This window comes from Leptodactylus fuscus, chromosome 1 (genome assembly GCF_031893055.1).
Source record: "Leptodactylus fuscus isolate aLepFus1 chromosome 1, aLepFus1.hap2, whole genome shotgun sequence".
NCBI classification, from domain to species: domain Eukaryota; kingdom Metazoa; phylum Chordata; class Amphibia; order Anura; family Leptodactylidae; genus Leptodactylus; species Leptodactylus fuscus.
The window spans coordinates 156,776,700-156,848,788 of record NC_134265.1 but is presented as its reverse complement, the minus strand read 5'-3'; the positions used below and the strand labels follow the sequence as shown (position 1 = coordinate 156,848,788).

At 41.9% G+C, this 72,089-nt stretch overlaps 1 protein-coding gene across 1 annotated transcript; it reads left to right on the top strand.

Moving 5' to 3' along the window:
* Positions 1-15,396: 15,396 nt before the first annotated feature.
* PUM3 (pumilio RNA binding family member 3) lies at positions 15,397-65,134 on the top strand. Its single transcript, XM_075279017.1, has 18 exons — positions 15,397-15,495; positions 17,975-18,055; positions 21,807-22,001; positions 22,857-22,992; positions 23,673-23,748; positions 26,744-26,837; positions 27,856-27,922; positions 29,867-30,041; positions 30,863-30,966; positions 37,275-37,353; positions 38,057-38,155; positions 42,860-42,913; positions 48,176-48,256; positions 55,984-56,126; positions 59,547-59,769; positions 60,809-60,896; positions 61,395-61,485; positions 64,988-65,134. Exons 2-18 carry the CDS (start codon positions 17,983-17,985, stop codon positions 65,115-65,117), a joined length of 1,908 nt encoding a protein of 635 aa, XP_075135118.1. The 5' UTR covers positions 15,397-15,495; positions 17,975-17,982; the 3' UTR covers positions 65,118-65,134.
* Positions 65,135-72,089: the final 6,955 nt, after the last annotated feature.

Genomic DNA, 72,089 nt, shown 5'->3' with positions numbered 1-72,089 from the left:
CACAGGTTAGATGGGTAGATAAGTATCCAGGGTTGGCCTAAGGTTGGATGGAATTCTGTTTGGTGCACCCCATCCAGGTTATATATAGCTTTAAGTTCTGGTCTTTTTTGGGTCATAAAGTTTAAGCAATTTCTTTTCATCATTGAATTCTAAAAGTCATAACTTTTTTTATTTTTCCATTGACATAGCTATATGTGGGCTTGTTTGTGTAAAATGAGTTCTAGTTTTTACCGTTTTGGGTTACACATAATTTATTGATAATTTGTATCTATTTTTTAAATACAGTGGGGCAAAAAAGTATTTAGTCAGTCACCAATAGTGCAAGTTCCACCACTTAAAAAGATGAGAGGCGTCTGTAATTTACATCATAGGTAGACCTCAACTATGAGAGACAAAATGAGAAAACAAATCCAGAAAATCACATTGTCTGATTTTGTAAGAATTTATTTGCAAATTATGATGGATAATAAGTATTTGGTCAGTAACAAAATTTCATCTCAATACTTTGTTATATATCCTTTGTTGGCAATGACAGAGGTCAAACGTTTTCTGTAAGTCTTCACAAGGTTGGCACACACTGTTGTTGGTATGTTGGCCCATTCCTCCATGCAGATCTCCTCTAGAGCAGTGATGTTTTGGGGCTGTCGCTTGGCAACACGGACTTTCAACTCCCTCCAAAGGTTTTCTATAGGGTTGAGAGCTGGAGACTGGCTAGGCCACTCCAGGACCTTGAAATGCTTCTTACAAAGCCACTCCTTCGTTGCCCTGGCGGTGTGCTTTGGATCATTGTCATGTTGAAAGACCCAGCCACGTTTCATCTTCAATGCCCTTGCTGATGGAAGGAGGTTTGCACTCAAAATCTCACGATACATGGCTCCATTCATTCTTTCATGTACCCGGATCAGTCGTCCTGGCCCCTTTGCAGAGAAACAGCCCCAAAGCATGATGTTTCCACCCCCATGCTTTACAGTAGGTATGGTGTTTGATGGATGCAACTCAGTATTCTTTTTCCTCCAAACACGAAAAGTTGTGTTTCTACCAAACAGTTCCAGTTTGGTTTCATCAGACCATAGGACATTCTCCCAATACTCTTCTGGATCATCCAAATGCTCTCTAGCAAACTTCAGACGGGCCCGGACATGTACTGGCTTAAGCAGTGGGACACGTCTGGCACTGCAGGATCTGAGTCCCTGGTGGTGTAGTGTGTTACTGATGGTAGGCTTTGTTACATTGGTCCCAGCTCTCTGCAGTTCATTCACTAGGTCCCCCCGCGTGGTTCTGGGATTTTTGCTCACCGTTCTTGTGATCATTTTGACCCCACGGGGTGAGATTTTGCGTGGAGCCCCAGATCAAGGGAGATTATCAGTGGTCTTGTATGTCTTCCATTTTCGAATTATTGCTCCCACAGTTGATTTCTTCAATCCAAGCTGGTTGCCTATTGCAGATTCAGTCTTCCCAGCCTGGTGCAGGGCTACAATTTTGTTTCTGGTGTCCTTTGACAGCTCTTTGGTCTTCACCATAGTGGAGTTTGGAGTCTGACTGTTTGAGGGTGTGCACAGGTGTCTTTGTATACTGATAACAAGTGCCATTACTACAGGTAATGAGTGGAGGAAAGAGGAGACTCTTAAAGAAGAAGTTACAGGTCTGTGAGAGCCAGAAATCTTGATTGTTTGTAGGTGACCAAATACTTATTTTCCACCATAATTTGCAAATAAATTCTTACAAAATCAGACAATGTGATTTTCTGGATTTGTTTTCTCATTTTGTCTCTCATAGTTGAGGTCTACCTATGATGTAAATTACAGACGCCTCTCATCTTTTTAAGTGGTGGAACTTGCACTATTCGTGACTGACTAAATACTTTTTTGCCCCACTGTACATACTGTGCTATACAAATTATAAGTTAAAGGGGAAGTTTAGTATTAATAAACATGGATGTTTTTATATTCTCAAGAAGTGACCTCATATGCAGGCACGGATTGGCAATGTATGTTACCTGGGTTGACCAATAAGATAGTGAAGAAGGGCCACTGGGCTAGGAAACTATCTATTCTAAGACTCCTTACCTTGAGTTATTACTCTGCTGCACCTTTCCAGTCTACACCTTTAAGAACAACAATGTCGGGCAGGCCTCAGGTCAACGTTGTCGATCCTGTTTCTGGAAGGCAAATGTCCGGACTCAGTGTGCTTATGGGCGTCTGGACATTTTCAGCAGATCTAACAAGTCTATATCTCCTTGCTGCCAGTTCCACTGCTTGTAGTCGAAGGTAGAAGAAGTTCCTAAAGGAAACATTAAGGGGATAGGCCAATTTGTGTTTAATATAGATCTAATATGGATGTACAGAGCTAAAGGCGCACTGAAAAGCATTGCTTTTTGTCTTAAGGCTAGGTGTAATACAATCTTGTTGTGATAAGGACTTGGCTTGTAGGTGTGCTGATTGTATTTATGCCTTTTATTGTAAAACAAAACAGAAACAATATAAGGGGAAATAACTGCAGTGATAGTGGCCGAACAGCTATTAGGAGGGGGGGATGGGGTACACGACACAGGGAGAGGTGCAAAGCAGATAGCCACATGTCTGGTGAAAAGGAGGTGCCAAATTCCCTTTCATGGCCTGTAGTGAAAGGGAAATGTTTATGTTGAAATAATCTCTATTAATAGTATATAGGAATATAGTGGTAATTGATTTACTATGTAAAGTGGAAGCAGCAAAGCTATACATATATTATGTTTAAAAAATAAAATTACCATGCAGAAATGTCAAACATATTTTTTACAATTAGATAAAAAGGCTGATATTTTTTAGATGACTGCGGAATAAACACCTGCTAGAATGGACCATGAAGGTCGCCTATGCCGTCAAGGACAATATTCAGGCTATTTGCTATTGCATAGTAATATATGATACAAAGAGGACAAGTTGTCAAGAGTAATTTTAGCACTCACAGAGGCGTTTTCATTGTTTTGAACGTAGCACACAATCTCATGGATGCCACACTTCAGTTTCAGAGTACAGTACATTGCATAATGCTTTCAAGAGCTGGAGGAATTGCGTAACAGAGTACAATACCTTTGTACATGCATGCAACACCATAAACTCAAAAAGGTTTGATGCATCTCCTAAAACATAAGATGGGAGATTGTGAGAGAGCAGCAGAAATGCTAAAATTTGCTCTTGAAGTTTTCTCTACTCCTAAAGTACCAAGACAGCCAAAGCAAACTGATCCATAACAAGTCAACACGACATTTATGTGCAGTTAAAATACTGAGGGTACCGAGAAGAAGGATCACATGTGCTCTATGATGCTGGCTTCTGGCATCACCTTACAGAGTCTCAGCTAAGAATGAGTAGTAGGTGGACAACTTACTGTGCTGATGTCACAAACACAATATAAGATTGTGTGACTATTGGAAACAGATACAGCCTGCACTTGAAAATAACATTAGAAACAAACTTCTTAGAAACAGACTTATTTTGCAGGCAATGCTCCACAGGACGAAGTATGCAAATGAGCTCATACCAGCTGTCACGGGATGGTTAGAGTCTGGCAATAGGCAATGTGTAATATATATTTCATGTGGAATGTATTCTCTAACCTGTTATATACATCAATGTGTAGTTGGCTGATAAGGGTCTAGTGTGTTAGCACATTGTATGCAAATACCTCTAACTAGTGAGGACCAGTGAGGACAATGGGTGGAGATAATCTGATCAGTGTCTCCAAGAAGATGTTGGACGGTGCATTGTCCATAGTAGACAGGGAGTCTGCTCTCCTTGGTATAGGTGAGGGGGGAAGGATCTGTGACTCAGCCCTTCCCACCCACAGATATAGGTGTAACAGTTTTAGTATATAGTTGTAGCTGGAGTTAGTATGTGTTAGCCGGCCTGTGCACAGCTCTGCAGAGAGCCAGGATATAGTTACAGGACCAAGGAACCAAAGTTATCATTGGATTGTGACTTCTGTGGACTTATTGTTATTACGGTTGATGTGACCGCTGCCGGCTACTAACTTTGTGGATTACAATAAATTGCTGTTGTCTCCCGACCTCTTGCGTCCGTGTTGATTCAAAAGACCATCCGGAGGAAGACGTATACCTTTGCTCCGTGACAACTGGTTGGCAGCAGTGGGATCAACAGCGGACAGCGAGATGGACTACAGCAGCTCAGCGATTAATGGAGCCACAACCTCAGAATACAGGAACTGGACTATGGCAAGTCTACAAGTAAGGGCCCGGGAACTAAACCTGAGTTACCAGGGAAGAACGAAAGATCAACTGATCGAGGCACTGGAGGAGATGACCCTGCAAAGCGACCATGAGGAGGGCTGCCCCCAGGAGACTGGAGAGATACGGGAGTGGCAGGTACAGACCCAAAAGAGCAGATGGGTTGTTTTGTATGAGGAGGAATTGGCAGTGCTGGGGCTAGGAGCAACTGCAGAGCAAAGGAGTAGAGCATTACAGAGGGCTCAGGAAACGGAGAAGGAGGAACAGAGAATGGCGCATGAAAAGGAAAGAATGGCGCATGAAAGGCGAATGGCTGAGATAACTACGCGGAATTATAATCAAACGTCGACCCCCAGCCCAACAGTGAGAGAACCACCATATGTCTCCCATAAACACTTCAAGACCTTTGATGAAGCGGCTGGGGATGTTGATGGATATTTTCAGGACTTCGAACACCAGTGCCACCTGATGGAAGTCCCAGAGAAGGATTGGGTCCGGTATCTGGTGGGGCACCTACGAGATGGGGCTGCGGAAGCTCTCAGAGCCATGGACCCTAGTGATCAGCGGGACTATGAGGCCATTAAAAGAGCGGTGCAGAAGTATTATGCAGTCACTCCAGAGACCTACCGAGTTCAGTTCCGCTCTTTGTCTTACAATGGGGGAAGCTCCTTCCACATGTTCGCCCACAAGTTGAAGCAAGCATGCAAGCGCTGGCTAGAAGGAGAGGAGGCTGTCACAGTCGATAAGATCCTCCAAGTCATACTTAAGGAACAGTTCTTTTCCCAGTGCCCCGCTGAGATCCGTGAGTGGGTGCTGGAACGGAACCCAGCCACAGTTGAGCAAGCTGCTTCCCTTGCAGATGAGGGCCTGACCATCAAGCCGCAGTGGAAGAGGTTGTTTGCAGAGGAGCGGAAAACTACCACAGTCCGCCAGACACCCTTCATCCAGCCACCCACCTTTCGTGTCCGGCCTCAGGATTACAATTCCCCCTCTACCCCTGCCCCAGCCCATCGGCCTCCAGCTATGAACAACCCTGTCCCTAGACAACGACCCACTGGAAGAATGCTAGAGCGCAGATGTTTTGGGTGCGGGCGGCCTGGACATTTGCAAGCTAGTTGCCCTGCTAACATGGGGGCACGGGCCACCGTGGCATCCCGGCCTATTCACTACCTGGGAACCACCCCTAGGACAGAAAGTTTGGCCCCATTTCCAGATGACTCCATGAATGACCCATCTGTTCCACCTCCAGGGGTCTATGGGATTCAGCCTTCCGCCACACATCCCGCAAACCTTCAGAGGAAGCACTTGCAGGAGGTCCTACTGGATGGCCGAACAGTTGTTGGATTCCGGGACTCGGAAGCTTTCCTAACGGTAGCGGACCCCCGAGTTGTGCGACCCGAGGCCCTAGAGGAGGGCCCTGGCATTTCTATCAAGTTGGCAGGGGGTACTTAAAGACGTATTCCTAAAGCTACCGTGGAACTCGACTATGGGTATGGACCAAAACGATGCACAATTGGTGTGATGAGCGGGCTGCCGGCCGATGTTCTGTTAGGCAACGATGTTGGAAATCTACAGTGCCACTTTGTGGGAGCAGTGACCCGAAGCCAAGCTCAGAGAGACGCCAACATGGATCCACCGGATTTTCTGCCAGATGCCAGCCCTTCAAACCTACAACTTTACCATTCAGTACCGCCGAGGGAACCAACACCAGAACGCAGATGGGTTATCCCGGCAGGAGGACATATGAGCTATAGAGACTGATGTGCATTCCCCAATTTACCTGTGTAGGCCAATTGTGTCATGCACATGTTTTGAGAGGGGGAGGGGTTGTCACGGGATAGTTAGAGTCTGGCAATAGGCAATGTGTAATATATATTTCATGTGGAATGTATTCTCTAACCTGTTATATACATCAATGTGTAGTTGGCTGATAAGGGTCTAGTGTGTTAGCACATTGTATGCAAATACCTCTAACTAGTGAGGACCAGTGAGGACAATGGGTGGAGATAATCTGATCAGTGTCTCCAAGAAGATGTTGGACGGTGCATTGTCCATAGTAGACAGGGAGTCTGCTCTCCTTGGTATAGGTGAGGGGGGAAGGATCTGTGACTCAGCCCTTCCCACCCACAGATATAGGTGTAACAGTTTTAGTATATAGTTGTAGCTGGAGTTAGTATGTGTTAGCCGGCCTGTGCACAGCTCTGCAGAGAGCCAGGATATAGTTACAGGACCAAGGAACCAAAGTTATCATTGGATTGTGACTTCTGTGGACTTATTGTTATTACGGTTGATGTGACCGCTGCCGGCTACTAACTTTGTGGATTACAATAAATTGCTGTTGTCTCCCGACCTCTTGCGTCCGTGTTGATTCAAAAGACCATCCGGAGGAAGACGTATACCTTTGCTCCGTGACACCAGCCAAACCTGAAACACCATATATACAGTATATAGACAGCACCATTTTGCGGTGTTTGCTTCTTAGGCCAGGTTCACATCTGCGTTCGGTATTCCGTTCAGGGACTCCGCTTAGGGAATCGCCCGAGCGGAATACCGAACGCATTGACTAGTGAGCAATGAAAGCACACGGACCCCCATAGACTATAATGGGGTCCGTGTGTTTTCTGCACGGTGTCTGCATGAGTCATGTGGAGAAGAAAGTAGATCATGAAGTATTTTTCTCTCCGCATGTTCCATGTGGACACCACACGGAAAAACACACGGACCCCATTATAATCTATGGGGTCCATGTGCTTTCATTGCTTACTGCTTTTTAATGTGTTTGGTATTTTGTAAACTTTTTATTATTATTATTATTGTTATTTATTTTATTTTTTATAGCTTCAAAAGAGGGCTATTTGAGACACTAAATCCCCCAATTCATCACTACAGCCTGTAATGATATGCAAGTGAAATTCATCAGTGTTTTACTTGCATACAAATTAAACACCAGCAGCCAGGTCACATCATGTTTCACCACACTAATAGTGGTGTCAATGAGCTGAATAATAAGTGAATGCTTGTTGGTAAACTGATTTTATATTTTATTCTAGAAAAAGTTGGAGATTATTGGCAGCACATCATCTGTGTAAGGCCTTGTTCACATCTGCATTGGTATTCCGTCCAAGAGAGTCTGCATGAGGACCCCCCGAATGGTATACCAAACACAACTGCAAACAGTGTGCCAGCGAAAGCACACGGACCCCATAGACTATAATGGGGTCCGTGTGCTTGCCGCCAGATTTCCGCAGGGATCATGTGGACAGGAAAGTAGTTCCCAATCTACTTTCCTGCCCACATGATTCGTGCAGGCAGCGCGCGGCCAGCACACGGACCCCTTTATAGTTTATGGGGTCCGTATGCTTTCACTGGGGGTCCGTATGCTTTCACTGGGGGTCCGTATGCTTTCAATGGCACACCGCTTGCAGTTGCGTTCAGTATTCCGTTTGGGGGGTTCCCATGCAGACTCCCCAAACGGAATACCAATGCAGATGTGAACGAAGGGTAAAAGGGACAGTGTTGCTCATAATCCATGAAGTCGAATGGAGAAGAAATGGTTGCATCAGAGATTATTCCTCCCTTATTCAGCTTGCATTGCCGGTTTAATAAGGCTGATGCATACGAGTGCCTATCAATGTATTTCGTGTTGATCAGTACTGCTGGGGACTGACATCTGGCTTTCTAATACAGCCTTAAAACAAACCTGTCAGAGTGATCTGGGACACTAAACCCTTATGGACTGGAGGTTTAGTGTCCCAAAAACCTGTTGTAAAGCTGCCTGATCCTGTATTGCAAATAAAAAAAACCTTTTACAATTACCCAGTGTCTTTATTTCAGGCAACTCTGTATCCGCTAACAATCTGTGAATGGGAACACACCAACTACACAAGTATGGAGGCGTTCACACTACCGTTGGTAACCTTCAGTAATGTCCATTACAACATTTTAACAATGGACACTATCAGAATCTGTAAAAAAATTTTTTATCTGTTGTCCGTTAGTGACCTTTAGTGTCCGTTTACACCAAATTCATCACATGCCCGTTATTTTTCAGTGACACAAAAATCTGGGGTGCAGGATTTTTGTGTCCATGAAAAATATTGGTTTTATGATTGATATCAAGTGTCCCTTATTTTTTAACATTAATATCTATAGCTAACTGTGTCCATGCTGTCCATTTTTTTCTGTGCATTCTCAGAAAACACTAACTGATGCTATTGGATTTAATAGATCAGTTAAAAAACGGACACAGTCAGTGTTCATTAATGTCTGTTATGGTAGGTGTCCGTTTTTGATTTTTTTTTTTTTTAGGTGGCGTTCACACTGCCGTTGGTGACCATCAGTAGTGTCCACTACAAGAATTTAGCAATGGACACTAGCTGAACCATCAGAATTCCTTTGAAATTTCCATTCATTTTTTATCTTGTGTTCGTTAGAATCCGCTATTGTCCATTTACACCCAATCTGGCACAAGTCCATTTTTTTTGCGGTCAAAAAAGTCCTACATGCAGGACTGTTGTGTCAGTTAAAAACCAAAACGGTTTCTTGCATGCAGGACTTTATCTTCCATTACAAAAGTAAACTAACGTAATGGAAGTGTTGTTTACATTACCGTCAATGGGAACGGACAGCTAAAGTCTGTTGTTGTCATCCTATGACGGAAGACAGCGACGGACTTTAGTAAGGGTAGTGTGAACTCCTAAGAAATCTACAATTCTTTGTACGTTAGGCTAAGGCCCCATGGGACATCTCACCTAATTCTTGATGGAAAAAGGTGGACAGATTAAAAATTGAGGCACTCCCAATGGTGGTGAGGTGACACTCATGGTCCAGACAGTGTGACATAAGTGATGGCAAAGAACTTTTTGTCACCAGTTACAAATTCAGTGGAATAGAGGTTTATGTCCTTTAGACTAAGGCCCCATGTGACACCCCGCAGCAATAAAGCGCAGCAGGAAAAACCGTGGCAGCAACACATTGCAGCATCCCAGAGCGAGCTGCTATATGTTTTATGTTTGTCATTTGTATCCGGTGTCTTGTTTGTTCTATCTTCTTTGTTTAATGTCAAATGTATAAGAAAAAATGTCTTTGTACCGTGTTAGCCAGTAGATATGAAATGAAAGAAATTTTTTGAGAGAAGTCCTCAGTAGTTGATACCGTTTTAATGGCTAACTTAAAAAATTTTTTGCTGACATATCGAGCTTTCGAGACTCTATAGAGGTCTCTTCATCAGGTTGGTATAACACAATTTCTGAAGATATATATATATATATATATATATATATATATATATATATATATACAGAGAGATGGAGTGTTAGATGCAAAATAGATCGAAAACAGAACATGTAAATAAACAGTTTAAAAAACATATATATCAGTTCACAGGAAAGTTCTCTGGGTTTGTAGCTTCTTTTGATCAGTGACGTGGTGTCTAGTGGTTATAAAAGGTCATAAAACCCTGTGCCTGATTTAACCCCTTTTGGAGAGTGTTGAAGGTCATCATGAGTTTAATCTCCCATATGCGGCGATCTTTTTTGTTCCTAAAATTCCCTCTTAGTACCAGGATCTTCATATCCTGGGTCATATTATGATTTTCATTGCAGAAGTGTTTTGGCACCGGGAAGTCCATTCTTTGCTCTCTAATCGTATGTCTGTGTGAGTTCATCCTCATCCTAAGTGACTGTCCTGTCTCACCTACATACAGGCCCCCAGGACACTTAGTACACAATATCAAATACACTACATTAGGTGTGCTGCAGGTGAAGTTACCTGGGATCTTGTAGTGTCGATCAGAGTTCGAGATCTTTATTTTATCCATGGTCAGTATGTGAGGGCAGGTTTTACACCTCTTCTGTCCACATGGAAATGTTCCTTTGTTAGTTGGAGGTGACAGTGAGCTGCTAATAATCATATTCCAGAGGGTTGGTGGCTGTCTGTAGCATAGGAGAGGGGGGTCTGGAAATATGGATTTTAGATGGTTGTCTTTTTGCAGTAGTGGATGTAATTTGCGTGTGATTCCTCTCAGCGTCTCCAGGTGGGGGTTATATGTGACAAGCAGGGGCACCCGATTGTTTTCCTGTTTGGTATTGTATTTTAATAACCCCGATCTAGGTATTCTCATGGCCCTGGTGATTTGGTTTTCAACTGTTCTTGGATGGTAACCCTGCCTCAAGAATGTGTTTTTGAGGCTCCCAATGTGCTTGTCTCTGTCCACCGGGTCTGAACATATGCGATGAAATCTGATGGCCTGGCTGTAGACAATGGAATTCTCTATGGGAGATGATGACCTTCAACACTCTCCAAAAGGGGTTAAATCAGGCACAGGGTTTTATGACCTTTTATAACCACTAGACACCAAGTCACTGATCAAAGAAGCCATAAACCCAGAGAACTATCCTGTGAACTGATATACATGTTTTTTAAACTGTTTATTTACATGTTGTTTTCCATCTATTTTGCATCTAACACTCCATCTCTCTGTGTATATATTTGCCTAACTCCAGAAATTGTGTTATACCATCCTGATGAAGAGACCTCTATAGAGTCTCGAAAGCTCAATATGTCATCAAAATTTTTTTTAAGTTAGCCATTAAAAGAGGTATCAACTACTGAGGACTTCCCTCAAAAAATTTCTTTAATGTCAAATGCTAAAACATGTGCCATTTCTTGTATATTTGCACTTTTTTGCAGTTTGAATATTGCATCTCTACCTCTTGACCAATCACAGGCCACTGGGTGGGGTTTGGAGAGAGGGTTTATAGTTCTCTGCTGAAAGTCACAGATTAGTCCAATCCAGTCCAGGCCCAGTCTAGACCAAGTTCAAGGTAAGAGTACCTGTTGCAGTATTGTCATCCAAAATGCCCTGCCATGCGGAGCAGAGGGAGAACTCACTTAGGAATTCAGCAGACACCAGTCAAGCATCTAGTAGGGAGTCTACTTGTTCCAGGTTCGTTCTAGAGGCAGCCCCTGAGATAGGGAGAAATTTGGTGCGCTTCGAGAGCCATCTGCTTCTGTGCCAGTAGGAGCAACAGAGGTACCTGACAGAAGTACTTCAGCCGAGCGCCTAAATTCAAGTATTCAGGCCTCTATCAGGACCCTTTGCCCCATCCTTCCCCTAACTGCTGATATAGAGAGTAGTACGAGTGGAGGAGTAGGTGAAGAGTATTTACTGCAGAGTCTGTGTCATACCCTGTCAAAACCTCCTAAGTTCAACGCTTTGGGTAGTGAAAACTGTATCTGTACCCATCTGCAAGCTGCTGGTGAATCTGTTAAGCTGTTTAATAAGAGTTCTTTGTTTACCTGCAACACTGGACTCCTGAGTCGTGCCTGCATTAACACCAAGGGCCCTTCTGAACACCATCTTAACTGCTCAGCTAGGAGAAGTTGCCTCTCCCAACTAGAAAACAAGACACTATCTATACCATCCGGTAGGGCTGCAGGACCCCCCTTGGCTGTGTGCAGCCCTGGCGAGGGATTGTAGTGAGAGTGGAGCGTGCCAGGTCTAGCAGGTGGAAAAGCCAGTGTCACCTTACTCTTACTTCCCAGTCTTCTCTACTGGGTTGTACGCTGCAAAATCACGGTTCTTCCCACAGCGCTTTTGATAGGGACATATGGATCCCTCCGTATGTTGTAGAGGTCCTAATTAGATAATTAATTAACAGGCCTAGATGGACTGCAGCCATCTTTCTTTTAGGCCTGGAGAACTGATTAAAGACACAAGATGGTAGTGTATCAAAAGAGTTCTGATTTTTATTGTAAGAAAAGGTAGCTTAAATACATTACAGACAAAGAGCTGGCTTGGCTATTCTAATCAATACAACATGATTTGTTATAGAGATATAAGACAAGCCTGGCACATGGCTATTGGCTGAGGCTCATTATAATCTGCATCTCATTATAGCTTTCCACACTGGGATGGACTTTCCCATGAAACAAAGAAGGATTCAAAATACTTATGTGTGAGCTAACATCCCAGACTATGTCTATATGTATATATCATGGCAAAAGAGATAAGATGACACGTTCCATAGACTATGTGTCTATACACACTCTAAGTGACCTTCATATACCATAAAATATGACAGAGTGCCCAGATACCATAAGATTAATACTTTTGTTGGTTATGTGTCCATACATCATGTAAAGGAGGTAAGAGATATACAAAGTCAGCTGCATCTTCTCAAAATGAGGCCCTTGAGAGATAAGGATTAGCAACCTATGCATTAACGTTCATTATCACATTCCTTAAAGTCTAACAAGGGGCCTCCTTGACTTAAGCAGAAAAATACATACTTATACAGTTTATATGTGAAAGAGTACAAGATGGCTGCCAAAATACAAAGATGGAGGACTTACAGTCCTATGAAAAAGTTTGGGCACCCCTATTAATCTTAATCATTTTTAGTTCTAAAAATTTTGGTGTTTGCAACAGCCATTTCAGTTTGATATATCTAATAACTGATGGACACAGTAATATTTCAGGATTGAAATGAGGTTTATTGTACTAACAGAAAATGTGCAATATGCATCAAACCAAAATTTGACTGGTGCAAAAGTATGGGCACCTCAACAGAAAAGTGACATTAATATTTAGTAGATCCTCCTTTTGCAAAGATAACAGCCTCTAGTCGCTACCTGTAGCTCTTAATCAGTTCCTGGATCCTGGATGAAGGGATTTTGGACCATTCCTCTTTACAAAACAACTCAAGTTCAGTTAAGTTCGATGTTCGCCGAGCATGGACAGCCCGCTCTCAAATCATCCCACAGATGTTCAATGATATTCAGGTCTGGGGACTGGGATGGCCATTCCAGAACATTGTAATTGTTCCTCTGCATGAATGCCTGAGTTGATTTGGAGCAGTGTTTTGGATCATTGTCTTGCTGAAATATCCATCCCCGGCGTAACTTCAACTTCGTCACTGATTCTTGAACATTATTCTCAAGAATCTGCTGATACTGAGTGGAATCCATGCAACCCTCAACTTTAACAAGATTCCTGGTGCCGGCATTGGCCACACAGCCCCAAAGCATGATGGAACCCCCACCAAATTTTACAGTGGGTAGCAAGTGTTTTTCGTGTAATGCTGTTTTTTTTTGGATGCCATGCATAACGCCTTTTTGTATGACCAAAAAACTCAATCCTTGTTTCATCAGTCCACAGGACCTTCTTCCAAAATGAAGCTGGCTTGTCAAAATGTGCATTTGCATACCTCAGGTGACTCTGTTTGTGGCGTGCTTGCAGAAACGGCTTCTTTCTCATCACTCTCCCATACAGCTTCTGATTGTGCAAAGTGCGCTCTATTGTTGACTGATGCACAGTGACACCATCTGCAGCAAGATGATGCTGCACCTCTTTGGAGGTGGTCTGTGGATTGTCCTTGACTGTTCTCACCATTCTTCTTCTCTGCCTTTCTGATATTTTCTTGGCCTGCCACTTCTGGGCTTAACAAGAACTGTCCCTGAGGTCTTCCATTTCCTTACTATGTTCCTCACAGTGGAAACTGACAGGATAAATCTCTGAGACAACTTTTTGTATCCTTCCCCTGAACAACTATGTTGAACAATCTTTGTTTTCAGATCATTTGAGAGTTGTTTTGAGTAGCCCATGATGCCACTCTTCAGAGGAGATTCAAATAGGAGAACAACTTTCAATTGGCCACCTTAAATACCTTTTCTTATGATTGGATACATCTGGCTATGAAGTTCAAAGCTCACTGAGGTTACAAAACCAATTTTGTGCTTCAGTAAGTCAGTAAAAAGTAGTTAGGAGTATTCAAATCAATAAAATGATAAGGGTGCCCATACTTTTGCACTGGTCAAATTTTGGTTTAATGCATATTGCACATTTTCTGTTAGTACAATAAACCTCATTTCAATCCTGAAATATTACTGTGTCCATCAGTTATTAGATATATCAAACTGAAATGGCTGTTGCAAACACAAAAATTTTTAGAACTAAAAATGATTAAGATTAATAAGGGTGCCCAAACTTTTTCATAGGACTGTAACTCTAACACTTTAAACAGAAAGTTTGTGGCATTTTCTTCCGTGGACTTTCTGTTACAATTATATCTGTGGGGAAATTGCCAGTGTTTCCGTAGATATAACTGACAGGCCGGGGCCCCATGGGTCAGAAATGCTGCGATTTGAGTTTTACAGTAACTGCAAAGTGGATGGGATTCTTGCCAATTCCATGCCCACTTTGCGGTAAAAACCATGGTGCGTACACGCCACAAACGGCACGGTTTTGGAAATCACAGCATGTCAATTATATCTACGGAAATGCTAGCGGTTTCCCCATAGATATAATTGTACAGAAAGTCCGTAGAGGAAACCTCTGCTTACTTTCTGTTTAAAGCGCTGCGGGAAGAACCACGATGCGTTGCCGCCGCAGTTTTTCCTGCAGCGGTTTATTGCTGCTGGACGTTCCATGGGGCCTTAGCCTAAAGGACATAAACCTCTATTCCACTGTATTTGTACACTGGTGACAAATAGTTCTTTGCCATCACTTATGTCACACTGTCTGAACCATAAGTGTCACCTCACCACCACCATTGCGAGTGCCTCAATTTTTAATCTGTCCACCTTTTCCTTCAAGATACTAGGTGGGGTTTACTGCATGTGATCCACACAATATAAGAATCCTATAAAATACTGTATCAAAGTGACATATAGTGTTCTAGGAATCCAGCTATAACTGCAACAAGAGCTGCAAGCAAAGCTTCCCAAAGGAAGGAAACATTGCCATCTGCTGGCTGGCCTGGTTAATGCAGATCCACAAATAATAGCACATCACGTGACCCAGCTGTACCGTGTATATTACATACATCTAGATATTTTATAAAAGATTATTTATATGTACTATATATGAACAGATACATCCTGTTGCATATGTTGGTTTTTCTGGATCAGCATTTAGAAAATGTTATTTTCTTTACAGTAATTTAACCGAAGTTCCGTAAACTACTATCATAAAACTAGAGAAAATTCAAGTCACGCCTCATCTCCTGTACATGAATTCATTCATACGTGCTGAGGGCCTGCCAAATACACCACATCCAATATGGCCGTGCGACGCTCTTTTTTTTCTCTCAACAAGCTTTATTTCTACCGAAGTACAGTTTGTGGTCTTTCTTCACGACTTTTTACGCAGACGTAAGTGGAGGGCGTGACGCATGCGCTGTAAGAGTTTCCCTGGTCCTGGCCACACGTGTGTAAAGGTTGGTACGGAAAGCGTCGATATTAGACCGGAGCCACGTCTATAATACATGGTAACTAAAATGTTGTTTCTCTGTATATAGCAGTGTGTCTGGGTGATAATCAAACGTCTGATCTGTGTGCATTGCCTCTGCCCTGCTGTGCAGGTTGCACGCTTGGAGCTGTAATATCTGTACGCTGCAAGTCCTTCGAAAGCATGACTTCTGAATACATGGCATATATATTGATATTGGTGTATGTGTATAAATATATATATATATATATATATATATATATATATATATATATATTCACATCACTAATACTGTAATATACAATGGAAGATCTCTGTGTTGAGTCTGCATGTCCACCCTCTGGATTATTACAGTACATTCACGCTATTCATTATATTTTCTGTATAGACACTTCTATAATAAATCCTCATCCCTGCTATTGATGTCCAATGTGATCTGTTAAGTTTGCACCTCAGTCCTCATATTGCTGATGGCAGGAATAGTGCTGCAGACTGTACCGTAAACTGAAAATGTATGAAGCCCAACCCCTTTTGTATTACAGGAGGTCTGGCTCCTTAGTCAAACAGTACACTTCCCAAGGGAATGTTCACTAGGCAGCAGTGATTGCATGGGAAATGTAGTCTGTCATGGTGCCTATTCTGATGTGATACACCCCTGTATGTGCTATCCTTTTGTACTATTAAGCATAATATAAGGCATTTGGACAAAGAATGTTTGTATGAGATTGGTGGAGGTCTAACACCCAGCACCCATACTGACTGCGCTCTGCAGCCTGTTCACTGAATGTCCAGTGCTGTACTCTACATTTCTTCTGTGCTTGATAATGCACCTCAGCTCCCTTCACTTAAATGGGACTGAACTGCAAACAAGCTATGTGACTAAAAAAACAACGTCATTGCCTTGTGAAGCGGCACTAACATATGCAGCAGATCTGTACATGTCTCACTTATTGGACCACAGTGATCAGATATTGATCCTAAGGATTGGTCATCAGCATTGAGTACCCAGAAAACTCTTTTAAGTTCTGCATTGCATGCCCATTGGCGCTCCTGGCCACAAAGCTATGCAGGAAACTGCAACACTGACTTATCCATTAGAACGGGCTGCACCTCCCTGTGCAATGTAAGTATTGCTGTGTAGGGAGAAACTGTTAAGAAGACTCTGTGCTATTATAGCTCTGCAGTCTCTTCATTCTCTGGATTGGTGGGGGTCCCAGAGGTTGATCCCCTCTGATCATAAAATGATGATGTATCTATCCATATGCCTTTACTTTATGACGTAGCAAAACACCTTTAGGGTTTTTTCATGGCAGTTTTAATGCAGTCTTTTGTGTCAAAGAAACAAGGTGAAATATCGTTTATTTATGCGTTTGTGATTTTTGTGGATCCACATCTGGTTTTTGTTTTGATTCCAGGCTGAAAGGAAATCTCTAGCTTGTAAGGTGTTGTCTCATGTTGATAATTCTCTTCTTAAAAAAGCATTACAATAAAAATAAAGAATGGCACCTCAAATTTGAAAATGAGCCTGTGATGCTATATTGTAGCCAAATAAGTTACTGACAGCTTTGTTGTAAAGTGTTATGCCTCTCTGATGCACACAGTGTTTCCTATGTGGACAGGAGATTAATCTCACAATGCAAGTCTAAGGCCTGGTTCACATCGGTGTTTGGTGGAGTCCGCTTGGGGACCCCCCGAACTGAAACCTATATGCATTAGAAAGCGGTTAGCAGAGAATCCACACAAACCCCTTAGGCTATAATTGGGTCTGGGGATTTTCTGTGCACTGTCCGCACGAATCATACAGAGAAAAGTATTTCAAGCACCACTTTTCTCTCTGCATGATTCCTGCGGAAAAACATGGACCACATTATATTCTATGGAGTCTGTGTGGTTTCTCTCCTAACCGCTTTTTAATGCCTTCGGTATTCTGTTTGGTGGGTCCCCAAGTGAATTCCCCGAACACAGATGTGAACCAGGCCTAAGGCTTCAGGTAGTGAGCTGCAGCCAAAATGCTTTTTTTTTTTTCTTGCATCGCTTTTCATAGAAAGTCCGTAGAGTTTTCCTCTGCATACTTCCTGCTTCCATTATACCTATACGGAAACGCCAGCGTTTCCATAAGTATATTTGGCATGCAATTGACAAACTGATTTTTTCAAATCGCATCGTTTCCATTGCAAGTTATTGTGTGGATGATATTAGCCAGAATCCCATTCACTTTGCAGTTAATGTAAAACGCCTTTTTTTTTTGCCACGGTGTTTCTGCTACGCGGGGCCCCAGTTTTAGTGAGTCTCTAGTAGAATAGAGGGGAGCCCATAACTTTACTATAAAGGTGTCATGACCCCTGGGGCAGAATTGTAGTATTGCATAGCGACTTCTATGTATGAATGAGTGAGCATCCTAATGTTATTTCATCTATTATTAGGACCGAAGCCCTGTAATTAATTGGAGATTGGAAATTATTGAATCTTCTACTATTTATTCATGTTCTAAATGTCTTTTTTTTTTTTTGTTTATAAAGCTCTCATTATGGAAGCAAGAGGGAAAAAACAAATGAAGATGAAACAGAAGCCACCCAAGAGTGGCACATTTAAGAAAAAAGGTAAGAAGATACATGTTCAAGTCTGAGTGAGCAGTACTTAGAAATGTTCATCAGAACTCGTCCGGCTGCTATTGGACCTACTACTGGATTCTGGCTAAATAACTCTTGATGCTTTCAGTACTGGACAGTAGAGCCTTAGTAGCTGGGGAAATCACAGCATCATAAATCACTATAATGTTGTGAATTTTGTTCTGTTACATGGAGTTGGTTTTTTGGAGTGAACACAATTATCTGAACAGTCTCTTATTTTGACACTGTCAAAGTGTTACGGATTCCTGCCAAAATCAACTTGGGTCTATTGTAGTCTATCTGCTTTCATAAAAAGCAGGCCATACACATTAGATTTTAGACTGCCAACACTTGAGAAAAAGCACTTCTTTATTCAAAGGAGGATCTTGAGGCACTGGTGAGTTTGGGGCTCTGAAACATAAGAATGTTATGGTTTTTATTCTGCTAGCTGCGTCTACAGTACTATGGGAGCGGTTTTTAGTAGATGGGCGGCAATGATAGTCTCCTTTTAACTACATTTTCTGCCCCAGTGAAAGACTTCTTTGCTGTGACAGCAACTTGCCATGTGATATTGGGCAGAGATGTTCAGGGGACGAATATTGTATCAGAATCAGGACCAAAATACACGGTCTCGTGCCCCGTGTGAACGTGGCCTTATGGTGCTCACTTGTTTATGGTTGGATTTTTATGTTCTTGTTATGTGTTTTGTGATAAAACATATAACAAAGTCAAGTTATACACCATGGTTGAAAGGAACTTGTATACCACCAGTATGTCCCTCATGGATTGGTGGTTTAGTGTACCAAGCCTGCCTATGGTAAAAAAAAAAAAAAAATCCAGTCACACTGAATGAACAAAGGTTGAGAGCTGCAGGTGAAATCTAATAGGAATGATTGACATGTGGGTTTAAACTTCTCTAGTGTTCCCAGTGCATGCGCATTTCTCCTATGAAGTCAGGTCAGTGCTCCTCAACTTCACTGTGCATGCACAGCATCAAGCTTATGTTCAGTGGAACTGTGGTGTGCTCTTCTGACTTCATTTAAAAAAAACACAATGGGCAGGGGAGCGTGCCTCTTGGCATCTATTAGAGGAGGGTTTTTTTTTTTGTTTGTTTTTTTCTAAAACAAAGCCAAGGCAAGACCGGCTTACCATTAGCTGGTTTGGGGCCCTAAGTCACCAGTTCTTTAGGACATGCTGTAGTGTAGGTTTAGTGTCACAAAGCTTCCTAACAAGTTCCCTTTATTAGAATTTAGGTGTTTTGTTTTTTTTTTTAGCACAGTTCCAGTAGAGGTTTGTGCAAAAAAGTGTTTTTATTTCCTTCTAAGGAGGGGGAACGATGGAACTGCTGGCCCCTATTTTGCACAATCTCTGCTATCTTTGATAAGTCATTATTAGAGATGAGCGAACAGTGTTCTATCGAACACATGTTCGATCGGATATCAGGGTGTTCGCCATGTTCGAATCGAATCGAACACCGCGTGGTAAAGTGCGCCAAAATTCGATTCCCCTCCCACCTTCCCTGGCGCCTTTTTTGCACCAATAACAGCGCAGGGGAGGTGGGACAGGAACTACGACACCGGGGGCATTGAAAAAAATTGGAAAAAGTCATTGGCTGCCGAAATCAGGTGACCTCCATTTTAGACGAATAGTGGATTTCAAATCCGGGTCATATGAGAATGTGAACTTTGTGACTATGAGACAGGGATAGCTGTACAGGCAGGGATAGCTAGGGATAACCTTTATTTAGGGGGGAATGTTATTAAAAATAACTTTTTGGGGCTCTATCGGGTGTGTAATTGTGATTTTTGTGAGATAAACTTTTTCCCATAGGGATGCATTGGCCAGCGCTGATTGGCCGAATTCCGTACTCTGGCCAATCAGTGCTGGCCAATGCATTCTATTAGCTTGATGAAGCAGAGTGTGCACAAGGGTTCAAGCGCAGCCTCGGCTCTGATGTAGCAGAGCCGAGGCTGCACAAGGGTTCAAGCGCACCCTCGGCTCTGATGTAGGAGAGCCGAGGGTGCACTTGAACCCTTGTGCACCCTCAGCTCTGCTACATCAGAGCCGAGGGTGCGCTTGAACCCTTGTGCACACTCTGCTTCATCAAGCTAATAGAATGCATTGGCCAGCGCTGATTGGCCAATGTATTCTATTAGCCTGATGAAGTAGAGCTGAATGTGTGTGCTAAGCACACACATTCAGCTCTACTTCATCGGGCTAATAGAATGCATTGGCCAGCGCTGATTGGCCAGAGTACGGAACTCGACCAATCAGCGCTGGCTCTGCTGGAGGAGGCGGAGTCTAAGGTCGGACCTGAATGGAGACTGGTGTGGAGCGATCTTAGACTCCGCCTTCTCCAGCAGAGCCAGCGCTGATTGGCCGAATTCCGTACTCTGGCCAATCAGCACTGGCTAATGCATTGTATTGGCGTGATGAAGCAGTGCTGAATGTGTGTGCTTAGCACACACATTCAGCTCTACTTCATCGGGCTAATAGAATGCATTGGCCAGCGCTGATTGGCCGAATTCCGTACTCTGGCCAATCAGCACTGGCTAATGCATTGTATTGGCGTGATGAAGCAGTGCTGAATGAGTGTGCTTAGCACACACATTCAGCTCTACTTCATCGGGCTAATAGAATGCATTGGCCAATCAGCGCTGGCCAATGCATTCTATTAGCGTGAACTGAGTTTGCACAGGGGTTCTAGTGCACCCTCGGCTCTGCTACATCAGATTGCTACATCTGATGTAGCAGTGCCGAGTGTGCATCAGATGTGTAGTTGAGCAAAACTGACTCAGCACTGCTAAGTCTCTGCATTCGCATAGGAATGCATTGGCCAGCCTTCGGCCAATCAGCGCTGGCTCTGCCGGAGGAGGCGGAGTCTAAGGTCGGACCTGAATGGAGACTGGTGTGGAGCGATCTTAGACTCCGCCTCCTCCAGCAGAGCCAGCGCTGATTGGTCGAGTTCCGTACTCTGGCCAATCAGCACTGGCCAATGCATTTCTATGGGGAAAAGTTAGCTTGCGAAAATCGCAAACTGACAGGGATTTCCATGAAATAAAGTGACTTTTATGCCCCCAGACATGCTTCCCCTGCTGTCCCAGTGTCATTCCAGGGTGTTGGTATCATTTCCTGGGGTGTCATAGTGGACTTGGTGACCCTCCAGACACGAATTTGGGTTTCCCCCTTAACGAGTTTATGTTCCCCATAGACTATAATGGGGTTCGAAACCCATTCGAACACTCGAACAGTGAGCGGCTGTTCGAATCGAACCTCGAACATTTTAGTGTTCGCTCATCTCTAGTCATTATAGAAAAGAAAAAGTTACAGATCACCCAACTGGTATATTTCAGTCCTTCTGTGTATTGATGTCAGGAAACAAAGACCTTGGATTACCCAGGGTATTAAATCAAAAAACCAAAGGTTCTGGATCCTACACCTTTGTTTTATTTTATTTTATTTTTTTGATAAGCCATAGCTCAAACTGTTCTTGTGGATTAACCGATGACTTTCTGTATGCAACATTGGTGCTACGTACTGTTGCTTTTATAACTATTCGCCTCTATTTATTCATGTGAGTTAAGAAAAGTTTTAATCCATTTCCTTTTCCTAATCCATTTCCTTTCCTTCCTTACCCAGCCTAGATGTATTTTTCATAGCATAAAGGAAACTGCACACACTTGCCTTATTATGTTATTATCACATGATTTGTGACATAAATATGTTCACTTTCTCTCACTAGCACTTGGTTCTCAAAAACATGGAAAAAATACAGAACAAAGCCCAAAGGCGAACCGTAAACCTATGAAGTTTGAGAAGGGAAAGAAGAAGGACGGCGCTGGAGGCAAAGCTGGTGTGAAGCAATTTGCAGCAAAAAACAGAAAACAGGGTGACGGCTTCACAAAGAAGAGAAAGCGAGGAGAGGATGAAGACAATGGTGTGTTACTCAAAACTGACTCCTTATACTTTATTTTACATTAACTAGCATAGATTAAGCTTTTGCAAACCCTGGCTATTTCAGTTTACCAGTATAGTGTATGAGTAAATTCACACACTGCACTTGCTGAGCATACCTGCTATAGATTTTCTAACAGAAATCTGCAGCAATATATAGTATAGTTGGAATAGTAGGCATGCTGAACTGCAGCTAAACTACTCTAACTTATCAGGCATTTTTACTGTAGCTTTTACCAATGCACATATGCTGTAAATTATGCATGTAACATGCTGCATATTGCAGAAAAGGTCCACAGGAGCTGCTCCCATGCTGAAATGCATCTATTTGGATTTTTATTGAAAGATTTCTCTCCCTAGTACCTAGACTTGTCCCAGAGTTCTTGCCTAACTCTTTGTCCCATAGGTTTTTCTGTATGAGCCACCTCATAGACTAAATGTCCTGCTCTGTGTAAGTAGTAGTACAGATAGATTGCATGACCAGTTTCAGCAAAAGTACCCCATTCCTTTTTATGAGAATATCTTATTTAAAAAATAAGAAAAAAAAATAAATTTCAAGAATAATACATTAGGTACAATAAGGGACTGAAGTGAGAAAGGCAGATACTGCATGGGCATGATTACACAGGGACACCTGCAGGGCTATGTTGGCTGTCTTTTGTCTAAATGCTTCTTAGTCTAGTGATAGGTATATCGTGTTTGGTCAGGATCTGTCCAATTACTATAAGTGGATGATTCTGTGGACACTTGCTCCTTTTATGTGACAAAGGTATATCTGTATTGACTGGTGGTTTAGAAGAGACTGAACCGTTCACTAAATAGTCTTCTCTTTTTGCAGGCTCTGAAGCCAAGAAACCAAAGTGGGATGACTTTAAAAAGAAAAAGAAGGAGTTAAAACAGGCCAGACAGATTAATGACAAAAGTAATTATGACATCATGGCGAAGTCCAAGCAGATTTGGGAGAACATCAGAAGGTACGCTTCTCTGAGATGTTACCTCCAGGTACCATATAGGTATTGATTTTAACTCCTGAGTCCATCATCTACTGTATACATCCATCAATTTGGAATGCTACATTAGATGAGAGTAAAAAGTCGCCTGTGGCGGGGAATTTATCAACTCCTTTAGGATGCACCCAATTTTTGCCTTAAGGACAAAGCATTATTTTAGATTTTTTCATCATCTAATTCCAAGAGTTTTAACATTTTTAGTTTTTACGTTGACTTGGCGAGATGCAGGCTTGTTTTTTTTACGAGATTAGTTGTATATTATCTCTACACATTTTTATGTTTTGTTTTTTTTTTTTACACATTTTACTCCTGGTTAAAATTATTCAAGTGCTAACATCTCTTACCAAAATTCAAAGCTGAACAACTTTTTGTGGCTAAAAAAAAAAGTATAATATCTGCCAACTTTTTGTGAGTTTGATGTTTTGTTTTGTTTTACATTGGATTCTCTTTATGGCTCCTGATAGCATGACACCCAGCATGAAGGGAGTGCAAAAAACAATGGCTTCTTTCCACTATGTGCTTTATATTAGTGTCTTGTACAGCACAGCAAAGGTGATTCTGCAGGAAGTCATTGTTTTTTGGGGGTTTGTTTGTTTGTTTTTGTTTTTTTAGCATTATTTATTTATTTATTTTTTTGTCTCTAGAAAAGACTGTGATGCCACAAAGAAATCCAAACTAATGAATGAACTGGAGAAGCTGCTTCAAGGGAATGTGAAAAGTGTAAGTGAATCTGATCCGATGATCTTTTAGCTTGGGTCATACCACATAATATGATGATTACACGCTCTATGCTCGGGATTTAATTGCTTTTACTTAGGAAGGAATCGATGAGCGCAGCATTGAATGTAAGAAACATAAGTCAGTTTAATTAGATTACATAACAGATCAATATCCATTACAGTTATGTGTGCCTTTAGTGTCTCCTGAGAACCACCTATTATAGTGTATTGGAAAGTAAGTTTTATGAAGTACCATCTATTGGTACACATCAAATCTTGAAATTATTCTCTACGATATAGACTATCAGTTACCATTGTCACATTTTTGTATTACTGACAAAAAGATCTAATATTAGGGTAACGCATAACCAATAGTTCAATCTTACAGCCAAAGGAATCCATCTAAAACTGTAGCTGAGGTGAAGGATGCTACTATCCCTGCTAATCGTAGACCGATCTTGCTACTAAACTTAGTTGCAAAATTGTTTTCCTTTATCCTCGCTATGCATTTAAATTGACTTCTGCCATCCCTCATACATTCTGACCAGGTGGGCTATATCCTGGGCTGACAGGCCTCAGATAATGTGAGAAAGCTCCGTAGTAGTGTCAATTTGACTAATTATCATCCAGAGGCGTAGCTAGGGGGTGCGTTAATGGGCCCCCAACTTGGACATGTTCGTATACCGATATTATCAGTATGTCGTGAGCATATAGTGGTATATAGCGGCTCTACACAGGGCTCTGGAGACGATTTAAGTGTATACAGTACAGTAACATTTAGTGACTTGCAGGTGACGTCTCTGACTAATCGTTCACATTCCCCATCTCTTCCATCTGGACCGCCATGACCACTTCTTCCAGTCTCTGTAAAGTTTGCAGCACATACATCTTTGGCTCCTCATTTTTCCAGGCACCTGACCCACAATGTCCCCACCTACACAAAGCCCCCATCCTGCTGCTACACCCATATATACCCATTATAATATATAACTCCCCTGTAATGATTAATACCCCCAAATACATCTTTAAATCAATAACTTCCCTGTGTACCCTCTTTAAATAGTGCCCCTTATTAATAATGCCCAGGTGTTTCCTAATTAAAAAGTAAAAAATAAAAAAAATTGGGGTTCCAATAACTGGGACATCCAGGATCAGCTGTTTGAATGTACCGTGGTACCTGTGCAATTTCTGTGACCCCTTTTCTGTTTACACAGTGTCATTCATTTAATAGTGGCCATGTCATGTAACTACAGCCTCATCCTATAGACGTCTGTGTCACAACTGTGATTACATCACATGGTCACTATGAATGGACAGTGTCCGATATAAACAGGCGCCATAGCCCCTTCAAACTGCTGATCTGCGGGGATTCACTTATTTGTTGTTGATGTTTTATTCTGAGGATGGATCATCCATAAAAAATAAGCTGGAAAACGCCATGTGGCATCCTGCAGCAGAAAGGAGCTGCGGGAAAAACCTCTGCAGACCCTCTGCTTCAGTTATACACACGTGGACAAAATTGTTGGTACCCCTTGTTTAATGAAAGAAAAATCCACAATGGTCACAGAAATAACTTGAATCTGACAAACTCGAACTGAACCTGTCTTTCGGGCAGTGGGGGATAGTATTGGTGATGTTCTATTTCCGGAACATCTCCAGAAAATGTGCCTGTCCTGGAACAGCTGATCTGCATGGATCCTGGGTGTCTGACACATGCAGATCTAACATTGGTGACCTATCCTAAGGAGTAGAAAGCCTATAACCTCTTTAATGATCTTTGAAGAGCATCTTTGGGGATCCATTACCTTAATTGTTAGGGGGGGGGGGGGGGTTAATGGCTTATATAATTCTGTTAGGTAAGTACTATTTATTTAGGTCACTCAGAAGTTTATTCAGACTTTTGTAATGTGGAGCGGGTCATAGCCATAATCATGATTAACAAGTGCAAGCACACAGACATGCACTGCAATACATATCTACACACATTACAAATATTACAATGCATTCAAGCGCATATTTCATGTAATGTTCACCTTTCACCAGCAGGTGGCAGACAACTTATTACTCACCGATGGTCTGTCTACAAGTACTTTCATGGGTTTGGGCAATGGCAGTTCTATATACTGCTGGAAAGCCGACAAGCTTTCCCGATCTGTGCCCCGGGAAAAGCGATATTGGTCCCGGTACCGTAGCTCTTTACGGTCAGAAGGGCGTTCCTCACAATCTGTCAGGTACGTCCTTCTCCACAGCAGCGTCTATAACGCTGTACTGTGTGAGCAGGGAGGAACGCCCCCTCTCCTGATCGGAGCGTTCCTGCCCGCTCACACTGTACAGTGCTATAGGCGCTACTTGTACAGAAGGACGTACCTGACTGATTGTCAGGAATGCCCTTCTGACTGTAAAGAGCTACGGTACCGGCACCGATAGCTCTTTACCCGGGACACAGATCGGGAAAGCCGACAGTGCACTAAATTCAGCGCATTGTCGGCTTTCCAGCAGTATATGGAACTGCCTGTGCCCAAACGCATGAAAGGTCCTCTTTTTAAGTGAGCGCACCAAAGGGAGGTTTTAACTCTGAACCCCTGCTGTGCCCCCCTTATGTAGGCTTCTGTGGTCGCTTTGTTATGCAAAGCTATTATGTTTTTAGTTTGTTTTTGTTATTTTTCTTTTTTTCTTTTTTTTTTTCCTCTCCTCTTGAACATCTTCCGGTTTCAGGGCAGGAGACATTCTGGTTTGGAATGTTACTGAATTTATTGATTTCCTGTATCATGTATTTCTCCATATTTTTTTTTCTGGAAATATTTTCTCATATGCTGCCTCTTTGGAAGGCCTCTTGTTCAGATTAGGTATTCAACCTCCATTTTGAAGGATCCTTTGGAAATCTATTAAAGGGGAAAAATAACATTTTAATGTCTCTTTGGTTCTTGCTATAACTTTTTTTCTTATTGTACCTGATTACTCAGCCTTATTCTAACCTATTGTATTCTTCCCCACAGATTGCATTTGCCCATGATACTACCAGAGTGATCCAGTGTTATATAAAAAATGCAAATCAGAAACAAAGAGATGAAGTTTTTGAAGAACTTAAAGGTATTTTGTTTAGTGACATGACAACCATCCATTTTGATGTCTTGTATTTAGCTGAGCAGGGTATAATAGATGCCATATGTATAACTGAAGGGAAACCTTGAACAGGTAAACCATTGATATCATGGGAATTTAGTTTCGGAAGAGACTGTAAAAGGTCATTAGGTTTAAAATAAATGTCTGCTGAACATAAACATTCCAATAGTTCACCCCAGAAATGTCTGGATGAGTTTTCTATGATTTAGATATTGGTGACCTATGCTTATGACAGGTTGTCAATGTCATATTGGTGACAATCCAATACATGGTGCTCCCAATAATTAGCTTATAGCATCAGGAGTTGCAAAATGGAGTTGTGGCAAATTGCTGCAACTCTGCTCCTGTTCAGTTGCATTCAAAACTGAGCTGCATTAACCTGGCATGACTAGTAGACAGTGGACATAGCTGTGTACTTCTGTCTCTTTACACTCTGCTTCCCAGGGTGCCATGGCTCCTACTCCAAGCTAGGAGGACCCCCACTGTTCTGATAACTTATCATAACTATAAGACCAGAATATCAAAATCTTGAAATACCCCTGCAAACTTGAATCCTGGAAAACCTGCATCTAGGTAAAAATAATCTGCAGGCAACATATGTCCTGGGGGGAATAATGCTGGGAGAGTCCCTGGTAGAGAAGGACCTGGCTGTACGTGTAGATCATAGGTTAAATTGCAGCATGCAATACCAATTGGCTACCTCTAAGGCCAGCAGGATATTGTCATGTATTTAAAGGGGTATGGACTCATGGGACAGGGATGTAGTACTACCACTTTATAAGTCATTGCTTGCCCCATCTGGATTATAACATTTAGTTCTGGGTACCAGTTCATAGAAAGGATGTCCTAGAGTTGGAAAAGCTTCAGCTGTGATGATCTGCCTGGGAGCCTGTATTTTGATATTGTGGCTTTATTAAAGTGATTGATGTATGCTGTTCATATGAAACATGTATGATATTCCATAAATCTCTTGTGCTTCCAACAGAACACATCGTGGACTTGAGCAAGTCTAAGTATGCCAGAAATATTGTGAGAAAGTTCCTTATGTATGGGTAAGTTATATATAATGCCATGCTGTTTGACTTGTGATTCTCAGAATTTAATGAAAATGTAAACTTAATACAGTCTAGGACAGGGGTCCTCAAACTTTTTAAACGGTGGGCCAGTTCACTGTCCCTCGGACCATTGGAGGGCCGAAATATCGTTTAAAGGGATTCTACCATTAAAGTCACATTTTTTTCTCTAACACATAGGAATAGCCTTAAGAAAGGCTATATACTTCTACCTTTTAGATGTCTTCTTCGTCCCGCTGTTCGGTTAAAATTTTGTTTTCCATCTGTATGCAAATGAGTTCTTTCGCAGCACTGGGGGCATCCCCAATGCTGCAAGAGAACTCTCCAGCGCTGCCTCCATCTTCTTCTGGAACGTCATCTTTATGCGTCTTCTTCCGGCGCAGGCGGTGAAACTTGTAGGCCTCGGGCAGAGCCGAGTGCGCTTGCCCATAGGCCACAAAAAAATGGCCACTTTCTTACTGTGTAAGCATCCATTTTTCTTGTGGCCGTGGGCATGTGCAGTCGGCTCTGAGCAAGGCCCGAGGCCTACAAGTTTCACCACCTGCGCTGGAAGAAGACACATGAAGATGACATTCCAGAAGAAGATGGAGGTGGCACTGGAGAGTTCTCTCGCAGCATTGGGGACGCCCCCTAGTGCTGCAAGAGAAACTATTTGCATACCGACAGAAAACAGAATTTTAACTGAACGGTGGCGCGGAGAAGACATCTAAAGGTAGGAGACGAATAGCCTTTCTTAAGGCTATTCCGACGTGTCAATGACAAAAAAAAAAGTTTTTAATGGTAGAATCCCTTTAAAGCTGACCACCGGGTTTCCGTCGCCTGTACAATTTCGCTGGGGCCTTAAGATGGAAACCCGGCAGAATGCACACACGGGACACAAGTGTGAATGCCCCTTGAGGTGTTATTTATCCTAGTAAGATATTAAGTAAGATACAGTAAGATATTATAGTGCTTACTTCAGGGGGCACAGATAGGGTCTGGGATCCAGGAAGTCAGCAGGCACTAAACCAAACCAGTGAGGTGGCTTTACACACTGTAATTTGGGCTGCCTCAGGTCAGGTCACGTTCTGTTGCTATGGTGACCTGACTAACGAAGTGACGCGGAGGGGTACAATTGACTATATTGGGCAAGGCCATGGAGACAGCGCACTTCACTTTACTGATTGGAGGGCACCACTCCTGATGTCTGCGCGATCTGCTCTGTCTCCGGATTCCACCTGTGTCCTCCTGTCACATTGCATGTATGCAATGTAAGGAGGATACCGGAGGCAGATCACCGGTATCCTCCTTACACTGCATACATGCGATGTGACAGGTGGACACCGGAGACAGAGCAGATCGCGCAGACATTAGGCGCGGTTTCTCGGTATCCTCCTTACATGCAATGTGACAGGAGGTCACAGGCGGACACCGGAGGCAGAGCAGATCGTGCAGACATCAGGAGCGGTGCCCTCCAATAGGTAAAGTGAAGCGCGCTCCATGGCCTGGCCCGAGCTTCCCAGGAGCTTCATTATATATTCACGCCTGCCGGCGGGCCGGACAAATGTACTCGGTGGGTCACATGTGGCTCGCGGGCCATAGTTTGAGGACCCCTGGTCTATGAGGATGGGTATTCTGCATCTCACAACGTGAGTTCCTCAAGTCAAGTTTATTAGTAGTTCTGGTAATCTTCATTCATTGTGATCAAGGCACTAAGATCTAATGTGGCCTGTCAAGAGTCAAAAATAAAAAAAACAGAGTGTCTAGTGTGCATTAAGACCTTCAGATCCCCTCTCCTAGCTGCAGATGTGGAGGCAAAGAAGGATTTTTAACTAGAATTCTATTAAGATGAGCAGTCACCAGAGGTGTCTTGCATGCAGCTTATTTCCCTCGCCTTATTGAAAGCTCATCCTAAAAATGACTCTGATTTCTGATTCTAAACAGGTCAAAATCCCAAATTGCAGAAATAATAAAAAGTTTTAAGGGACAAGTGAAGAAACTGTTGCGACATTCTGAGGCTTCGTATATTGTGGAGTATGCGTACAACCATAAAGCCATTTTGGAACAGAGGAACATGTTATGTGAAGAATTGTATGGAAACACATTTCGCTTTTACAAGGTAAATAATTAAGAGTATGCATTGTCTGGTCTATGGAACTTAGCCTGGTGGGTGAGCAAGCTGAACACAAAGCTTAGGTCTTTATCTCTACTAACTGAATAAGTGAGAACCTTTTCACTTTTTTAATTAAGCGTATAACTAAGATTGTCTGCTTGTTTCCTGTATCACATACATTGAATCCAATTTCATTGGCAGCTAATTAAAGGGGAGTGTGACACTAGGTTCACTCTACCGCTAAAATAGTGGTTACTCGTGGAGCCCGGCGAATCCCATTTACTATAATGAGTTCGATCGGCTGTCCGATGTTTTTAAACTAAAACTGATAGAGGAAAAAAGTCCTTTGTGCAGGAAAGGGATGACGATAAATCCTGTCAGAGGGTCCCTGATCATTTTTTTTTTTTTTATTATTATTATTATTATTTCTTTTAAATTCAATAGTGTCTGTGAGTACATTTTGATATATTTTAGTTAAGGAAAGTTTATGCTTCATTGCTCATTATCCGCTCTTCTGCCCCAGATTGCCCCCCTTTTAAGCAGTAGGCAATACAAGCTGAAATGGAGGATAGATTCTGGAGGTAGAGAGCTAAGAGACTCCCCTGCAATATTCAATACTGTGCAAAAGTTTTAGACAGGAATGGAAATACTGCTACAAAGTAAGAATACTTTCAAAAATAGAAGTGTTAATAGTTTATTTTTGACAATTAACAAAATGAAATGAGTGAACAAAGGGGAAATCTAAAGCAAATCTTCTTGTACATGGGCATGTTAAAACATAAACAATGCTAACATTTATTAAATGCTGTGTTTTGTTTTGTCCCTAGTCTGCCATTCATCCATCTTTAGAACAGGTATTGGAGGCCCAGCCTGCAAAAAAGGAATCTATTTTGGAAGAAATGAAACAGATTCTTGTACCTTTAGCACAAAAGTAAGTTGTCACTATACATTAGAGACTTAAATTACCATGAGATTTGGGGTTTGACAGGGTTTAGATTCTAGTTATTGTACGGATCGTCCTAGGACGTGATGTTGGTGCGGCTAACATGAGTCAATTATCAGTCACATAGACTGTGTACCCACTCAGTTCCATTGGACCTTTTAGCAGCTTTCCATTTAACCCCTTCTCACTCTGAACTGTACATTTACAGTGTTGGGGTAGTGGTGTAAATGTATCGCACATAAACATGCCGAGTAGTTAAAGGGGTTTTCCCCCTTTCCCCTGGTGAACGGGACTGAAAACCCTTCAGCAAGTCAGATAATCTGCAGATTCTTGTACACAATGGGCTCTGTTTTATCCATGTGTTTACATGGAGAGATAACAGGCCAGGCTTTATCAGCAAACTGCAATTAGCTGAATGATTGTCCTGCCTGCTGAGTAATTGACATCACTTGTCCTATCTCTTAGGTCTGTAGTTATAGCAACGCAATGTAAACAGTGGGAGGAATAAATTCATATACCAGGCAAATGAAGCAGAATTTTAAAGCAATATATTTAGAAAAAGGCTTGACGCACTTGACACACTGCTGCCAATTGGGATTGAAGGTCACTCCAGTCTTGGATGTTCAACTTTTGAGATACCACAGTCAATAAGGACCTTAACACCTGTTACCTTTTATTATCTTTACAAAATGCTTTATGTAATAGAACAGTGGTTGGGAAGTGCTTGCATCACTCTATTAATTTCATAGGAAGCATGTGAAATAGCTAGGTGCTATCGCAGCACTCCTATTCTGACCAACCACCGTTCCATTCAGAATGAAGGGTGAATGTTCTCTGTTCTCCTGACCAGTGGATCTGAGTGGATCCTCTATCCTGTGGATATGAAATAACATGCTTTCAGGGGAAAATCCCTTTAAGGTCCTTAAAGGGGACATTTCAAGTCCTTTGACAGTGATCGTATTACCGTATTTTGCGGACTATAACGCGCACCGGACTATAAGGCGCATTACCCATGAGCTCCTTATAGTCCTGCCTAGGTCCATATATAAGGCGCACCAGAATATAAGGCGCACCGAACTATAAGGCGCAGCGCTGTCCGGTGCGTCTTATATGTGATTGAAAGCGGTGGCCGGCAGACTTTGCCGGCAGCCGCTTAACCCCCCACGTGCCAGCCGCTTCTATTCATTTCAATGGCACGCTTCCATTGAAATGAATGGAAGCGCTCGGCACGCGAGGAGTTAAAGGGATTCTGCCATTAAAAGAACTTCTTCCTTCTTGATCACGTCGGAATAGTCTCCTTACCTTTTTACCATAGCCAGCGCCGCCTTCTTCCGCAGCTCCGTCTCTGTCTTCTTTGGGCCTCATGGATGACGCCTGCGCAGTCGGCTCTAACAGGCTCTCGCAGCCAGAGCCGACTGCGCATGCGTCATCCATGAGGCCCAAAGAAGACGACACGGAAGGCGCGAACACAGCTCAGGGAGAAGGCGGCGCTGGCTATGGGAAAGGTAAGAGACGAATAGCCTTTTTAAGGCTATTCCGATGTGGTCAGGGGGAAGAAGTTCTTTTACTGGTAGAATCTAGAGTTGAGCGAGTACTGTTCGGATCGGCTGATCCGAACAGTACTCGCTCATCTCTAGTAGAATCCCTTTAAGCAGCGGCCGCCGGCAAAGTTTGCATGCCGCTTCCATACATTACAATGAGAGCGCGCTATTCAAATAGTTAGAGATGAACGAATACTATTTGAATAGCGCGCTCCCATTGCAATGTATGGAAGCGGCATGGAGACTTTGCCGGCGGCCGCCGCTTAACTCCTCGCGTGCCGCCGCTTCAAGCCTTATATAAGGCGCACCGGACTATAAGGTGCACTTTCGATTTCTGAGGAAATCGAAGTATTTTATATGCGCCTTATAGTCCGGAAAATACGGTATATACTTTTAGAAAACTGCGCTGAATTCAGCAATCTTTGTGAAAAACAAAATTTGTGTCAGTCTCAAAAGTTTTGGCCCTGAATATACAACCGAGATAATAGGGATAAAACCACTGCCTTAGTTGCACAATGGAACCCCCATCTTCCATTGGGGGTTACTTACAAAGGAGAAAAGCAGTCCAGTCCGAAAGCAACCATAAAAAGCATAATAGGAGTTTTCTTTATTCAGACCATAGCATCACACACCATGTATCGACCCTCCCAAGAGATAAAGACCCCTGCGTGGGTTGATGCATGTTTTTTGATGCTATTGTTTGAATAAAGAAAATTTCTGTTATGCTTTATATGGTTGGTTGGCAGACTAGACTGCTTTTCTTTTTTAGATGTATAAATCCTGGAAAGAGATTCCAAATAAGAAACAGGAAGAAATAAATAAAACTATTCTTGCAGACAAGTACAGAAGTTCCCACACACCTCTTGTAAAGTTTAAAAAGCATGTGGAGGATTAAAATGGAATGGAAGTATAACTTTGCTCTCATGACCATGATTGCTTTGAAGTCGCTCACACAGTATGTATTATATATATGATTACAAATAAGAAACTATTCATCCAGACAAGTAGAGAAATCCTCACACACCTTTTCCAAGTTAAGAAAAAAGACACTAGATGTGGAGCATGTGAAGGAAAGCAAGTGAATAGAAGTCTTAACTCGCTAGATGAGTGTAACAGTCTGGAGGACCCGGGAGATTTGTGAGACATTCACATGCTCCAGATCTAACATAGAAAAGAAAATACATCTCAAGTGCATTTCCCATGGTGTAGTAGGAGACTTACAAACATTGAGTGGTTTTGGTACTTAAAACTTTAATGGGGCATGTCTGAAAGCTCTTAAGTGCTGTTGTGCCCCATGAGAAGAACATGCTAGTAACGGGTTGGACCCCCTTTTGCCTTCAGAACTGCCTCAGTTCTTCGTGGCATAGATTCAACAAGGTGCTGGAAGCATTCCTCAGAGATTTTGGTCCATATTGACATGATGGCATCACACAGTTGCCGCAGATTTGTCGGCTGCACATCCATGATGCGAATCTCCCGTTCCACCACATCCCAAAGATGCTCTATTGGATTGAGATCTGGTGACTGTGGAGGCCATTGGAGTACAGTGAACTCATTGTCATGTTCAAGAAACCAGTCTGAGATGATTCCAGCTTTATGACATGGCGCATTATCCTGCTGAAAGTAGCCATCAGATGTTGGGTACATTGTGGTCATAAAGGGATGGACATGGTCAGCAACAATACTCAGGTAGGCTTTGGCGTTGCAACGATGCTCAATTGGTACCAAGGGGCCCAAAGAGTGCCAAGAAAATATTCTCCACACCATGACACCACCACCACCAGCCTGAACCGTTGATACAAGGCAGGATGGATCCATGCTTTCATGTTGTTGACGCCAAATTCTGATCCTACCATCCGAATGTCGCAGCAGAAATCGAGACTCATCAGACCAGGCAACGTTTTTCCAATCTTCAATTGTCCAATTTCAATGAGCTTGTGCAAATTGTAGCCTCAGTTTCCTGTTCTTAGCTGAAAGGAGTGGCACCCGGTGTGGTCTTCTGCTGCTGTAGCCCATCTGCCTCAAAGTTCGACGTACTGTGCGTTCAGAGATGCTCTTCTGGCTACCTTGGTTGTAACGGGTGGCTATTTGAGTCACTGTTGCCTTTCTATCAGCTCGAACCAGTCTGGCCATTCTCCTCTGACCTCTGGCATCAACAACGCATTTCCGCCCACAGAACTGCCGCTCACTGGATGTTTTTTCTTTTTCGGACCATTCTCTGTAAACCCTAGAGATGGTTGTGCGTGAAAATCCCAGTAGATCAGCAGTTTCTGAAATACTCAGACCAGCCCTTCTGGCACCAACAACCATGCCACGTTCAAAGGCACTCAAATCACCTTTCTTCCCCATACTGATGCTCGGTTTGAACTGCAGGAGATTGTCTTGACCATGTCTACATGCCTAAATGCACTGAGTTGCTGCCATGTGATTGGCTGATTAGAAATTAAGTGTTAACGAACAGTTGGACAGGTGTACCTAATAAAGTGGCCGGTGAGTATATATATATATATATATATATATATATATATATATATAATATTTTATATTAGCTGGTAATTTTTTTCTAATAAGTTATGTCATAACCGTCCAAGTCACAGAAAATGGTTATATGATCTGAACCATATATGTGGCATAATAAGACAAATTTTAATATCCTTGGAAGGTTAAAGGGGTTGTCCCATCACATGGATCCTATCTGTACCTCTTGTTAATGTGGATGTAAGACTTTTCCTAAATACACTGCTTCAGCAAAACTGCTTTGTTTGTCCACTATCTTACTTTATTCAATTCTTTGTTGACACAGCTCTTGACTTATTTGCTCAAAAGTCAAGTGATGTAGCTGCCTGCTCTCAGGGGGGAGGGAGGAGGGGCTAAGTGCAGGGAGCCAGCCTGTGTATCTAGCTATTCCTGTATCTACACCACATGACCTAGGTCCTGCTATCAGATAGGGGAGGGGAGCTGCTTTCATTTCTTCTGTTCTCCCAGTTATCAGGTTAGCTAATTCAATTGTGTTCATTATGGCATAGACAGGCAGTCTCTGTATGTAACACAGAATGAAGTTGCTCCTGCCTGTACTTCATAGTCCAATGTGGGTCCTGCAAGAAACCAGGAAGAAAGAAGATTTTACAGCAGTAAAGGCTGATGAGTATGCGAGGTGGGAATCACACATATAAATTGGTCCCATACCAAAGCCTTAAAGGGCCTTTAAGGCTTTGGTATGGGACCAATTTATATGTGTGATCCTAGTTTTTTTCTGTTATTTTTGCATTTATCAAATGTAAAGGCAAATAACAAATAGATTCTAAATGACTAAAAATATGAAGAAATTGCTTAGATATTTGATGACTTTGAAAACTGGAGTTTTGTTTAGGTTTCTCAACCTAGTATTTTGGGGTAGGTAGCATTCCTTTGATACTAACTTGCATTTCATGTTTCTTTCCCTATGTCAGCATAAGGCCAGTTTCTATCCGGGATATACAGTCTTATGAAAAACACTGTATTCTGACTGTATTTCCTGGAATTCACATTGTCTGGGGACCCAGTCCTAGAGCATTTTAGCCATCTATTAGTTGTGCCTTATTGTGGGTGTCGGGGGAATCATAATACCCCAGAGATATGCTGTCTGTAAAGGAAAATTAATTAACAGGCCAAGATCAGCTACCGCCATCTTTGACTTGGAGAACCACGAAGACACATGGTGGTGGTGTATCAAAATGGATTCTGTTTTAATGGTGGCTAGAACAAAGTATATATCACATGGCATAGACAGAACAGGATTGGCTAGTGTAATTAGCATAACATCCATTGGTGGAGAAGTTTGTAACAATAGCCCTGATGCATACCTATTGGATAAGAAACTGGAGACAGGTCACACCCCCCTGAGGGCTAGCTCTACTCTGAAATGGAGTCAGTGACCACATGGTGGCCAAATGGTATCAATCAAAATGTCAGCCATCAGCACATGTCTCAAATACACACCCTAGATGTCTATCTCATGGTATTCTAAAGACAATAGACATCCTTGTTGGAGACAATTAGCTTAATTACCTTTCTCTTGTCCCTTTATCTTTAAAAGGGTCTTTGGTCTTTGATCCTTTCCTAACAATGCCCCTGGTCCCTGCCGAACTGTCTCCATTTTAATTAGTTTCTTTGTAAGATAGCACAGTGCATAGTGTCTTGCATAACCAGTCTGGCAAGATCCAAACTGCATCTCTCTGGGAGAGAGAGATGGACAGATAGAATAATCGCTGCCTCTACCTCTATACATAATTTTTCATAAGATATTATTAGCCCCCCACATGGGTCTACTGTCCTGTAATGAAAGAGTGATCACAGAATGGGACAGTAGCAGACAGATTTTGAGGCGGATTCCACGGAATGGGACAGTAGCAGACAGATTTTGAGGCGGATTCCGTGTCAATATCTGCCTACAAAAAAACTGTGTGAACATACCCTAAGGATGTAGCTACATTCAATAGCAATCACAAGACCATTTCCATACATGGTGATAGCTAATTATATATTGATATTTGCTATGTAATGTCAATGGCTGCTTGGAAAGGCAATTTATATTTTTTCCCCTTAAAGCGGCAGCAGGGCTAATCGCTAATGGTGATTACTAAAAAGTTTTGGTCAAATTCATGGTTACATTAGGTTTTGTCATTCGGAGACAATATCATACCTGCACTGTATTGAGTAGCTACTTCTGTATAGATAAGAAATGTTGCTTAATACTGTAATTATTGTTATTCACAGGGAAGCAGTTATTAAACATTCACTGGTTCATAAGGTTTTTCTGGACTTCTTCACCCATGCAACTTCTAAAGTAAGATCGGTACGTACATATTCATTGGCGTCGGGAAGGAATTTTCTCTCCTGAAATGGGGCAATTGGCATGAGCCTCATGGGGTTTTTTGCCTTCCCCTGGATCAACACTGTAGGGATTGTAGGGTTATTGGTTGGACTTGATGAACTGATGTCTTCATCCAACCTCATCTACTATGTAACTATTTTATGGCATAAATTCTGCAGATAGCATTTGGGTTTGTTTCTTTTTTTAATATTTCAAAGAGGTTGTTTATGCGAATAACATAACATGGTGAGTGAGTACTCTCTAGTTTGTTCCCCCAATGTTCCAGCCATGGCTCTTCGTTGGTTCTCCCAGTCTTTGTTTACATACAGACATGGGCGCACTGTAGCCGTTCATAAACTGCAGTGGTCAGGTGCCATATTATTGGCATGGAACCACTGAGGCCACCACTGTCTTAATAGGGCATGTGGCTTCTGGCTGCAATGGTCACATGCCATCTGCACGTAAACATAGACTAAGAGGACCAGTGAAGAGGCAGCACTGGATTGTCAAGGGAACACGTGAGTACTCCTATGTTTTTTTTGTTTGTTTTTTTAAATGAAAAAGTCTTGTACATGCACTGCTGGCTATCAAACACTCCTTTCTTGGTAATATTACAAATGTGCATGTGCATTGTTTCTTTTTTGTTTTTCATTTTTACAGACTCTCATTTTTTGTATTTCTCTAGGAAATGATTGAGGCCATCAGAGAAGCAGTAATTTATATGATCCATACTCATGATGGTGCTCGAGTGGGAATGCATTGCTTATGGCATGGAACGCCTAAGGTTTGTTAACTTGTTTATGGACTGGGAAAAGTTTACGTTTTCTTATAAACTGTGTTGTGTCAAGATAATTTTATGAAATGGTTATTAGCTGTTTATTTTTATTCTATAACAACTTAAAGGGGTATTACCATCTCAAAGAACCTATCTAAACTGCTAGCTTTTTTAAATTGTAGAGTTTTCCGATATACATGGCTTTAGAAATGCTGCTTTGTTTATCTACTGTCTGAGATTATTCCTCCCCATTGTTTACAGTTGGTTGCCCAGGTCCTTGGCCTGGTCTCTTCCTAGTTAGCTTCAGGCTGGGTAATGTCGCTCTCTGGAGGTAAACTGAGTTCTCTGGATTGGGTTTGCTTTTAAGTCCTAATAAGGAGAGTGGGATTGCTAATGTAAATACAGAGATAAGTGTAGAGTTTAGTGGAGGGTAGATACCATAATCTATTATCTGTTGGGCAGATAGTGGAATTAATCTGCAGGACTGAGTGAAGTCTAGGGAAGATAAAAAAAAGAATTCCACAAAAGCTCTCTTCACTTAGTTTTCATATGAATAAAGCAGTCAATTTCTTGACAATGGAGCTGTAATGCTGAATAATCACAAATGTGTAAAGAGCACTACAAGGATCTGTAATTACTTTCATTCCAATTTTCCTGGTGACAGACTCTCTTTAGGCTGGGGCCCCAGCCTCTAGCTAATCCCATCTACACATTGCAGAAAAAAATCCGTAGCGGAAATGTAGCTATTTGAAAAATGCTTTTGTTTTTGCAGCATGTCAGTTATACCTACGGAAACACTAGCCGTTTCCGTATAGGTATTCTGGAAGCATAAAGTGTGCAGAAGGAAACTTTCAGATTTTCTGTTAAAAGCACTGCGGGAAAAATCACGATGTGTTAACGCCATGCTTTTTCTTGCAGCACGTTATCTGCAGCTCACTACATTGGGTCTTAACCTAGTGAAGTAAAGAGCACACTTTGTTAAAACAATGATGGGCCCATTCTGAAGAATGCTTAAATCTCTGTCATAAACAGCAGTATGTAGGATAGTACTGAACTGTTGTTACAGAACTCCAACTCCATGGCTGTGTGAATGTACATTCACATTTGATGGGGTTGTGGAGGGTAATAAAACATGGCTGCTTTGTTCTTCTCATTAAGTGACTTCAGTAACTTGGCAATTCTACAGCTCCGTTCCATTAAAATGAATGAGACTGAACAGCAGTATTGCCATGTGACTAAAGAGTCTGAGGTCACTTCCTGAGAAAATGAAATCAGCCATGTTTTCTAATACTTCACAATTCTTTAAATTATAACATTGTCTTCCTACAGCCACCACTAGGAGGAGCTCACTGCATACAGTTTTTTATTATTGTGTTCAGTGGCTACCATATGAATGTGTATACAGATGTACAGTGCAGTACTATCATTCTGAAAATTAGCAGTGGTCTGAGATTGCAGACTCAGATCAGTGGCAGTATGTTTAGAATGGTATTTGAAGCACTTATTGCTGTCAAACGGGGGATTTAGTGACACAAATTTCTTATCCAATTGTTAGCACCGGGAGTGGTGGAGCTGGTTCTTTACAAAGTTGAACCAGTTAAATAGTACCTGAATTTTCATGAAAAAGTTGATATATGCAATAATATAAGAGATCCAGGGACACTGCATTGCAACTACAGGGCAAATACGTACAGACAAGCAGATAAAAAACAAGGAAAAAAACCCAAATCTATCAGCATAGTCAGGAAAGCTCTTGGTTTATAAATAATATCCCATCTATAATCACACAAGCAACCAGAAGAAGACTTTTCTTACATTGTAAGCTGTGAGATTAGCAGACATGGCTGTACAGGCTGTGAAGAGAATCAACCCCTCCCCTTTACATTCACTGTATAAAGAGAATAAAGGACTGCCTTCTACACAGTCTTTCTGTCTTGCCTTTATGTAGTATCTATGGACTGATTTACTTGGTAACAAAAGAGTGAACAGCAAATTAGGTAGAAGGGAGACACCAGGTGGCAGGAACTATGAAGAGAGGTTTTTTTAGGCAAAAGGCAGCAACATTTTTAATTATATTATTACTAGAGATGAGCGAACACTGTTCGGATCAGCCGATCCGAACAGCACGCACCCATAGAAATGAATGGAAGCACCTGTGATGCTGACTTTGCCGGCGTCCGGCCGGCGTCACAGGTGTTTCCATTCATTTCTATGGGTGCGTGCTGTTCGGATCGGCTGATCTGAACAGTGTTCGCTCATCTCTAATTATTACACTTTGGTCCAGAATTGCATGTGTTATTAAATGAGACTAAGTTGTCTAAAAAAGTAGTGACCGTTTTAGGGCTAGTTCACATAGAGTTCTTTGCAGGTGAATTTTGACGCAGAATCCGCCTTCAATGGCAGCCACACGCTTTTTTTCCCACTAGCTAGTAGCGGAAAAAAGAATTGAGATGACCTATCTTGCCATGGATTCCGCGGCTGGATCAACTGCGGCGTCCGTGGCTTGAGACACGCTCCTGTTTAGGCCCATTCATTCGGACCTAATCAGGAGTGGTATGCTGCGATGGAATACCGATGCTGCATCGTCACCCTGTCTTGGCTAGCCGTGCGGAAAGTTCACACGACGGAAAGGGTTTCACCGACCTTCTCCTCCATGTGAACATACGGTTTCAGTATTTTAGCCTTCTGCAATAGATTTCTATTTCTGAGGTCTTAATGGCTGACCTGTGCTAAATGCTGGAATCGAGCATTGCTATCTGTTTTGGTATTGTTTCCTTCCTATAGCATAGTCTGTCTCTGAACAGTCAGCCAGGTGATTAATTTGTTGGTTTGCTGCAAGGGTGCCCTTGGGACTCTCAAGGCAGTTTATGTGATTCGTTTCTAATCTTATTCAGTAGGCGATAGATTGTAACCATTCTTACTCTTCTGGTCTGATGCACGTCACCATTTCAGGTGACATAGGCCTCAGACATTGCTTGAGGAAACCCCTGACAATACATATTATAAGATCCGATTTCAGTGAATTCTGTCATTCATGTGGTAAATCTAATGTCACGAGGGAAAAGTTACAACTGTGTTTCTTTGTCAAACTGTCCCCTCGTGAATTGCCGTGTTTGGCTTTCAGAAGAGATGGTGTTGTCTAAACTAAATGATCTCCGGGTGTGACAGAAAAGTAATGATATGAGATCCTGTTTTGTGTCAGTGAAGTTTTATGGTAACCTATAACCTCTGGTTCCTGAAGAGAGTTAGGGCTAGATGGTCAGCCAATTCCTCTGTGCCTTTGAATGTGGCTTTCCAGCTGATGACATCCCAAAATACTATTTTTGCCTAGTGTCCCCAATGATTTTATAGTTTTGTGCATAGTTACATTAGGGTTTTCGCCGTATATCTGGCAATTAAAATTATGGTGTGCGTCATATAAGCTCTTTTTTTTTTTTTACTCATCCCTTTTAGTACCTAGTATTTTTGAGCACCAGTGTTCCCCATAATCTGCAAAATTTGGAAAGAAGAGGGTTAAAATAGCATGCTAATGAGGATGAGTACAGTTACTGATGTTCCTGCCTTTGTACTATGTTTTAACTCTATCATTTCCAGGGTGCACAGTTTAGAGGGAACATTTTGTTTTGTAATGTGGCTCAGAAAAGGTTAAGGCCTGAGCTACATGGGGAGAGGTTTATGACGTTTTATTTTATTGATTTCATTCCAGAATCATTTGAGTATGTGTTTACTGAACTTGGCAATTCAGCGGTCTGAGACGATATTTGTTTTCTGTGCGTTTCTTGGAATTAGTTAACTCCTTGTCATCAGCTTTCTGAAAAAGTTTCTGTGCTGGTATATTGCCGTAAGTTGTCTTAGGTGGAGATACTTCTTATGGTATTCTGATCTTCATAGACAACAATCTGCAAGATAGAACTGGGTTTTTATCATTCGTACTGGCAAATGTTGTTATGTGTTGCAAGTGTAGCTTTTGTTTTCTTGGAAAAAAAAACAAACAAAAAACAACTTTCGACAGGTTTAGGTTCTATTTTTTTATTTTTTTTCTTTCTGCCAAAGTGTATACTTTTTCATTCTATGCTTCTTTATAGGTAAGTGCAGCAGACTATGCTTTACTGTACAGTGAAAGGGAAAAAAAAGTTATGCAGGGACATAGCAGCCCAGCTGGTTTCACTGAGCCATATTGATATGTTCAGCATATATTTGATATTGGCTATATTTCCCATGATTCATCTGCCTGCTCTCTCTCTCTGTGCACCCCTCCCTTCTGCACTCTACCCTGCAATGTAAGGTAATCTATCATTCCCACATCTGAGGTCACATGATTTTGTGACGTTTCCTTTGCAAGCTCACTCTCCCTGTGAGCAGAAAACGCAGAAAGTGAGAAAAGGCAAATGAATCATGGGATTTGTAGTTTGTCCACAGATTCAATGCATGTAAATAACAGTGGTACATGGAGCAGCAAGTAAAATAAAGCCCAGCAAAGGCTGCACAAGGGAACAGTGAGTATTTAGCACTGTTGTGGATGTATTTGCAGATACATTTTTGGAAGCTGGATAACCCTTTAAGTATTTTAGGTACATATGAAGCCAACAGAAACATAATTTCTCATACAAATATTTTAAAATCAATCCTTTTTCTATTTATGCCAGATTACTTAGTGTTGTTGTTACAATATTATGACATGATAATAATCTGACTTTGTTTCTTTCACTGCAGGACAGAAAAGTTTTTGCAAAGACAATGAAGTCATTTGTTGAAAAAATTGCCACAGTAAGTTTTGGGGAAACTAGAATTTCTCTTGATATGCATTAAAAATTAGTTGTAACTTTCATTGTATAACTGACTTATAGGGGTGATCATCCTTTTGGAATATTGATGACCTATTTTTAGGTTACTCCATATTAGATTGACGGGGGTCTGATAATCGTGACGCGCACAGGACAGCGTGGCTCTCTGAAATGTTTAGAAATCATGACAAAGATTATATGGTGTATAGATTATCTCCTAATAAAGTAAATCCAAATGATAATCAAGAAAACTTACCATTTACTAAATATATTAAAATACAATCAAATAGGAGAATGTCCTTGAAATCGCAAAGGATCCATCGTAGACCACTCCAAGACACAGGAAAATATAGGGGCATGGCGACCCACCACATAAAGAATAATAAACCAAAGTCTTACCGTATATTTACCGCAACAGGTGCAGGTAGGGGAAACAGTGGTTCAGTAAAAGACAAGGGAGTAAGTAGAGAAAAAAAACAAAAGGGGATGCCACTGTCCTAAGTGACTGTAATAGGACTAGACACTGACCCTAAATCCTAACTGCTAATGAACAGTAATGTTCAGCGTGAGGAAAGAGTTAAAATACACACTAGGGCTACAGGTCCTGTAACAATAATCTCTAGATACATCCTGGAGTGCCAGACAATACAAACCAGGAGCCATGCTACTCTCTTGTCATACAATGTGATGTAGTGTGTTTAGATACTGTAGAGGTTTATCAATGAAGTCTATAGGACACCACTGCAGTACCTTAGCTCTAACTGCACATTATATAGCAAGCTCCCAGCATGTAAACATTACCAGTAGTTGTGCTGTCCTGGAACAGCTGATTTGCGGGGTGTCGTGGCTGACAGACCCTGTAGATCTTATTTTGATATGTCATCAAGTCAGTGCAGTCAGTCAAGTCAATGCAGGTCCAACACCCAGGAAACATACAGTTCAGCTGCTTGAAGCAATGGTGGCGCTGCTTCACAGGCCAGTGACATCACATTCTTTCATCACATGTTCACTTTACAACTTAGTCCCATTCAAGGGAAGGGCTGAGATGCTGTTAGAAACCCTTATTCTGTTCTTTATGTTCAGTGAAGAGCCTGCAGTACTCATCTAAACTCTAAACCTAACAGCTTATCTGTAGGATACAACTTGTGAGGTCCAAAAAGAATGTATGTACAATGGTGCAACAAACAAAAAGGGTACCCCTCAAAAGAAAAAGAGAAACCCTTAAAACTTAACTTTTAATGAAGCTGTCAGTTAAAGGGATCCTATCATTCAGACGACATTTTTTCTACGTACCACGTCGGAATAGCCTTAAGAAAGGCTATTTGTCTACCTTTCGTTGTCTTCTCCGTGCCTCCGTTTGCCTACAATCCCGGTTCTTGTCGGTATGTAAATTAGAGAGAGAGCTAGTTTGCATATAGAGAGAAACCGGGATTGTAGGCAAACAGTGGAGCGGAGAAGACATTGAACGGTAGACGAATAGCCTTTCTTAAAGCTATTTTGACGTGGTACTTAGAAAAAATGTCGTCTGAATAATAGGATCCCTTTGAAATCCCCTATAACCCCGTAATAAACGTCAGGACCTCTCTTAGCAAGCCCTGGTCGGGTGGGGAGGAAGATGTCAAGCATCCAATCACAGATGTGGTCTAGTCACTTAGGCTGCTATATTGTGTCATACAGCCCTAGGTTGAACTAGTACCCAAGTTTCTCCTCCACTACAGGGATATTAATACTATCCCTTAAGGTCATACAGAGATACTAATCTCATTCACACAGGCTGCACTGGCACTCACAGTGTTAAGTGCCTGCTATACTATTACTAGATAGCTCAGCTTCCTGATCAGACCCACAGCTATACAGTATGCCATGCTAGTAGCCTGTTTCACTGTTGTGCAATTTTCATACCAGCGCTAGAGCAAATCTACCTAATATTTATAGGCCATGCCAGCCTGTGGAATGCATTATTTGTGTGTAAATAGTCTCTCAACGCGTTTCGCCATAGATGAAGTTAGAGATAGATAAGGGAGTGTTCACATTACTGTCGGTGTCCGACAGCTAGTGTCCGCTCAAAATCTTGTGCGGACATTAACAGCGGACACTAGCTGTGTCTGTGACATTTTGCATTGATTTAAATGGACATCGAGTGCATTGTTTTACAGTCCGTGTCTGTCCTTAACTGTCCGTTCACAAAGATGTCCGACTTTTCAAGCGGACATCAAAAACCTACATGTCGGGTTTTGCTGTCCGCTTGAAAAGTCGAACATCTTTGGGAATGGACACTTAAGGACAGACACTCACTGTAAAACAATGCACTCGATGTCCATTTAAATCAATGCAAAATGTCACGGACACAGCTAGTGTCCAATGCTAATGTCTGCACAAGATTTTGAACGGACATTAGCAGCGGACACTAGCTGTCGGACACCGACGGTAGTGTGAACACCCTCTTGGTTGCGGTAAAAACTGCAGTTTCTGGGACCTTGATGGTAGGTCCCGGTACTTCAATAGGTCTGACCAAATGGTGCAGCAAAGTATAACAAAGTCCTAGAGAGCGTTAGTGGTCCTGCAGGGAAAAGAAGGACCAAAGCTACTATATCCCCCCTTCAGGAACACCACAGTTTTGATGTTTTCTTTTCAGTCTCTGGTACTTGGTTATATTTTGTGAGTATAATGGTAATGTATTTTGGTATGGGTACGCTGTTTTGTCATTTCTGTTACAGTATATGTATTTTATATTCTGTCATTTTTACTGCAGCTTATGGTCTTGATCATTTACTGTATTCACTGTAATAGGTCAGCTCTATTGGTTGGGGACTGGTTAGGGCTAACAGCTTATTTTGTCTGAACCCTTTTTCCATCTTTGAGAGTACCGATGGTTCCTTATTATTGCTTTTATAATTCATGTTTGGTCTGTTAATACCTTATAAAGATTGGCTGTAATATTTTCTTTGGTAGTAAACTTGTTTCAGTAGTTTATATATTTTTAATGTATCCAGTAAAGTGTTAGAGCTTGAAGCAGTGAAGTTACCCTCATGTTATGCTTCATGGATGAGATCTTTTATAACTTAACAAAACCAATCTTCAAAGAATGTTGTGTTCTTGCAACTTCTAAACTTTTCCTTTCAGTAAGTCTCTGGTTTAGAGATAAGACAAAGTTCACCTTTTGATTCAAATGAAACAAAGGGCAATGTTTGTGCCATGACTGCAGGAAGAATGGCCTATTCACAAGGAATTAGCGCTATTTGCCCTTACTTTCTTGATCACTTTGTCGGATTTTGTGGCTGTGTAGTAGCTGGATGGATACAAGCTTTACTCTACTATAGTCTGCCATAGTAAGTGCTAAGCATAGTGGTATTTTAGGATGACAGATCAGGTAGTTCAAGGAGTTCACTTTTCTGTCTAGACCCTGAACATTAAAGAGGAAATACGGCTACAGCGGGAGCTGGTTATATAGTATTTAAGTGTAAAACCCTCTGTACTGTTCATATGTCTTTAAAAAAAATCATATACACGTGGAATACAACTAGGGCTTGTTCACATCTGTCCCCGGTCTCCGTTCTGCAGATTTCTGTTTCCTGCACAAAACAGAGGCAGGAGACAGAAAGCTGCAGGACTCTTTGAAACCCATTCATTTGAATGGGTTTGAAAGATGTGCGGCGGTGAGCATTTTATGCTCTCCACCACGAAACCGTTTTTTTTTTCAGATCGGACACAGAGTCGGACATGCAGTACTCTGTGTCCGGTTTAAAAAAAACGGTTTTGCGGTGGAGAGCATAAAACGCTCACCGCCGGTCCCGATCTGACAGGTTTCCGTCTTCTGCATACAGAACGCTAGTGTGAACCTAGCGAAATAGTAATGCTGGTACAATTATATGCACACTCACTGTAACCAAGGACTCAGAGGAAGAGATCAATGTAAAGTTACTATTGTTTTTTCAGAAGATATAGCTTCAGTAGTTTACGTGGTGTCTGAAAACCATTCCGTTGATAAATAATTTTAAATAAAAATAAATTCCAGAGTTGGCATTTTCCTCTAGGTCTCTGTTCCTGAGCAATCAGTGCTGATATACTAATTAGACTCTAATGTGAAGTGGATGGGGTCAGTTCAGAGCAGAATCATGCCCACTTGACATTAGAAAGTGTAGTTTTCGTATCAGACACCAAAACTAACTGCACTGATTGCTCAGGAATAATGGGAATTAGAGGGAGAATCTCAACTGTGCTGAAATTAGAAGAGCAGTGTCTATTAAAGGAGGAAAGAAGCTTGAGGTGGTGAAAGGTTCTCTTTTTCACAACTTGAAACTTGAAGGATGATAAATTACATTATAGTTATACTTGGCATAAATGAAATGACATACCAGTATCTTTACCCTATAAATTGTTGTCCTTTGCATCCAGTCACAGTGCAGCTTTTTTTTTTTTCACACACATCATAAAAAATGAAAGTTATGTGGACATTGTTTGCTATAGGCAGCAGAGACAGGTTTTTCTTTTAGACTGTGTTATATTTGTCCCCCTAGATTATCTGTGGGAGCTTGTGTTTTTGGATGTTAGAAGTTTTCTTCAAGGAACAAACTAAGAGGATGTCTGTTCTCCTGACATGTCAGGTTTAGTTCATATGTATATACTTCAGACAGTAACAATCCTGGAGCATCTTTTCTTATAAATCTACATTGCGCTACTACTTTGTTATTCCTCATAGAAACCTAGGAATAAGTTGATGACCGGGCGCTACTATTTAGGGATGTGTCCCACTCTTTACACTGTTCAGTCAGTGTTATATTGTGCACTACATGAGACACTTTGAGAAGTAGAGTGGAGGAACCCAGCTGACTCTGACTCCAGTGGAGACACGATTTTTAACATGTATCCCCCCCCCCCCAAAAAAAAAAAAAGTTACTAACAGCTAAGTAAAACATATGTACCCGAAAATGGTGACGAATGAAAGTACAACTTGTCATGCAAATATTAAGCCCTCACATAACTAAGCATAAAGTTATGAATTTTGGAAGGAGGAGGAGAATATGAAAAAGTCAATGATCATTAACTAGTCTGCGTCCTTAAGGGGTTAAACAAAGTTATAAGCAGACTTACTGAAGCCGCTATCTGTATATATAATGTAAATATGACACTGCTGGTTATCATGTACAGTTTTTTCTTCTGTTTAGCGTAGATATACCCATATGTATGTTTTATGTAGATTTTTTTCTCTCTTTTCATAACCTATGTTTTTTTCCTTTCTTACCAGGGGGAATATTCTCATCTGGTTTTGCTAGCAATGTTCGATTGTGTTGATGATACAAAGCTTGTAAAGCAGATCATTATTTCTGTGAGTATCAATTCAGTCTATAAGTTGTATAAACCGTTGCTTGGGTCTAATCACATTGCTCCATATGTACAATGGGGAGATCTTTCCATGTACTCACCAAATTTTAAAACTGTATGGCAGGTTGCACATGTTACCCATAGTCCTTGCTCGGAGGACTATTCTCTCCACCAGTTTCAGTATAAAACCAGTGGAAACCCGGCAGACCCTATTATAGTCTATGAGGTCCATGGGAAACCAATGTTTTAACAGGCGTGCTCTTCGTCATTCAAGTCCCACGTCGGGTACGAACAACGGAGAGCACGGCATAAGTGTGAACCTAGCCTTAAAGTGCCTGTGTTTTGACTTATTTACCTCCTTTGTTATTGATCAAATCTGCACATTTTTTTTAATATACTTTAACAAATTTTGGATCCTTTCTGTGAAATCCTGCAATTTTTCACTCTTTCCCTTGCTTCTGTCTTGAGTGCTGTTTCTGCCTCTCACTGAATGTTTCTGGGTACAGGAGTATGGGCTGTGTAACATGTAGAGAAAATGAGGGTATGGAGGGTCTCTTCACACAGCTGTAGCTGTATAATATATAGTATATACAAATCCCAATTCCAACTGTTTTTTCAACCAGTCATAACTCTGGATATAATTTAGACAACATTGAAACTGCAGAATCTCTTCTTTCATATTGCACCAAAAAGCAAGTTTGTATGTTTTAATGTCTGAGATATAACTGTGTGAAGAGACTCTCATTTTTCTACATTTTACACAACCCTGTACTCCTGTACACAGTAACATTCAGTGAGAGGCAGCTCTTAAAACAGAAACAAGGTGAAGAGTGAAAAAAATGCAGGATTTCACAGAAAGGATCCAAAATGTGTTAAAGTATATTACAACATTTATTAATGGCGCAAATACTACCAAAAAAATTGAAAGTTGTCCGAAAGTTTAGTTATGCTTTATTATTGTATAGACTGCCTCGTATATGTGTCTCCTTCTCCCCTGCCCCTCTCTTTTTTTCATAGCCTTCATTGTACACTGGTGTACAAACTGTAATCGCACAGATCAGACAGAAGTAATAGTTAAAGACACAGGCTGGCAATCCTTAGTGAAGTATATGGCAATATTTGCTCCTTTTACCTGCACTTTAAAAAAAAAAAATGTTTACTTCCAACTTTTGCACTTTTCTGTACAGCACAGTGAAGGGTATATATACAACTGGATGGTCTTTTGACATCTGTCAGGGTGAATTGGGCATTTTCTCCACCACCACCCCCCCCCCCCCTCCCCCAGAACATGTTGGGCATATGCCTAGTAAACCCTGTATAATAATTGTACCAAAGGCATTATGTATGCTTAAAATTCCTTTAATCTGCAGGATGTTACATGATCTGGATTAAGGTAAATCTATATCTATAATCTGATAAAATATATTTGTAGGTTAGAGAGAGTCTATCTTGCCTTTGCTCATTTTTTGAATTCCATATTTTGTTATAGTGCAGAAATATGTTTTCTAGAATATGCATAAAATACTGCTGTAATTTCATTTTGTATGATGTATGTTGAAATACTTACCGTTACATGGCATACTGAAAACCTTTTTAATATGTACATCCTGCTTTCTTTACAACATTGTTTTCATGGCTCTGGAGCCCCAGACATGAAACAATATAGATGTGCACTCCATGCATTGCCCTCACTTTGTCACGTCCATGGCGTTTCTGTAGCTTTACAGCAGATTCTCCACAAAGCACCCATCCTGTGAGATTCTATGCCCCATTGTGGTCACTAAAGCTCTTTTTCTGCTTCTTTTATACCGCAAATCCTGGCAGTTCTGTTGATGGGTAATAATCCAGCACATTGCATCTCAATTGCTTGAGAGAGGGTCTGTTGCACCAGATAAATCTATCAGGCTTTCACTCTGCTAGTCATACATTGAGTAACTATTGTCCTGTAATGTCAGTTTGATGGCTAAGATTTCTGCTTTCATTCTTCAAGCTACTTCTAACTTGTGGACCACGACTAGAACAATGAAAATAGTCATTTCGTTAGGCCGCAGTTTTAGGTGTTTCTTTTTACTCATGCAGAGGCCCTAGCATTGTACCGCTAGCATGCATATATCTGGTGTACCAGCTTATTAAGTGAAGCCAGAGGACACGTAGGTGAGAGTGTATGACCTAAGAAATTTCTGTGATACTTCATAAGCCTAAATCCATAATGCTCTGTAGTATAACACTGCGTGTCCTTAAGCTCTTGCTTAACCTCTTGTAAAGCTTCCACACCACCAAGGGTTCTTGTACACGTCAGATTTCCTTCCTGTTAATGAGTGCAGGTTAATGAAAATAGGATCTTGGTCAGCACTCATTTACAATATTAAATAAATACTGAGAAGAGCCGTTAGCTCAGTTGTTAGCTAACAGATGCCATGATTCCATGGAGCAGTGGTCAGGAAAAAAAGTTTATTAGGCCGACTATTGCCTAGTGTCAAAGGCCCTTGTAAAAGTTACTTTAAATAAACAATCCTGATCTATTTTGCACCCAGTAAGGCTAGGTTCATACCCGTGGACACCATGGACTATAATGAGGTCTATCGGGTTTCCACCATTCTTATACTGCTTTTCGGCAGAATCTGTGACTGAGTCTCCTATGGAAACTCCAAAGCAGATCTGTACCTAGCTTGGGACACACATGTGGTATATATAAGTCTTTTGTTTTTGTTTGAATTAGAACTAATTTAGGTCTGGTATAGTCTTTAATAACAGTAGTGTGGACATACCCTGAGGGATTAATGTGTTTTGTGACCATCCGTTATAGGATGAGAACAACGGACATAAATTGTAGAATACAGCCAGAGCCCTCTTCATATGGTGTCCATCTACTTTCACTCTTTTGATACAAAAAAAACCCCCAACTTGATGGAAGACTATTTCTTCTGTTAATGAAGAAAACAAACTCAATTCGGAGCAGGTGCAGATGGATATAGTGTCCATCACTATATTTCTGTAAATGTCCATTGCTCTCTTCCTATGATGGATGAAAGTAACAGTAGTGTGACCATACCTTTTAAGGTCATAGTCCGTTTTGGCCTTCACAACACCGCCTTATTTAAATTTTATCAACAGTTTCTGGGGGAGGAAAGAAAAATCACCAACCCTGGCATATAGTTTTTATTTTTAATTCTGTGAAAAAATATTCTGCAGGTCAGAATGACTATAACAATAGTGGTCTTCGTCACCTTCTATGAAAGCTGTAACTTTTTATTTTTTCACTGACAAACTACTTGGAGGACCTGTTCATTTTTTAAAATGTATTTATTTTATTTGTTTCTCCAAGTCCATTCAGTGATTCCAAAGGGCTAGTTCACACAGGGTTCCGCGTGAACACATTCCGTCGTGGCTGCCGTGACGGGATGCCGATGCAGTGCACCGGCATCCCGTTGCGGCTTTCAGCTCCGGATTTGGCCCAAATGAATTATACTAGTCCGGAGGGTGCTGTCGTGAGGCGGACGCCGCGGCTGAATCAGCCGCAGAATCTGCCTTAAGAAAGGGCAGCTCACTTCTTTTTTCTGCGAGCGGAAACAAATCGCTAGTGGAAAAAGAACGCTAGCAGTCTACATAGACCTCTATTGTGAGGGGGCGGATTCCGCCTCAAAATCCACCCCATCTTGCCCCGTGTGAACTAGCCCAAAGACATAAGCCCATATAGTGTTGATTCATTTAGGATATATTAGACAAGTGGGTGGTAACATTGCATGACATACAGCATGCAGAGAAACCACCTACGTAGCTACCATAATTTGAATGACAGAGAGTTTGCCACCAGGGATAAGCACTTACAAGTGGTAGTTTAGGTCACCTGAATATAATGGTTGTTTTCATTTCCTAATGTGCAAATGAGCAGTCTGTAGTATTAAAGGCATTTCTGGCGCTCCAGACCGCTACCTCCCGCTGTATTATGATTGGCCACTTTGCTGCTGCTGTGTGAGAGCGGCAGGGTCAATCAGAGATGCCAAAGTCTCTCCCGGAATTGGTGTAGTGTGTAACCTTGAGAATACAGGGCCCTGTAAGACTTATCTCTGCCTGGCCCGTCACAGTCTCATAGCAGCCGCAAGGCGGCCAACCATAACACAGTGAACAGGAGCAGTCTTGCACACCGCAGATTCCCTCAATGCTCCAGGCTGCTCATTTGCTTGATACTATTTATAAAGTTATTTCTGGAATGGAGGTAATGAAAACAACCATTACAGTGAGGTGACCATAATCTAACAGTGGTTTTACTTGCATGTGTTCATCTCTGGTGACCAAATCCCTTTAACTGAGCCTGGTATTACTAGGAAAGAATACTTCCCAAAACGTAAAGCATGTGAGTTTCATTGGGAGAATTCGCTCTGCAGCCTGCTGAGGTTCTGGTTTCTAATATAGACTATAGCTGAGGACCAGTAAAAGATGGGTAATGCGAAGAATTAGTGAAAATTTGAGGTTTACGTCTGGGCTCTTTAGCATTGTACAGTGCCTATTGCTTAGACTTTCTAACCCTGTCTAATTCAGTGACTGTGTCACACACATCTCGCCCTCTGAAATAAAGTCCCTTTATCCTCTTACCAACTGTTACCAGGTGAAGATTTCCGTAATGGAAATGTAGGATTAAGCAAAGATTAGTTAAAGATAGCCGAGTATTTATTTAACTACCCAGCCAGGAAGTCGGTCACAGAATTTGCTCTGGCCCTAAAGTTCTTTGGCGTTTTCCAAAACATTTGTTGATTCTGGCACTGTATCATAAAGGAGCAGAAAGGAGAGCAAGACATTATTCATACAAAGAAAATATTCTCTGGATTAAATGCTATTTTACCAAGAAGACTTCTCTTCATTTATTCCTAGCCCTTGTAAAATTACTTGCCCTCATTTACGTATATAAATGGAGGTGACAAATTAGAGAGCCTGCCTGCACCAAAATCAGTATGGACTGTATTCATATAGCTGTGGCCAACAGTGACTTCATGCATCAGTGCTGTGTTACATAGTGCTCGTACTTGTAGACCAATAGAAGCTGGAGAATCCAATTACACTGCTGTTTATTAAAAGGGCTCCTCTTCCTCCGTCTTATGTGTATTATATTTTAACGGTCTAATTTCCTGTTCGTGGCCAATTTCTAAAACTAATTACAGGAGAAGTTGAAAGCTTATTTAGAGGCTGCGTCCTCTGATCTGCTATGCCGTGCCGCTCTGGAGAATTAATATGTATAGTATTCAGGGATTGCATATTGCTTGCATACAGTGGGACCACTTTGATGAATGCATCAGCAAAAACCATTTATTTGGTTTAGCCCTTAAAAGCATGGATATTACAAATGGTTGTCTAAGTTTCTGTTCACACAGAGCTAGCTGAGCTCAGAGTGTGTATGTGTGTGTGTATATATATACTATGGGAAGAATATGCAAATCTGCCTTCCATGATGTAATTAGGAAGACAGTTGCTGCCTCATTGTTGCAAACCAATAGAGGGCGCTCACTGGAATGTGCAAGCCCGTCTTAAGACAGGATTCCAGTGAAACAACCCAATAATGGCTGCTCCCTTTAGCCTCATGCCCGACCTTCCAAGAGGCCTTTGTTTAGCAATGACGCTGGGATTAATACCAGGTATAGTCTCTCAATCGAGGACAGCTGTTTCGATCTGGTTGGATCTCATCAGCCCGATGTAGAGAGGACTATAACCTGGTATAGGTGAGAGGCTTAGACAGGGTTTGGGGGATATTGTCACTCCTTAGGGAGAGACCACCATATAGGTGTGTGGAGACTTGTTAAGCCTTTAGCACTCCACTTTGCAAGGAACTATGGGAAGAATATGCAAATCTGCCTTCCATGATGTAATTAGGAAGACAGTTGCTGCCTCATTGTTGCAAACCAATAGAGGGCGCTCACTGGAATGTGCAAGCCCGTCTTAAGACAGGATTCCAGTGAAACAACCCAGTGAGCGCCCTCTATTGGTTTGCAACAATGAGGCAGCAACTGTCTTCCTAATTACATCATGGAAGGCAGATTTGCATATTCTTCCCATAGTTCCTTGCAAAGTGGAGTGCTAAAGGCTTAACAAGTCTCCACACACCTATATGGTGGTCTCTCCCTAAGGAGTGACAATATCCCCCAAACCCTATATATATATATATATATATATATATATATATATATATATATATATATATAATACACTCCTCAACCTGAAATTGAAACAAGAAGGAAATGTCTTGGAACTGCACGTTCAGTAGACATGTTAATGATATGCAAATAATCAGAGAATGGAAACAAAATATTCAAAACCTCTCGATTTATTCAATATTGAGTATGAGCGTCATGGTGAGAAGTGCAGACCATGCCGACTGCTCACAGTAGCACAACAAACGTGGTCTGGTGCTGTTCTGTTGAAAAGCATCTTCTGGGACACTATGGAGAGATGCCGAGCAGTTCATGCTGTTGGGGGAACACCCCAAGGAGATACGCTGTAGGTTCCAAATGAAAATAAAATGACCGCCGAGCTCGGGGAACACACACAGAATCAGACACGCTTAGTTTCTGTAAATCATAGGTGTTCAAATGTTTATTAAAAATTGCTAGCTTTTATAGAGGAATAATGGCTGTATGCTAATTTAGGCATAACAAACTACATCACATAGAAATATGAATTATCATTGGTCAGAGTATATAATGGGCGGTTACAGACTATGAATATGTGCATAAGCAATACATGAGTTAATACATGGTTGTCCGTGTCATCCATTTTAGTTTTACGAAAGTATCTGCACATAACACTAACATGGATGCTCTCGTCCTTCATCTTTAGAACTGGTTTAGACTGATCTCATATCTAATGGACATTCTGTATTTGTTATGAGAACCTAAGTAACAGTTATGAGAAACTTAGCAGCATTCCAACCTTTTCCTAAATATGATAAGAAAGCACAATTGCAAGTCTCTCACAGTAGCTACGTGAGAGAGACAAGACATTAGTGAAAGCAAAATGGCGTATACGCAGACAAGATGGCGGAATGCTTATCTCTCTCTTTACACAGATATTTTTCCCCTCACAATGCCATCCCTCACCATAATCCAGGAGAAGTATGATGTTTCTTGTAAAGGTCTCTTCATGGCATTGCCCAAGTGGTCTACAATATATATATATAGCTGTTATATTCTATGTGGCGGTATCACTTCAATAAGGCAGTGGGGGCACCTTAGGCATTTATGCACCTTAGACAATAAGGCAGGATCTGCTTCCATGAGACGTTTATGGCATTTTCTCTGGATTTCCCATAACTATCTAAGATGGGTATAGCTCTTTAAATTCAGAGAGGCCTACTTAACGGAACAAGGGATAATAAATAACCCACTTGGAAAATGAATCTTGAGTCGTCACATTTAATATCTCAAACCGCCAAATAATAACCCTTGAGTAAATAGTTTACTGTTCCCAATGTGCTGTTTACTTTTTAATTTTTGCTGCTGTGTGTTTATTACAATGAAGCATCTGCTTCATTTCACCACAGGAGAGACATTGATCCATGAAAAATTCAGGAGCATCTTCACCAGCCAGATTTATATTTAATCATAGCGTTGAAGTAATAAATTGGAATTATTGATTTGCTTTGTAGGCAGTAAGCAGAAAACGCTCTTGTTTGGTAAAGATGCATGTATTGTGCTTATATGTTCAGCATGGACCCACATATATAAATGTACTTTCTTTACGCAGGAAATCATTACTGCACTGCCCAATTTAATGCAAGACAAATATGGGAGGAAGGTTCTTCTGTATTTGTTAAGTGGACGCAATTCTGCACATTTTCTACCTGAGATCATTGAAGTGCTCAAGCAAGGAGATGGCAATTCACACAGGTAAATTGGACATATGTTTTGTTATATAAACGCATATACAGATACTTTCTTCTTTTTTTTTTTTTTTTTTTTGCTCTAATTTTAGCTTGTCTGACTTGAGCAGAACAGAACAACATCTTGACCCAGGTGCTTAAACCGTTCCTGCCTTTTAGCCTACTGTCACGTTGCACCTAGCATAGAGTTAATGGTCTATGTCATAATAGTATTGTACTGTTATATAGCAGACTCAGCAGCAGGGTTTGCTATATTGCAGATGGGTTCCTGCTGTATTATATAACAGAGGACCAACTCTCACTGCTGCAGTCAGGGAGAGCTCTGAGAACTGACTGCCGGGAAGCCGTTCCTTATGTAGTTTCTCTGGGGAATAGGCAGAAGCCTGCGGACTGACACAGGGTGCACAGGCGCACAAGTGTGAACGCCCCCTCAAATAAACAGTGTGTTACACTGCTTAGCTAACCCCTGAGGTACAGAAACTGTAGATTGCTGCACCATGCTGTTTCCATAGAGTTAAAGAAACCACATAGAATCGCCCGCTTGGTTGTTTCCATAATCCTGTCCACCTCAGATAGCCACAGAGATGGGTGTTTTCATTTCAAGCATGAAATGCAGTCATGGGAATAACCTGGAGAACCAGTACTGGTCTGTTACCATGTCATAATCATAAGTTGTGGCCCTTTCATGTAGTACAATCGTAGGTTGCATTCACACGGAGTAACGCGCCGCTCATTCTGTCATGAGAACACGTGTCAGAATGAGAACAGTAAAACAGAATCCCATTGATCTCCATGGGTTCGGTCTTACACGTGCTACCCATTGAAAACAATAGGTAAAAAAAAAGCCTCCCATTGAGTTCAATGTGTAGCACGTGTAAGCCAGCACCTATTGAAGTCAATGGGATTCTGTTTTACTGCACTCACTCTGACATGTGTTTACGTGTCAGAATGAGCGGCGCGTTACTCCGTGTGAACGCAGCCTTACAGGTAGCCATTGGAATATTCCTATAATTTCTTACACCTCACTGAAACGTTCACTACTGTTCTTGAGCGGTAGCTGGATCACGTGTCACATCAGTCTCTCCTCCTCAAGCTAATCTTATACAGCTTTGATGTTTCAGCTTAGAAAACAGATGCGTGTGCTGGAATACATGCTGTTTTCTCCAGGCTGCCCTAGTTAGTATGGCACATTATTTTGCTTCTGTAACTAGATGCTTCAACTGACTACTATATCTGTATATTGAATTTAATATTCATTTTCTGAGTCATTAATATTAGATGACCTTAAAACATGCAGGTTACTGGTCTCATGCTGGTAGACGTCATCTCCTTTGTGGTTCTTCTGTACCTCAGTTGTCCACATGTTATGTATTGCCTTATTGTCATATAGCCTTATTCACTTGAAGGGGTTATTAACATTTTAATATTTATAAAGTATCCTTAGGACAGATCAAAGGTTTTTTTTTTCCAGTATTCGCTTTGCAAGGGTCTGACACCTGGGACACCACAGATCAGCTGCTTAAGGCTCCTTGTAATGTTCATGTTAAAGTCTGAGACAGCAGTTCATTACCTAAAGCCGCTGCCACACATCGTATAGTTAGTGAGCATTGACTGAGCCGTGCTTTTGTGGGTCAGCCGGTCTGCCGGTGTCAGACCCTCGCAGTTCTAGTATTGATGACCTTTCCTAAGTCTAGTCCATTAATATGACATCTTTAGTATATGTCATCAGTATCGGATCAGAGGGGTCCAACAGACCCCCATCAATCAGAAGATGTTCTCAGCAGCCACAGTACTGAGACCAGAGCTTAATTTTCAGCATAGTGTCTGTGCTGAGTTATTGCAGCACAACTTTTAACACAAGTGAACGGGTGCTGAGCTGCAGTAACTTACCGTAGTATGGCCACTACACATAGAACGGAGGTATCTGCTTTCATCTCTGCAACTGCTTAGAGCTGCTAACCAGTGGGAGTCCTGAGTATCAAACCCCTCCTACCCAATATTTATGACCTGTCCAAAAAAAAGGTTATCAATATGGGATTTTAGACAATCCCTTTAAGCAATATTCTGCCTAGGGTCTAATTTTCGTAATTCTTTTTTAAACTGGTTTTCCCACAAGACATTGTGCCGTCTGGTCACTATGGTAGTTGGAAGCCTTCTGAAGGCTCCCGGGCCTGTCAAATTACTACAACTATTGAGGCCTGTCAGGTCTCAGTAGTTACCGGTATTTAAGAATGCCTAGACTGCAATACAGTTGTATTGCAGTCTATGGTACAAGCGATCTCATTAAGATTAAAAGTGAAGATAAAAGTTTTTTTAAAGTATTTAAAAATATTTGTCCTTTATCCTAGAGGATAAATTGGTGATAGGTGGGGGTGAGTCTCCCACTAATCCTAGTAATGGGGTGTTTTACCTCGATTTGTGAACGCAGCAGCGATGAACACAGACACACTCATGCCTCCATTCATTTCAATGGGAGCTCTGAAAAGAGTTGAAGTACAGCACTTCTCCAGCTTTCCCATCAAAGTGAGCTATGTTGAAAACCAGGGTAAAACACTCTCTCACTGTAAGGGAGCGTTCACACTACCGTCGTTGTCTGCTGCTAATGTCCGTTCAAAATCTTGTGTGGACATTAGCAGCGGACACAGCAAAAACCTACATGTTGGGTTTTGCTGTCCGCTTGAAAAGTCGGACATCTTTGGGAACGGACAGTTAAGAACAGGCACGGACTATAAAAGAAACCATCCGATGTCCATTTAAATCAATACAAGATGTCACGGACACAGCTAGTGTCCGCTTGCTAATGTCTGCACAAGATTTTGAACGGACATTAGCAGCGGACGCTACCTGTCGGACACCGACGGTAGTGTGAACACTCCCTAACCTCAACTGTTTTCGTGGCATAACCATAATTCCCATGAAAAAAATTATCTAAAATTTCAAATTGCTTCCTTTCCATAAAATGCTTATAAAAATAAACACATTAGGCGTTCCACATCCAAAAATATCCAAACTTTTAAAATGCATTTCCCATTTTGCTGTTCAAAAATAGAAGTTAAAACCACATCTTCTGCTACACAAAAAGACACTTTGTACAGCTCCACACATAGTCACAAACATAAAGTTCCAGGTGTTGGAAATTGGGGACTAAAATTTTATTTTTTTTTTTGCACTTCTCAATAAATAAGAAAAATTAAATGCAAAACCAAAACTTTTTTTTTTTTTTTGCAAAATTGCCCATTCCCTACACTGAGCTGACATTACAGTTTAGTCAATACTAATAAGACAGTAATTGGTGATGGTGTATATTGCTCAGGGGACTGAGTGAGGGGGCATCAAAACTGGGAGACTCCCAGGTTATGTCTGGACATCTGTCCTTTAAATGCACTTTCATTATGGCCTTCTTAATTTTGTCTTTCAATCCTTACAGTAAAAAGGATCCTTCAGTCCGACACAGTGAGCTACTGGAAACAGTGTCTGGTCCACTGTTAAAATATCTTGAGGAAAACCTCCAAGACTTGGTGTTACAGAATGCTATGTGTGCCATGGTGACTAATACCCTATTATATGCACGGGGGGACTCTCAGCCTGTAATGTCTGCAATCGCGAGTATAGCTGCTGAAGATTTTGTACCAGGTGGCAAAGATGGACAGGTATTTATATGCTTGCGAAATGAGAACCGTGCTCTGGAGACCTGAAGGACCCCTCTCCCCCACCCCTTTCAACTGTATCATTTGCACATAACTTTAAAGTAGTTTTTCTGTAACATGGCAGTCACACATGAATATATTTGGGAAGTGGTAGACTCTTTAATAATGCTCCTGTGTCTAGATCTTGCAGTTACATGCTGGTTATGTTGCCGCCTGGTGTTCCTTTGATTCTTTCTCAGAACATGCACCTAATATGTCTAAGTTGTTGCTTCTAGTGCACTGGTTGTTTGGACCGTCTCCAGTGTATCAGGAATAACTGTTGCCTATGGACCTGAGCTGCTGAGCATGTGTATATATAGCTGCAGATATAAAATACCAAATATCTAAAGCAGCGTTCACACTGCCGCTGATGTCCACCCTGGGGTGTCTGTGGACAACCCCTGGGAAACCAGACAGCAGACGGCTTGCGAGTGGTCGGCTTTAAAACCCATTCATTTCAATGGGGTTTCGAAGGTGCCAGTGAGCATTTTCAGCCACTCCTCCTGGTATCCATTTTTTTTCCGCGGACACAAAATCCTACATGGAGAACTTTGTGTCTGTGGAAAAAAAAAAACGGACACCAGGCGGGGAGGCTGAAAACGCTCACTGGCAGTCACCTTTGAAAACCCATTCAAATTAATGGGTTTTAAAGCCGACCGCTCGCAAGCCGTCTGGTTTCCCGGACACCCCGGGGCGGACAACAGCGGAGTGTAAACGCCGCTTAACAGTCATATCTTCACACCTTTATTTTTAGTTTACTGATAATTGTATTCCGTCTTTACTGTATGTTCAGTTTGGGCATTTCTTTTTGCCATTGGCGTACATTAAATCAATTGAAATCCTATTTTTAAACCGCGACAGGAGGCTTACTATAAAATCCCTTACTGTGTGACATTTGTTACATTACTCCATCAAAGACAGATTGGTTGCATGTAGCATTTGATGCAGACGCAGTGTTCCGCTTAGGTTTGAGAGTGATCTTCTTCATTGTGTTTCTTTAAAGCTTCACATTGCCGAGCACCCTGCTGGTCACCTTGTACTGAAATGGTTGCTAAAACAAGATAAGGACTTGAAAGAACATGGTAAAGAAGGTAGGATGATGCTTTCTCAATGTCTTTATGACTTCTGTAGAACTTAACAAATATTACAGGACCAATTGAGGTTGTTTCAATTAGAAATATAAGTTGTCTTATACACTATGGGTATGTTTTTGCCATATTTTTGATCACACCTTTATCAGATCCCTTTAGCAAGGAATCCATTTGAAACTGTCTTTAGCATACCTGCCACTTCTTTTTTTTTTTTTTTTTTTTTTTTTTTTAATATAAGAACATACAGTATAACATATTCTACTACACTGTTGTGTCCGCCATAAATGGACCGCAACATAAAACAGACGCCCTTCTGTTTGCATCAATCTTTAGTGTAGCTTTGTTCTTCTTGCTCCATACACTCCATCATCTGATTGGTAGGGTGATCTGATTTCTCACATTTTGCACATGAGTGTCTCTGATACTGATGCTGTTACTTTACATTGACTAGTGCCCTACTACCTCAAAATAATGGTATCTTGCATTGAATTTTTATAGGTTCTTTTGCTAGATTGTTGGTAGAAAACGTGGGCATCAAGAATCTCAGCAGCTGGGCACAAGTAAACCGAGGGGCCATAGTTCTTTGCTGGTAAGCATTAAATATGTGTTGGTGTTGTAGGTTACAAATAAAAAATCATACATGTCATTTATTGATCTAAACCATGACTGTCATTTCAAAAATACATTTTTGCTAAATGGGTCGTTCAGGTGAATATAAGAAACTTTGAAACTTTTCTTATCAGTGGAAAATGCTTCAATAATCTGTTTTCAACTCCTCTCCTGCCTTCTAAAGAGCCAAATTCCCTAAAAGATCTACTTGCAGTGAGGACAGGTTACAGTTTATAGAAGTCTATGGAGGTGAGTGAGATAGATACAGTTCTTCTGGAGGAGATTACAGTAAGATAAATCTGCTGTTTTGGCAGTTTGTACTGTAGTGGTATGTCCATGTGCTTGTTTCTCTCCCATTTGATACTTCATCCTTTCCTCTCCCCTTTCCATAGACTTCTGTGCAATGTGATCTGTTCTTGAGTTTTCAGCAAAGACTGGTTTCTTAGTTAATTAAGCAGTTTAACATGCAAGAGAGGAACTGATAATATCAGATTGGAGCACTATCCTCTGTTAAAATATATTTCAAAGATTACTAAAATCTGAAACTGTTGCTACATGCACATAATCGAGTGTGCATTCTGCAAATGTGATTTTATAGCAGATTGCATTCAGATGACATCTCCCATTGACTTCAATGAGGGGGTTCCATCCCAGTGTCACAAAGCACGATAGGACCTATAGTGTATAAACGGAACAGAGCATCGGACCCCACCCCCCCTTTGGAAAAGCCTCGGCCTAAACACACAGACATGTGCATAAGGCCTTACGTTGGATTCACATGATCCTTACAAAAAACAGTCAGTGTTCAAACAAATCAATGATGTAGGCTACTTTTACATCTGCGCAGTGTCCACTGAATATTGGCAGAGGGAAAACTTCTGTACAGAGAACTTTCTCCTTCACTGGTTTCAGTGTTATTGGGACGGACCCCATTATAGTCAGTGGGATCCATCGGGCTCTGTTTGTAACTGTTGTTTTAGCAGTTTCCCCTACAGACCTGAACAACGGAAATGCAGCACTAGTGTAAACCTTGCATTGAATCAGTGGTTTATCAGCTTTCCTTTATTGTTTGTCAGTTTTTTTCTGTCAGACAAAAACCTTTCATGCATTCACGTCTATGGGGGCTTCCAATCCATTCCAGTGACACAGATGATTATAGCACAGATCCTATCCTACTCTTTGCCATCTGAACAGAATGAATCAGAAGCCGCATAGATGAGAATGCATAACAGATTGCACTCGGATGTCGCTCAAGTTTCATCCCACTGCATTTTCCTGAAAAAAATGGCCCCACATTGGAAGCACAGTTGGTCATGTGCGTGTAACCTTAGGGCAGGTTCACACCAGCACCCAGTCACCGTTTTGCAGGTTTCCGTTTCCTGCCCGAGAAACTGGACAGGAGAAGGAAACCGTCAGGCAGTTTTCAAACCCATTTCCACAGCGAAACCGTTTTTTTGGTTTTTTTTTTTTTTTTTGGGGGGGGGGGGGGGTTGTTTTTTTTTCTTTAACCGGACACAGTCGGACATGCAGGGCTCTGTGTCCGGTTTAAAAAAAAAACAAAAAAAAAAAAACGGTTTTGCCGTGTAGACCGGAAGATGCTCACTGGTACTCGCGGGAGGACACTGAATGAATGGTTTCCGTCTCCTGTTGGCAGACTGATGTGAAACTGTCCTTATTCAGTTTTTTCAGCAACCATCTTTGAAAAATACACTGAACACTGACCTAACTAAGACAAAAGTATAGTATGTTGCAGTTTTTCTTGGCACAGACCAAGGGTTTGTGAAATAAACTGAAATGTGAATACCGTATATACTCGAGTATAAGCCGACCCGAATATAAGCCGACCCCCCTAATTTTACCACAAAAAACTGGGAAAACTTATTGACTCGAGTATAAGCCGAGGGGGGGAAATGCAGCAGCTACTGGAAAATTTCAAAAATTAAAATGGTCAGAGTTTTTGGGTGCAGTAGATGCTGGGGAAGGGGAGGGGCTGTTTTGGTTGTCTGTCTGCCCCTTCCCTGAGCTTGAGGACTGAGTTTTTTCTTTCCCCCACTTGGAATTCAGTCTGGCTGAGTATAGAGGGTATCTGCAGTGCTTCTATTAACCCCTTCCCGATGGAACAGGAGCACTGCAGATCCCCTATATTCAGTAGACCGGGCACTTTCAGACACAGGGATACCTAATGTGTATGTGTTTCACAGTCATTTTCTACTTTTGTATGTATGCTAGGGAAGGGAGTGTTTTAGAACTTTTATGTTTTTAAAATCTTCTTTTTTTTTTTTTCTTTTGCACTATTTTATGGGAGATTCTATACATTAATATTGTGGCTGGTCATAGACCCTCCCTCCTAAAAAAAAAAAAAAAAAAAAAAAAAAAAAAAAAAAAAAAAAAATTTTTTTTTTTTTTTGCTGACTCGAGTATAAGCCGAGTGGGGCTTTTTCAGCACAAAAACTGGGCTGAAAAATTCGGCTTATACTCGAGTATATACGGTATATGTATTCAGTTGAATGTGTTGGTGTTTGATGCGAATCCTGTCCCTTGTAAACTTACATGTGAAAAGCACTCGTGTGAAAGAGCACATACTCTTATAAAGCTTTAGTGCATGTCTAGATGAGGGGACCCTGCATAACATTGCAGTACTCATTATGGCCGCTATAAAAATTATGGCCTGGGATACAGCTAATGGCCTTATATTACATATTAGACAAGCTTAGTGAATCTGCCCCTGTGTGTATTGACATAAGGCTGCTTTGGTGCTGGCTATGTAGTCTAGTCATACTGAGCCAGAAAGCTGTCTATTTACATCATTATCGTCCACACTTTCATCATTCATCTAAACAGAATATTTAGTAAAAGCCTCTTTTGCTTGTTATTACACAGGCATTGTGGTTTTATTTGCTCCATTTATTCATGTGTGTTATGGAGAAGGTCACAAGGCGCACTAATTCCACCCCCTTTTAGGCCCTGCACTATTCACCTCTCTCTAATCTTCATTAGGGATGGCTGGCTGAGTTTTGCGAGACAATTGACCCTAAGGAGAAATAGATCTGGCTCACACAGCGCAGTTAGGAAGCCCAGAAACTTGACTTGCAATGAAGCACATCTCAGCGTGGGCATTCTACTCATTGTTCAGTGATTGTGTCATTGTGTTCACCTAGCCCTCTTATTCTAGTACATATTGTTAGCGGGCAGTCATTAGCTGTGCTCCTGGTGGCCTTGGCTCATTGTGTACTTGGTTACAGTGTTCTGGAGAGAGCGTTTTGGTACAGAGTCATTATACTCTTGGGATTACAAAGCTTAAATATTTTGTTTTTCATCCTTTCTGCTGTTTGGCCTCTAAATTAAAAGGATCATGAATACATCCGTGTATGGCTGTGCGGGTGGAAAACCTTCAGAACAAGGACTTGCAACACCATATCCATACAATGTATACTCTTATTAACTCTGCACGCATGTTTCTAATAAACGAACTTTGTTTTTAGCCTTTTACAGAGTTCAGAGGAAGAAATTGCCACGCAAGTAAAAAATGGACTCAAGGGCATTGTGACCAAACCAGAAGATGGCAAAAACATTAAAGCAATCGAATCATTAATGGAGAAATTGAATGAATGAAGAGCTGTAGAATTGGGAAAGACTGTTTTATATTTATAATAAAACTCCTTTACAAACTTTTGTTTTCTGTGCATTTTATTTTATTATTATTTCATTGATGCCTATCAAACTACTACACGTGTAGGATTTCAGTGCTGCCTCATTGCTCTACAGCCAGCAACTGTAATCTGTGGGATTAGCCCACCCAGGAGCGCCCCCCTCCCCTCCTGATAATACTCGTCTATGGACGAGCACTGTGAGCAGAGGGAGGCGTTCCTCCCCGCTCACACTGTACAGAGCTATAGGCGCTGCTGTGGAGGAGGACGTACCTGACTGACTGTCAGAAACACCCTTCTGACTGTAAAGCGCTACGGTATCGGGACTGATAGCTCTTTACCCGGGGCACAGATCAGGAAAGCCGATAGTGCGCTGAATTCAGCGCACTGTCAGCTTTCCAGCAGTATATAGAACTGCCTGTGCCCAAATCGGTGAAAGGTCCTCTTTAATATCTCTCCCATTTCAGTGGGAGGCAGAGATCAGAGCAGGACATCTTGATCTAGCTGTGGATTTTGTCAGTGGCTGAGCTGTAGAGTCTGTGGGTCGGGACTCCCCACATATTAGGCCCATTCATCTGGACTGAAACAGTGGCAGAAAGCTGATGCTATGCTTCGCCATTCCACCACAGAGCGCCAAGGATGTGGAAAATGTAGAGGATTTTGAGGAGGATGTCCAACTAAAGTTCCTCTCCGCTCCAGTGTGCTATCCAGCAGCCGAGAATGAACGGCGCGGGCAGTGCATGGGTGACACACACACGTCATTTGTGTGCTGGATGTGCTTTTGTGGCCCCTTTCATTCAATGAATAGGAACCACTGAAGCAGAGCTGCAAAATCGGATAGGAATAGGACCTGTTCCATATTTGCTACTCGGAAGGTCAGCCCGTACATGGGACCCTGAAAAGCCTGGTTGGCACACTGACCATTCTCACGGTCGTCCACCAGGGGCTTTAGAGCAGGGGTCCTCAAACTTTTTAAACAGTGGGCCGGAGGCAGAGCAGGTCGCACAGACATCGGGAGCGGTGCCCTCCAATAGGTAAAGTGAAGTGCGCTCCATGGCCTGGCCCGAGCTCCCCAGGAGCTTCATTATAAATGCACGCCTGCCGGCGTTGTCGGCGGGGCCAGACAGAAGTGCTTGGTGGGCCACATGTGGCCCTCGGGCCGCAGTTTGAGGACCCCTGCTTTAGAGTATGTTAATACATGGTGGGTTTGCTGTGGATTTTCCTGAAGATATGGGCAGGTCAAAGTTGCAGCAGATTGCAGAACAAGGCAAGTGAATGAGATTTTATAAATCATGTCCAGGTGTCTCAGATGTTTTATAATAATAATAAATAAATTTTATTTATATAGCGCCAACATATTCCGCAGCGCTGTACAATTTGTAGGGTTCAAATACAGACAGATACATAACAAAGAACGTCATTTCACACAATGGGACTGAGGGCCCTGCTCACAAGAGCTTACAATCTATGAGGTAGAGGGGGTGACACAAGAGGTAGGAGGGGCGGCATTGCTTATACAGTGGTCAGACAATTTTGTAATAGAGGTTACTGTCATTACACAAACAAAACTTTATGAGCCATCACTAGTGGTGTCCTGTAACATGTGGATGGAGCTTGGACAGATAAAGTTAGCCTGAAAAGACATCATATCATGTGGGGTAATGTGGGAGCGGGGACAGAGGAAGGTTAAATTTTGGGGATTCTAATTATAGTACGGAAGGGTATGTTTTCAGATTTGCATTCTGTTGTGGAAACAGTAGCTTTTCACTGTTTATTGACCACTTTTTTATTGTAGCAGGGAAGAAATGTTCAGTGACTCTAAAGCAAAATCCATAATTTGGGGGAAGTGTGTGGTATGAAAATTCTGGGTTCAGCACTAGTGTCATTCTATGAAGGGCTCTTGTAGTCGAAGTAGTTACGGCTCATTATCATTTTCGATATATTAGAGAATAACATGGATTCAGCCCTATTATACGTGTAAGGTGTATATTCCACTCCACATTTTGTTGCAATATTTCATTGGAAAAACCGTATTTATATGAGTAGAGGAGAGAAGGTACGTAAAAGCCGTACACAGAGTGCATAATACTAAAATGATAAATAGTTGCCTGCAGCAAAGTAATGGCGCTGCTACTGCAAAGCAAAGTTCATATTTGTGTTAATCTGCCATATACGGTAGTAAGATTAATTAGTACCCGACCTTCTCATCAGTCACTTTAATTTCCAGATGCAGCTCTGTGCCAGTGATTAATCTAAGGCGTGTACTAGGGACGTGATTAGCCAGCATATATGCAGATATGGTCGATTAAAAATATTACACATTCTCCTTAGTTCTCTTATCGTGCTAAGACTATTTACTAGATCTCTATTCACGCCACAAGGACTGAGCTGATGACCAAGCGTTTTATTGTTGCTGCCTTCCAGGAGTCAAAACCTTTTCTTTTTTTTTTTCCTTTTCTTTTTTTTTTTTTTTTTTATTTTATTGTTGCCTTGACATAGCTATTAGAGATGAGCGAGTACTGTTTCGAATAGCACACACCCATAGGAATGAATGGACGCAGCCAGCACGCAGGGGGTTAAGCGTCCGGCCGCCGGCAAAGTCGGCGTGCCGACCGCTTCCATTCATTCCTATAGGTGTGTGCTATTTGAAACGGCCTCATCTCTAATAGCTATAAGAGGGCTACTTTTTGCAGAATGAATTATATGTATTGTACGTTCCATTATATACATATAGGCCATTGATTAATTTTTATTAACGCTTTCTGCTGGGAATGGGAAAAAAAGTGCCATTGTTTTGCTAGTATAAATTTTGCTTCACTAGCAGTGCAGCATATGAATCCTTTTTGTTTGTTTGTTTTTAGAGATGAGCGAGTACTGTTCAGATCAGCCGATCCGAACAGCACGCTCGCATAGAAATGAATGGACTTGGCCGGCACGCGGGGGGTTAAGCAGCCGGCCGGCGTCATAGCAGAAGTACCAGGTGCATCCATTCATTTCTATGGAGCGTGCTGTTCGGATCCGCTGATCCGAAAAGTACTCGCTCATCTCTATTTGTTTTTTTTTTTTGTTTTCCTATTTTCCACAAAAAAAAAACATTCTTAGATGACCACTAACTTTTTACACAACTGTCTTATTTAGTAGAGAATCTAATTCTGGACCAAAATGTAATGCAATTTATTTAAAAGTGATGGTGTTTTTTTTAACCTGAAAAATCTCTCAAGTTCATGCCACTAGGTATCTCCATCCTTGCTGTGCACTCTCTGGTACTAAGGAAATGTAGGTATAAATGAAAAAGTACGCCAAGCGGCACATAATGTAAAACCTTTCAAAATATATTCCAATTTTGTGATCGGTATAGAGAAAGGAGTAATCCAGAAAAATCGGACAGAGTGCACTCACTATGAGACAATGGTACAGATGTACTCTCACCTGATAAGATTGTGAAAAGTGACAACTACTGTTGAAAGCATTGATAATGTATCCAATAGAGGGTAGCAACAGGCTCTCCAGTCGTCACAAGGTCTAGAAGAAGGTTTTTTTTTTGTGGAACCCCGGAAAAGAAGAGCATCCAAACGTAACATTGGGGTTTGAATTAAATATTCAGAATCTTCTTTAGTAGTTCCACATAAAAAGTAGTTCCTCCTTTAGTTTTTCAGCTTTTGGATTGTGGGATGTGCGAGCTGTGTATTGACTCCTTCAAGCGTAGTTTATATTTATTGTTGAAACATACAAAGTCCATAACCCAAGATATAAAATGCAAAATGGTCACCCCCTAACATTGTCAAAAGAAAGGAAGAATTATATATTCCTGATATGCAAGCTACTTTTTGTCAGATTGATCTACTGAGCTCATTCTATTAGTACAAAATGAATGCACCATGTGAATCGGGGTGCAAGCCTAAAATTTGGTGCCAGTGTAAGGGGGGAGGAGGAAGGGAAAGACACGGCAGCCGACTGGCTACCGGGGCTCTTGCAGGAACTTTTAGGATACAGCGGTTCCACGGACAGGCACAACCACACCAGACACGAAGTAAGAAATATAAATTTTACTCTATACCCTTTTGGGGTGAACTCCAGGCTAACAGGCCTGATGAAATCAATAATTACAAGACACTCAGCCGAGGGCTGAGACCCCTGAGTGACACTGCACCGTGACCTAATATGTCAGAACTAGTGAACTATGCCTTTAACTAGCGGCTACATATATATAGCAGCTGCAATTTACCTATTAATACCAAGCTAACAAAACAATGTAAGTATGCAGAGGAAGATCACCTGCGGTGTCACACTGGGGTTAACAATATCACAGTTTACTATTTAACTTACCCACTCCCCAATATCCACATTTCAACACACTACCCCAACCCTGCAGGGAAGACTTCAGCAACCGGTTTTGTTTTATCAGAAGTTGGTGCTTAGCTGCACAAGTCTTAGTGAAACAAATAACTCCTCTTATGACATACTTCTGGTACTATAATCCAGGATATAGTGTCTCTTTTGAATAGCAGGACAACACGTGCTGTATCTCCGTTTGGATAGAACTCGCTTTAAAGCAAAATGGCCGGAACCAGTCTATGCTAGGTTTTTGGCGCCAAAAAAAAAACTATTTACTGCGTGTATACACTATTCACCCTTATGAAAGGTGAATCGGAGCTCCGCTTACCCGGGTTAGCAAGGGGGCGAACAGTCAGATGGACTTTCCGAAGGAAACAGGAATTTCTTTGCCTCCAGGCAACTGGAACACGGTGTCACAAGGGCTGGTCCTTCTTGTCATCCGCTCCGCGGCGTCTGCACAGCAATCGTCTCCAACTCTCCTGACATGGGAACCAGCAACAGGTTCGGGCTTCTCCAGAGCTGGCCCTGGCCTGAAACAAGCGTTGCAGGGCAGCGGATGGCAATGGATTGTCCCTCAGATCTCTCACTGCTCACAGCCAGCTTCTTCTCCCCCACTACAGCAGTCCACTTCCTGAACTCGTCACTTCCTGGTTTTTCCTTTACCTAACACAGTGGCATCTTGTGGTCAAAAAGAATTACTACAATAGAATTTTTCATTACAGAAACATCTCCTTTTACCACTGCTATTATCACATCACACACTTGTCAGTGAGAAGTGTTCTGAGACTGTATAGCATTAGTCACCCCGTGACACACCACCCCACTAGAGGTCGGCGTCCTCGACAGACCTCCCCAGACAAACTCATCCTGGGCGTATCGCTGTGGGGGAACCCCAGCATTAGACCTTGGCGTTCTGCGTAAAGTCGGGGCATCAGTCACTTCATTCCCACAGGTCGGCTCAGGTTCCTGTACAGGAGCAGCCATTAGTGTCGTCCCCTCCCGTGGAGGTAAGATCACCACGGCTGGAACCGTTTCAGACATGGGAACTGGTACATCCCACCACTCATCGGGATCAATCTGTGCAGCTGGTGTGAAGGTTGGGGCTGTCGGATTCAACCGATGCACCTCAGTCTCCGTTGTGGGAGTCTCTGAATTACAAGGTCTGAGCATATTACGGTGAAGAGTCCGGGTAACTCCTTCACCCCTTTCAGGCTCTATCTCATACACTGGTCCGTCAGGGATGACCCTTCGTTTTACTCGATATGGCATTGCCTCCCACCGATCATCCAACTTTCCCGAGGGTCTCTTGGCCCTTACTAACACCCTGTCCCCAGGTTGGAAGGGTTCATGTTGAACCGGGGTCTTGTCTGGGTGACTGGACAGTCGGGTTTTGTCAATCACCAATCGGTGTATGGTCTGCAGTTTTCGACGGTGTAGTTCTACCCAGTCATCGGGCGAGCGAGCGCCCTCTCTCTCAGGATTTGTCAAGTTCAATTCTTCAATCTCCCGTCCGGGATGCCCAAACAGCATCAGGTATGGCGTGTAGCCGGTGGTACTATGGACCCGATTATTATAGGCCCAGAGCAACTCAGCTAAGCTCTCTGGCCACCGAGCTTTTTGATCTTTCTCCAACGTTCGCAACATCTGAAGGAGGGTGCGATTGAATCGCTCACAGGCCCCATTCCCCTCTGGGTGATAAGGAGTCGTCCGGGATCTGTGGATACCATACACCCGATACAACTCCGACATGAGCCGCCCCTGAAAACATGCCCCCTGATCTGAGTGAATACGAGTGGGGCACCCATACACTTGGATGAAGTGCTTACACACAGCCCTGGCGGCAGATTCGGCAGTCTGATCTTTCGTAGCTACTGCTACTGCAAACTTGGTAAAGTGATCGGTCATTACCAAACAGTACTGATGTCCGCTGTTGGAGTGTCCTATCAGGACATAATCAATCATCAGCACCTCCAACGGCGCAGTGGTCCTAATCGTCTGAGTGGGGGCCCTTTGTTCTGGGGGTTTAGCGAGCTCACAGGCCCTGCAGGCTTGGCACACGTCCTGCACTGTCTGCTCAAGACCAGGACAATAGACAAATCGCTGGAGCCACTTGAACGTTTTATCAGGACCAAAGTGGGCCCCTCTCACATGAGCCTCACGGGCAACTTCCCTGGCACTGGTACTTGGTATTACTAGTTGCCATCTCACCTCCAACTCAGTCTCTAAATATACTTTACGGTACAGTAACCCATTCTCACACTTCAGTCTATCCCACTGTTGCATTACTCTTGCCCCCATAGGTGGCAAGCGTTTGCGCTCCATCGGGGTAGGCCACTCCTTTGCCATCACCCACTGCTTGATCTTTCTTAGGGTCACGTCATCATTCTGAGCATATACCCAATCTCCATGGGTTTTCCCAAGCAACACTGGTCGGTCTGTCACCACCCCACTTGTCCGTGCCAGTATCACAAACAAGGGTATTCTACCCACGTGGGGAACCTCTGAGTCTTCCAACTCTCCATCCTTATCTCGTCCGGAGTCATCCGGCGTCACTCGAGACAGGGCATCCGCATTTGCATTTTCTCTACCGGATCGGTACTTG

Bases quoted from the DNA above. Each gene is read 5' to 3' on its own strand.
- PUM3 (XM_075279017.1), top strand. From the start codon at position 17,983: ATGGAAGCAAGAGGGAAAAAACAAATGAAGATGAAACAGAAGCCACCC. The intron at 22,993-23,672 runs GTACGCTTCTCT...TTTTGTCTCTAG, and splicing joins ATTTGGGAGAACATCAGAAG to AAAAGACTGTGATGCCACAA. The intron at 61,486-64,987 runs GTAAGCATTAAA...CTTTGTTTTTAG, and splicing joins GGGGCCATAGTTCTTTGCTG to CCTTTTACAGAGTTCAGAGG.